Source organism: Aquarana catesbeiana, linkage group LG02 (genome assembly GCF_042186555.1).
Source record: "Aquarana catesbeiana isolate 2022-GZ linkage group LG02, ASM4218655v1, whole genome shotgun sequence".
Classification (NCBI taxonomy): Eukaryota; Metazoa; Chordata; class Amphibia; order Anura; family Ranidae; genus Aquarana; species Aquarana catesbeiana.
The window spans coordinates 461961694-462033782 of NC_133325.1; positions in this window are offsets into that span (position 1 = coordinate 461961694).

Here is a 72089-nt window from a genome sequence, read left to right on the forward strand (position 1 = left end):
CCACTGATCACCGTATAAGTGTTACGGGTGACGCTGGTTAGTTCGTTTATTTTTTATAGTGTCAGGGCACCCGCCGTTTATTACCGAATAAAGGTTTAGCCCCCTGATCGCCCGGCGGTGATATGCGTCGCCCCAGGCAGCGTCAGATTAGCGCCAGTACCGCTAACACCCACGCACGCAGCATACGCCTCCCTTAGTGGTATAGTATCTGTACGGATCAATATCTGATCCGATCAGATCTATACTAGCGTCCCCAGCAGTTTAGGGTTCCCAAAAACGCAGTGTTAGCGGGATCAGCCCAGATACCCGCTAGCACCTGCGTTTTTCCCCTCCGCCCGGCCCAGCCCAGCCCACCCAAGTGCAGTATCGATCGATCACTGTCACTTACAAAACACTAAACAAATAACTGCAGCGTTCGCAGAGTCAGGCCTGATCCCTGTGATCGCTAACAGTTTTCTTGGTAGCGTTTTGGTGAACTGGCAAGCACCAGCCCCAGGCAGCGTCAGGTTAGCGCCAGTACTGCTAACACCCACGCACGCACCGTACACCTCCCTTGGTGGTATAGTATCTGATCGGATCAATATCTGATCTGATCAGATCTGTACTAGCGTCCCCAGCAGTTTAGGGTTCCCACAAACGCAGTGTTAGCGGGATCAGCCCAGATACCTGCTAGCACCTGCGTTTTGCCCCTCCGCCTGGCCCAGCCCACCCAAGTGCAGTATCGATCGATCACTGTCACTTACAAAACACTAAACGCATAACTGCAGCGTTCGCAGAGTCAGGCTTGATCCCTGCGATCGCTAACAGTTTTTTTTGTAGCGTTTTGGTGAACTGGCAAGCACCAGCGGCCTAGTACACCCCGGTCGTAGTCAAACCCGCACTGCAGTAACACTTGGTGACGTGGTGAGTCCCATAAGTGCAGTTCAAGCTGGTGAGGTGGCAAGCACAAGTAGTGTCCCGCTGCCACCAAAAAGACAAACACAGGCCCGTCGTGCCCATAATGCCCTTCCTGCTGCATTCGCCAATCCTAATTGGGAACCCACCACTTCTGCAGCGCCCGTACTTCCCCCATTCACATCCCCAACCAAATGCAGTCGGCTGCATGAGAGGCATTTTCTTTATGTCCTCCCGAGTACCCCTACCCAACGAACCCCCCCAAAAAAGATGTCGTGTCTGCAGCAAGCGCGGATATAGGCGTGACACCCGCTATTATTGTCTCTCCTGTCCTGACAATCCTGGTCTTTGCATTGGTGAATGTTTTGAACGCTACCATTCACTAGTTGAGTATTAGCGTAGGGTACAGCATTGCACAGACTAGGCACACTTTCACAGGGTCTCCCAAGATGCCATCGCATTTTGAGAGACCCGAACCAGGAACCGGTTACAGTTATAATAGTTAGTTACAAAAAAAAGTGTAAAAAAAAAAACACAAACAAAAATATAAAATAAAAAATAATAGTTGTCGTTTTATTGTTCTTTCTCTCTCTATTCTCTCTATTGTTCTGCTCTTTTTTACTGTATTCTATTCTGCAATGTTTTATTGTTATTATGTTTTATCATGTTTGCTTTTCGGGTATGCAATTTTTTATACTTTACCGTTTACTGTGCTTTATTGTTAACCATTTTTTTGTCTTCAGGTACGCCATTCACGACTTTGAGTGGTTATACCAGAATGATGCCTGCAGGTTTAGGTATCATCTTGGTATCATTCTTTTCAGCCAGCGGTCGGCTTTCATGTAAAAGCAATCCTAGCGGCTAATTAGCCTCTAGACTGCTTTTACAAGCAGTGGGAGGGAATGCCCCCCCCCCAACATCTTCCGTGTTTTTCTCTGGCTCTCCTGTCTCAACAGGGAACCTGAGAATGCAGCCGGTGATTCAGCCAGCTGACCATAGAGCTGATCAGAGACCAGAGTGGCTCCAATCATCTCTATGGCCTAAGAAACCGGAAGCTACGAGCATTTTATGACTTAGATTTCGCCAGATGTAAACAGCGCCATTGGGAAATTGGGAAAGAATTTTATCACACCGATCTTGGTGTGGTCAGATGCTTTGAGGGCAGAGGAGAAATCTAGGGTCTAATAGACCCCAATTTTTTCAAAAAAGAGTACCTGTCACTACCTATTGCTATGATAGGGGATATTTACATTCCCTGAGATAACAATAAAAATGATTTAAAAAAAAAAAAATGAAAGGAACAGTTTTAAAATAAGATAAAAAAAAATAAAAATAATAAAGAAAAAAAAAAAAAAAAAAAAAAAAAAAAAGCACCCCTGTCTCCCCTGCTCTCGCGCTAAGGCGAACGCAAGCGTCGGTCTGGCGTCAAATGTAAACAGCAATTGCACCATGCATGTGAGGTATCACCGCGAATGTCAGATCGAGTGCAGTAATGTTAGCAGTAGACCTCCTCTGTAAATCTAAAGTGGTAACCTGTAAAGGCTTTTAAAGGCTTTTAAAAATGTATTTAGTTTGTCGCCACTGCACGTTTGTGCGCAATTTTAAAGCATGTCATGTTTGGTATCCATGTACTCGGCCTAAGATCATCTTTTTTATTTCATCAAACATTTGGGCAATATAGTGTGTTTTAGTGCATTAAAATTTAAAAAAGTGTGTTTTTTCCCCAAAAAATGCGTTTGAAAAATCGCTGCGCAAATACTGTGTGAAAAAAAAAAATTAAACACCCACCATTTTAATCTGTAGGGCATTTGCTTTAAAAAAATATATAATGTTTGGGGGTTCAAAGTAATTTTCTTTTATGTAATCAAAAAGTGTCAGAAAGGGCTTTGTCTTCAAGTGGTTAGAAGAGTGGGTGATGTGTGACATAAGCTTCTAAATGTTGTGCATAAAATGCCAGGACAGTTCAAAACCCCCCCAAATGACCCCATTTTGGAAAGTAGACACCCCAAGCTATTTGCTGAGAGGCATGTCGAGTCCATGGAATATTTTATATTGTGACACAAGTTGCGGGAAAGAGACAATTTTTTATTTTTTTTATTTTTTTTTGCACAAAGTTGTCACTAAATGATATATTGCTCAAACATGCCATGGGAATATGTGAAATTACACCCCAAAATACATTTTGTTGCTTCTACTGAGTATGAGGATACCACATGTGTGAGACTTTTTGGGAGCCTAGCCGCGTACGGGACCCCAAAATCCAAGCACCGCCTTCAGGCCTTCTAAGGCCGTAAATTTTTGATTTCACTCTTCACTGCCTATCACAGTTTCGGAGGCCATGGAATGCCCAGGTGGCAAAACCCCCCCCCCCAATGACCCCATTTTGGAAAGTAGACACCCCAAGCTATTTGATGAGAGGTATAGTGAGTATTTTGCAGACCTCACTTTTTGTCACAAAGTTTTGAAAATTGAAAAAAGAAAAAAAAAAATGTTTTTTCTCGTCTTTCTTTATTTTCAAAAACAAATGAGAGCTCCAAAATACTCACCATGCCTCTCAGCAAATAGCTTGGGGTGTCTACTTTCCAAAATGGGGTCATTTGGGGGGGAGTTTGTGCCACCTGGGCATTCCATGGCCTCCGAAACTGTGATAGGCAGTGAAGAGTGAAATCAAAAATTTACACCCTTAGAAATCCTGAAGGCGGTGATTGGTTTTCGGGGCCCCGTACGCGGCTAGGATCCCAAAAAGTCCCACACATGTGGTATCCCCGTACTCAGGAGAAGTAGCTAAATGTATTTTGGGGTGCAATTCCACATATGCCCATGGCCTGTGTGAGCAATATATCATATAGTGACAACTTTGTGCAAAAAAAAAAAAAAAAATTAGTCACTTTCCCGCAACTTGTGTCAAAATATAAAACATTCCATGGACTCAACATGCCTCAAAGCAAATAGCTTGGGGTGTCTACTTTCCAAAATGGGGTCATTTGGGGGGGTTTTATGCCATCTGGGCATTTTATGGCCTTCAAAACTGTGATAGGTAGTGAGGAGTAAAATCAAAAATGTACGCCCTTAGAAATCCTGAAGGCAGTGATTGGTTTTCGGGGCCCCGTACGCGGCTAGGCTCCCAAAAAGTCCCACACATGTGGTATCCCCATACTCAGGAGAAGCAGCTAAATGTATTTTGGGGTGCAATTCCACATATGCCCATGGCCTGTGTGAGCAATATATCATTTAGTGACAACTTTTTGTAATTTTTTTTTTTTTGTCATTATTCAGTCACTTGGGACCAAAAAAATGAATATTCAATGGGCTCAACATGCCTCTCAGAAATTTCCTTGGGGTGTCTACTTTCCAAAATGGGGTCATTTGTGGGGGTTTTGTACTGCCCTGCTATTTTAGCACCTCAAGAAATGACATAGGCAGTCATAAATTAAAGGCTGTGTAAATTCCAGAAAATGTACCCTAGTTTGTAGGCGCTATAACTTTTGCGCAAACCAATAAATATACACTTATTGACATTTTTTTTACCAAAGACATGTGGCCGAATACATTTTGGCCTAAATGTATGACTAAAATTGAGTTTATTGGATTTTTTTTAGAACAAAAAGTAGAAAATATCATTTTTTTTCAAAATTTTCGGTCTTTTTCCGTGTATAGCGCAAAAAATAAAAACGGCAGAGGTGATCAAATACCATCAAAAGAAAGCTCTATTTGTGGGAAGAAAAGGACGCAAATTTCGTTTGGGTACAGCATTGCATGACCGCGCAATTAGCAGTTAAAGCGATGCAGTGCCGAATTGTAAAAAGTGCTCTGGTCAGGAAGGGGGTAAAACCTTCTGGGGCTGAAGTGGTTAAGCCTTAAGACATTTTCAGATATTCTGCAAAGCTCAAAGCTTGCTTAGGAACTGGACTGACTGCAAGAATAAAATTTACTTCCTCAAATGTGCATCAGCTTAAAGCCAAAACTTTGTCACATATTTGCACTATATGTATTTTCATATATTTGTGGTTTGTATGCGCCAGTCTATCTGACGTATCTCAGAACTTTAACGAAAATGTATAAAAATCTTGAGAAGCGGAAATATTAAACAGAAGTAACTTTTCCACTGAACTTGTGTCTGTCTCAGTGTGAGCTTACTTGAAGCATGCATGCTTTTGTATTCAACAATCTGATCGGGGGTAGATATAATAATACCGGAACTTTTGTTCTGAATCCAAAACATTTTGGCGCCCCAACGTGGGGCTCGAGGCTAGGATCCCAAGGGATAGCCGATTGAGAAGGGATCGGGACAAGCCAACACAGAGACAGGAGGAGACTGATCACCTCTAAAAACGGTAAGACACTTTTGATATCTCGTATATCTAGTCTACTGTTTATCCTGTACCCGTGGCTGGTCAAGGTCTGTGCCCATATCGGCTTCCTGCAGCCCTCAAAGACAGGTATTAATCTTGCCTCAAGTCTGTTGATAAATTAAGGAACCTGCAATTATATCTACCACCTGTTTTGTTCTGTTCTGTTTTGTTGATTGATCCTGTGTTTTGTGGTGGCTGTTGGGAATGAGGGATTGCTTATATAGTCACGGATGAAATTAGTTGACGTGCTTTAAACTTCTCCTGGGAAATATATTGTGCGGCAAAGCACAGGAAAACCAGGAGGAGGGATCAGGACATGGTTAAACTTCTCCTGGGGAAATAATTGTGTGGCAAGGCACGGGAAAACCAGGAAGGGGCGTCAGGAATACGCCCAGCGGCGGCGTGGGGATCCCGTGAGATCTGAACAATCCTGTATTCCTTTATGGTTGTCACACATCTTGTTGCTTGTTGTTGGTTGGTCACATTTTGTTGGTGGTGGTAATGTCGTGTCCTAAGTGTGTTTTTGGTCTGTTATTTGGGATACATGAAGAGGTTTGGGGGTTGATTGAAGTGGTAGAGCCAGAATACAGGGCTGAGTCTCTTGGTTACAAACCCCTACTGCCACATACTGCGCATTTATTGGTGTTCAGACTGAATGTGCATTATCTAGTAAAAATTGTTGTTGGCAAGTCATTGGGGGTCATCGAGGCTCAAGCTAGAATAACAGGACACGCAGCCGAAAGGTGCCCCCTGCAACCTGAACAACCAGAACGGTTAGAAGAAAGGGAAAAAGACAGAGTGAGAAGTTTGAGCTTTGAGTTGGAACATGTAAATAACATTTGAAATGGTGCATTATTGAATATTAACTGCTGTACTCCTTATCTGTTTGATAAGTGTCTTGCTGAGAGGTTTTTCTCTCTCTCTCTCTCTCTCTCACTCTGTAACGATGGGGCAAAAGTTAGTGAGGCCCAAAGAGGGCAGTTTGGCCTGTGACTTGGTATTAGAGCGGGAAGAAGAGGGTGCTGTCAAAAAGGGAAAGAAATTGGCAAAAGTGTGTGGTTGATATGCATTTGGGCGGAAGGCTACAAGTAGATGAATGGCATACTGAAACATAAAAAAAAAGGTCTGTTGTCAGATCATGGGTTGCTACGAGCAGCAGTTGCTTGGTTTAAAGTTGCAAATGCTATTCATGAAGAAGGGGGTGGACAGAACAAGAAATTAATCAAAATAGTTGAAATGGTCATATTGTGTATGTGTATAGAAAACTAGAAAGGAGGAAGCTAAGTAGTCAGCCACCTGAACCGCCCACACGGAAACCCACCCACATGTTTCCAGTGATGGAACATAGTAGCTATCAATGTAGCATTTTAATTAAATAAATATTTTATGTATCGGGTGTCTTGATTATTTCAGTCAGAGTCTGACTTTAAGGAGTTTCTCTACAGTAAATATAGCAAATGTGCTGTATTTATGCAAATGGTTTTAATTGTGTTTAAGCTGTATTAGCAATAATTGGGGACTTTAAAATGTTCAATTTCAATCAAAAACATATTTAAGAGTATTATAAATAAAAGGAAGTTTATGTATTCTGGGCATTATGCCAGAAGAATTGTAGTTGATAACAAAAGAGGAAGTGATTTTCTTGCATAATTCTATGTACTAGATTTAGGCCCATTAACATCTGACAATTATTATCTATGGAAATGGTTCACATCTCCACTCTAAAACACCTGAAGCCAATATGTGTACAAGAGGTCACACAAAAAAAAGGTAAATCTGTTGAGAAATATCACAACAGAATAGCACAAATGTTTACTGATTTGGGTTTTAGCATGCTGAACAAAACACATAGACGCATGTTAGCTGCCGCGTTTGTCTCAGGTCTTAAAGAGTCGATCCGAAGGCCAGAGTATAGAGTAATGGAGCTTGAGACGTTGTTATTAGTGGTTATTAGGTCTAGAATCCTCACAAATCAGTAGAGAGTAGTTCCTCTCATGATGGCCTCTGACACACCCTATATGCGCCCACCAGTACCAACTCCACGTGTCTGCTACAACTACGGAAGACCCGGCCACTCCAGAAGGGAATACCGAAGCCCACGGAAATTCACCCACAGTCAACCAAGCCCCAACCGTGGTCCACATGAAAGCGCCCAGTACCAGGGACATGACACCCCACCTCGCCCACCACCCCGCCCCTTTCCGGATCACATGGACCTTCTCCGCAAGGATTCAGGCAAGCCCGTGTCACCTGCCTGCTACACCTGGACTGTTATGCCACAAGGTGCCCAGAACTCCCTCTCCCAATTTGCCAAGGCAATGGCCCTCATTCTGGACACCTGGATGAAGTTACACCCAGACATTGTACTCCTCCAGTATGTAGATGACCTCCTGCTTTGTGCAGATACCCTTGGTGATGGATGCCTCAATCTTCTCTGAAAGCCTCCTCCACTACCTGGCTGAGCAAGGATGCATGTTTTGGCTCAGGCCCATGGCGACAGACTCAGACCCATTGGTTACTATTCCTGCCAATTGGACTCAGTGGCCAGGGGAGGGACCCTCCTGCCTAAGGGCCATCTTTGCAGCCCAAGCCCTTTTGGACAAGACTGCTGACCTCGTATTGGGCCATCCTTTGATCCTTCTTGCCCCTCATGACATAACTGCCATACTGAACCAAGGACAGCCCAAACATCTGTCCACAGCAAGACACCTCAGACTCCAGTGTGCTTTGCTTCTCCCCGATAACATCACGTCCTCCGATGTAATACCCTTAATCCATCTTCTCTGCTTCCTCTTCTCGAGGAGGGGGGGGGAAACTCTTTGGAGAATGATCCTCACCTCAACGCTCATGACTGCTTCGAAGTGATGAAGATGGAAACAACACACTAACCGACAGTCAGTGAAACAGCCCTTGAGAATCCTGACTTGACAATTTTTGTGGATGGTTCCAGGTATGCAGGCATTACCTTCCTCCATGTCTGCCCAGGAAGCAGAACTCCAGGCCCTAACTATGGCATGCAAATTGACAGAAGGAAATTTTGGGATCATCCGGAAAACCAGAGGGTTCCTGACAGCAGCAGGTACACCTGTAAAACACAGTGCAGCTATGAAGGACTTAATGGATGCCCTACTCCTCCCGGCACAAGTGGCTATACTTAAGGTAAAGACTGTGATTCTTGGGGAGCAGTGGGTTGGAACACTGGGTGTACAAACCGGGGGGTACAAACCTGAAAACGCCCAAAATAGAAAAGACAAAAATGGGAAGTCACTCTTAGGAATCACAGTCAACAAACACACAGATCAGCCTTACACTAAAGAGTTCAGGATGACCATTCAGAATCCTAGCCCAGGAGACAGTGAGACCTATGTTCTGGGCCTATGATGGGAAAGTGGATATCCCGGTTTTAGAAAGCCTTTCCAACTGAAAGATATATTCAATAATCCAGAGTGGGGAGTTCCCCAATCCACATCTAGCTCAAACATCCTGAGGCCCTATATACAGACATTAAAGGACATGGTGGCCATAGCAAACCCTACCTTTGAGGATACAATGACTGCAGAAACCGGGTTCTCAGATGTCAACTTGTGGCTCGAGTGGACGAGGTACAGTGCAAGGAAACACAATAAGACCAATTGTTATGTGTGTGGGGGGGGCTAGACCACACTTGGGAACGATACCCCTGAACATATCTCCTGAACATGAAACATGTTTCCTCAGCCTATTTACCAACACAACCACTGACCACTCCCTGAGTGAACATTGGAAGAAGGAATATTCCATAGTTACCAAGACCCCCAAGCCAGGAGAAGGTATCACCATATATCCTGGCAATTACACATGCTATGGACGGTATCAGGGAGTGGGGAAACCTCTTGGGAATTTCACTAATGCCGCGTACACACGGTCGGACTTTCTGGGAAGCTAGGTCCGATGTACTTGCCGCCAGACTTCCGGCGGACTACCGCCGGACTTTCTGAATGGACGGACTTGCCTACACACGACCGGACTTTCCGGAATCCGGTCTTCCCGACGGACTTTCAGAATGAACGGACTTTCCCACACACGGACAAGTCCGTTCATTTTGAACGTGACTCGGGTACGATGGGACTAGAAAAAGAAGTCAATCTCGCCGCTTTTATTGGCGAGATTGAAACCTTGCGAGCCCCCTCACGGGCATTCCAGGCCCTTAGGTCTGGTATGCAACTGTAAGGGGAACCCCCTATGCCGAAAACCTGGCGTGGGGGTCCCCCCAAAATCCCCATGTTGATGAGGACAAGGGCCTCTTCCCGACAACCCTGGCCGTTGGTTGTCAGGGTCTGCGGGCGGGGGGCTTATCGGAATCTGGGAGCCCCCTTTAATAAGAGGGCCCCCAGATCCCGGCCCCCCACCCTATGTGAATGAGTATGGGGTACATGGTACCCCTACCCATTCACCTAGGGAAAAAGTGTCAATAATAAAACACACTACACAGGTTTTTAAAGTAATTTATTAGACAGCTCCGGGGGGGTCTTCTTCTGGCTTCGGGGGTCTTCTTCCGACTTCGGGGGTCCCTCCGGTTCCACTTCTCCCGGCGTCCAGTTGGTTCTTCTCCGCTCTCTCTGGCCTCTGTTCCCGGTTTTCTAGTTCTTCTGCCGGCTCCTCCGCTATCTTCATGCTGCTCTTTTTGCCAGCGGATGCCCAGACTTCTGGCTTCTGGCTTCTTCTCTTCTTCTCCTCTTCTCTTCTTCCGATGTTGACACGACGGTCTCTCCGGCTGGAATGGTCTCTGGGCGCTCTGCTCTGACTTATATAGGCGGAGACCCTGCCCCCTTATGCCATCACAGTCTCTGGGCATGCTGGGACTGTGACGTTTTAGGGGGCGTGGTCAACATCACTGTTGACCACACCCCCTAAAACGTCACAGTCCCAGCATGCCCCACGCCGTTTTTTTGGCATAGGGGTTCCCCTTAAAATACATACCAGACCTAAGGGCCTGCGATGCCCCCCCGCGCTCGCCACAATAGGAATATTTGTTTTTCCTATTGCAGCGAGCGCGAGATGCAGTACCCTACCCTCCGTCGGACCAGCATACAGAAGAACGGGCTTTCCGTCAGGAACTGAGTCCTGCGGACTTACGACAGAAAGATTTGAAGCAAGTTTCAAATCTAAAGTACGTCGGATTTCCGACCGAAATGGTCCGTCGGAAGTCCGATGGAGACCACACACGGTCGGATTGTCCGCCGGATTTGGTCCGGCGGCATCCGTCGGACTTTTGTAGCCGAAAAGTCCGACCGTGTGTACGCGGCATAAGGGTTACTGTGGATCTTATAGTGAGGTGTCTGCAGATCTAGTGCAAAATCAAGTCCAGTCTTTGGGAGACATGTAATGGATCTGCGGAGACATGGAAATTAAAAGCAGATTGACAGGACAGTGGAGAGGAGAATGTGCACCGGCCAAGGACATAATGCCTCTACATATTCTCTCGGAAAACCCAAGGCCCAATACAAACAACACACCCCGACCTAGCAGGAGGCGTACTAGTGCCCCAGCAGGAAGCTTTGACCCTCATGTATACATAGATGCCATAGGGGTCCCTAGATTGGTCCCAGATGAGTTCAAAGCAAAAGACCAAGTAGCAGCAGGATTTGAGTTTCTGATCCCCATCATCATTGTAAACAAGAATGTAGACTGGATAAATTACTTCTACTACAACCAACAAAGGTTTGTTAATTACACCAGAGATGCACTCTGAGGTTTAGCCGAACAACTAGACGCATATGACCTTCCAAAACCATATGGCGTTAGACATGGTCCTAGCTAAAAATGGGGGGTGTGTGTAAGATGTTACCTGAGACGAGTACATGCTGTACTTATATCCCAGATAACACAGGCCCAGATGGTAAAGTGACTTTAGCCATCCAGAAGCTTGAGGATTTGTCCAAAGGGAGGCAGGGAATTTTATTACAGATCAGAATAGCCATTCTGATAATTCTAGTGACCCTAGCTATCATGGTCTGCTGTGTTCTTCCCTGCTTTAAGAAGTGTGTAGAAAAAGCTGTTGACCAATCTACTCCCATATTTGTGAACCAAGAAATACCAGATGATGATGAAGATTATGTAAGACTTAATGATGATTATGTGTTACGCTCCGTTACAGTCACTTCCTCCCGAGATGCAACGCCATAGGATTACAGGGACAGACAGCACCTGATTGCCCCTCCAAGCTGTATCCAGGGAGGTAGTGAGTTAGTCACTGCTCTTCTCTATATACAGCTGAAAAGAGTTGCAGAGGAGAATGGGCCAAGGGAGTGAGTAGGACTTTTAGTATGAGGGACAGTTTGAAATAGATAGCTTCAAGGGGGGACTGTAATGGATGTGATCATGGTGAACTGTCTATTCCAATACCTGCTTTATATACCTAACATATATAAACTCAGCTTCTACGCTTATTAAGCCTTAAGACATTTTCAGATATTCTGCAAAGCTCAAAGCTTGCTTAGGAACTGGACTGACTGCAAAAATAAAATTTACTTCCTCAAATGTGCATTAGCTAAAAGCCAAAACTTTGTCACATATTTGCACTATATGTATTTTTATATATTTGTGGTTTGTATGCGCCAGTCTATCTGACGTATCTCAGAACTTTAACGAAAATGTATAAAAATCTTAAGAAGCGGAAATATTAAACAGAAGTAACTTTTCCACTGAACTTGTGTCTGTCTCAGTGTGAGCTTACTTGAAGCATGCATGCTTTTGTATTCAACAATCTGATCGGGGGTAGATATAATAATATCTGAACTTTTGTTCAGAATCCAAAACACTTGAACCTAGTCAATAATAGCTCATAGAATTCTTTTTTTTTCAGGTTTCCTGTAAGTAATTGGATTAAGCTAGTGCAATTTATCAGGGTAAAATTGCACTGAGCTTTGGGAGTGTAGACGTAAAACTTGCACAAAACCACCTGAATACTATAGTGCTTATGTTCTCAGCCTTGTTGTATAATTTAAATGGCTTTTAAAAGCTGTATTCCTTTTTATTTAATGGAATACAACATTCAATTTCAACGATATCTTTTTAATGGGGCAAAATGCTACTAATGTAAACAGTGTGTACAGTGATCATTTTTTTTACGGAATATAGCCAGTCAAAACATTTACAATATTTAAAGGGGCACACATATGTCCTACAGAGGTCACCTAAACACAACTGCTGATTTATTTCATTTCCATTTCCTAAACATATATCTCTGCTCTGTACAAGGTACCATTCTCAATCACAGGGGGAAGATAAAACCCAGCAAGGAACATTAACACATAATGAATACAAGCTGTAGGCAAGGCGCTCTTCTCACTTTTCTACAATTTCCAAGCATAAACATCTGTTCTCCATGTGGGAGCAAAGATTTCAACAGATTTTTGTTTTATTTTTCTTTCTCGCATAATAAATATTAAAATCCTCTTGTACGTTTTTGCATTCTTTTTATATAATGTGATAAAAGAGCTGGAGCTATTCTCTGTGCCTTGGTTTAATAGGTCTTCTTATCTTTATCAAAAAAAATGTATGTTCTGTATTCATATAAGAGACAACATCTGATTGCAGTCAATGGAACTTCAATAAGTAGGGGGTCCTTCACCTTACAAAGTCTTCTGAATGGTATTAGCAATTCATTTAGCCAGATTTGCCTTAGAATCATTCACATGTTGCACACATTCTTTTTTTTTTGCACAGTTAGTGCAATTTTAATGTTGATATTTTATCAAGGATGCATTATTATAGGTATTAAATTACCACTGCATACAATCTATTCAATTGCATAGACTGAACAACCTGGTAATATACAAAAGCCTTTCCCAACTAGGGTTTCATGTAACCCTAGAGTTCCTCCAGAGATTGAGGGTACTTTAATAATAGAACAGTGCCTACACTGACCACTAATATAAGGGGTCACTTCTGCACTGGCCACCAATGTAATGTAACATACAAAGTGCTTAGCTCACCAGTCCTCCTAATTATGCGTCTACATTGGTCATAGTGAATTGACAGCACATATCTGGCTATTGATCTTTTCCTACCTCCTCTCCATTCCACTGCTGCTTCCTCTGTTAGACCATTCAGCATTTAATACTTCCTGAAGTGCTGGATTTCTGTGTCCCCAGCTGTGCACTGTATATCCTTCCTCCAAGCCCTATGTCACTGCTGAGTCCTGTAGTGATGTTGTCGGGTAGAAGTAGTAACTACAGCATGTGACAGGTGACACTTCATAAATGCAGAACTGTGGAATGTTGAAGAGTCTAATGGAGGTTACAACACTGGAACCAAAGAAATATAGGAGTCAGGGGCTGCCAGAGATATTAGTATAATAACCTCTTTTATTATAGTTAACTTACTTTTGGAACCTATTGTGAAAACTGTCAGGTTCACTTTAGTGTCTTATGTGATTCAGTGGGGGACCTCTTGCAGGGCGGATGTTCCTCTGAGGTTTGCGTACCACTGCTGTACCCATGGGTCTTCCTAGAGCCTGACATTTTTGTGGTTCCCTGATTTAAATATTGACATATTTTCTATTTTTAATATTGGTTCAGCCATCTCCCCCACCCCCTTTCCTTCCCCTCTCCCACCTATGCTTGTGGTGATATTAAAGAGACTCTCAGGAGACAGATCTCTATGTGTGTGAGGTGGTTAAATGGTGTGGAATTACCCAAATTTAGTAGTCTCACCATAAGGACCCTTTTTCCACCTATGTTTAGATAAGGTTTATTCATCTGATATTATATAGACTCTGGTTTTTGTGACCGTTGGCGGCTTGATATGTTTGGGTAATTGTCTCTGGCTGATGTCATTGTAGCACTTCTATGTTAGCACCTCTGCTTCTGAAGAATCAAAACATGCAAAACTTGTTGAGCCTCATGTGAAATAGTGGTGGAGCCCTCTACTATTATTGACTTATAGTCTCTAACCCAACCAAGCTTAGTATATTTTCTTGACTTGGTCCACCACTCACAGTGATTTATGGAGCACAATGCTACTATGTTGTTAACCTGATTGATTTTAATTCCCCCTTTTGCTTTAATTAAGTTTTGTATTTTATTTTACTTGGTGTGGTTGTGCCTACAAAGTCCATGAACTGCGGTTGTACTGCCCTGATTATATACTTAGAAATTTTGGGACATGGCACTGTTGTATCATTAGGGTTGGCGGATGTCCACGGTGCCTCCATGTGGTCCGATATATTTCTTTGTTCTGTGTAATTATGCTATTCTTAAAGTGGTTGTAAAGCCACTTTGTTATCTTCCTGGAATCCCTTATGTTCCATTAAGTTATGTGCCCCACATAATTAATTCTACATAACAAATATGCCACTTTATACCTTATTTCAGAGTGCTGCTCGGCGCTCACATGACCGCTCATCGCTCTCCTCCCCCGATCTGACAACTACAGTGGGAGGAGCTGAGAATCCCCCACTGATGTCAGCCGGGAGAAGAGGAGGAGAGCTGCAGACAGTCACGTGAGCGCAGAGTGGCACTCTGAAATAAGGTTTAAAGCAGCATATTTTTTATATAAAACTGGGGCACATCACTTAAAGTGGTCCGCCCACCGCTGCAAAAATTAAAAGCTCATGCACATACTGCAGCTGCTGACTTGCTGACTTTTAATATTCGGACACTTACTTGTCCTGGAGTCCAGCGATGTTGGCACCTCAGCTGATGTTTCCATAAGCTGTCGGGTGCATGCTGCCTCCATTGCGAGTAAGGGAACCCGGCAGTGAAGCCTTACAGCATCACGCTGGGAACCCTACTGCGCATGTGCGAGGCTCCGCTCCTCTCTCCTACTGGCCCAGCTGCTGGGGGAAGGAGGAGGGAGGAGGAGGGGCAGTGACATCAATACCCGTGGCTGAGGCTCTCGGAAGTGGGAATAGGATACCTGGGAAAGACAGGTAACCTGCCCCCCCGAAAAGGTGCCAAATGTGGCACTGGAGGGGGGAGGAGGAGTGCAACGAGCGGAAGTTCCACTTTTGGGTGGAACTCCACTTTAATGAAACATAGGGGATTCTAGGAAGATAACAAAGTTATTTTAGCAGCAGGAGGGGAGCAGATTGGCAGAAACTTGCTGACAGGCAAGGAGGGAGGGGGAGAAAGGGAGAGAGGAGAGACAGCGGATGACGGAGGCACGTAAACTGTCCACAGTAATTATGGATGTGCAGTCATGATAAATGTGGTCAGTTTACAGAGGGGAGGAGGACAGCACCAGGCAGGATCAGCCAGGTATTTTATATGATAGAAAGGGACAACATATACAGCACAAGCACTGTGTTGTTATTTATGCTTTAAAGCAACAGGATACATTTTTTTAGGGTTAAAATCACTTTAACCACTTGCAGACCACCCTATAGCACATTTACTGCCACACTTCACAGGATCACGTATACAGGTCATCTCATAAAATCAGAATATCATCGAAAAGTAAATTTATTTCAGTAATTCAATTCAAAAATTTAAACTCATATATTATATAGATTCATTACACACAGAGTGATATATTTCAAACATTTCTTTCATTGAATTTTGACGATTATGGCTTACAGCTAATGAAAACCAACAATTTAGCACCTCAGAAAATTAGAATATTACATACAGTATCTCACAAACATGAGTACACCCTTCACATTTTTGTAAATATTTTATTATATCTCTTCATGTGACAACACTGAAGAAATGACACTTTGCTACAATGTAAAGTAGTGAGTGTACAGCTTGCATAACAGTGTAAATTTGCTGTCCCCTCAAAATAACTCAACACACAGCCATTAATGTCTAAACCGCTGGCAACAAAGGTGAGTACACCCCTAAGTGAAAATGTCCAAATTGGGCCTAAGGTCAATATTTTGTGTGGCCACCATTATTTTCCAGCACTGCCTTAACCCTCTTTGGCATGGAGTTCACCAGAGCTTCACAGGTTGCCACTGACGTTCTCTTCTACTCCTCCATGATGACATCACAGAGTTGGTGGATGTTAGAGATCTTGCTCTCCTCCACCTTCTGTTTGAGGATGCCCCACAGATGCTCAATAGGATTTAGGTCTGGAGACATGTTTGGTCAGTCCATCACCTTTACCCTCAGCTTCTTTAGCAAGGCAGTGGTCATCTTGGATGTGTGTTTGGGGTCGTTATTATGTTGGAATACTGCCCTGCGGCCCAGTCTCTGAAGGGAGGGGATCATGCTCTGCTTCAGTATGTCATAGTACATGTTGGCATTCATGGTTCCCTCAATGACCTGTAGCTCCCAAGTACCGGCAGCACTCATGCAGCCCCAGACCATGACACTCTCACCACCATGCTTTACTGAAAGCAAGACACACTTGTCTTTGTACTCTTCACCTGGTTGCCGCCACACACACTTGACACCATCTGAACCAAATGTTTATCTTGGTCTCATCAGAGCACAGGACATGGTTCCAGTAATCCATGTCCTTAGTCTGCTTGTCTTCAGCAAACTGTTTGTGGGCTTTCTTGTGCATCATCTTTAGAAGAGGTTTCCTTCTGGTACAGCAGCCATGCAGACCAATTTGATGCAGTGTGTGGCGTATGGTCTGAGTATTGACAGGCTGCAGCAATGCTGGCAGCACTCATACGTCTATTTCCCAAAGACAACTGAGAATGTGACGCTGAGAATGTGCACTCAACTTCTTTGGTCGACCATGGCCTGTTCTGAATGGAACCTGTCCTGTTAAACCGCTGTATGGTCTTGGCCACCGTGCTGCAGCTCAGTTTCCGGGTCTTGGCAATCTTCTTATAGTCTAGGCCATATTTATGTAGAGCAACAATTCTTTTTTTAGATTTTCAGAGAGTTCTTTGCCATGAGGTGCCATGTTGAACTTCCAGTGACCAGTATGAGAGAGTGAGAGAGATAACACCAAATATAACACACCTACTCCCCATTCACATCTGAGACCTTGTAACACTTACGAGTCACATGACTCCAGGGAGGGAAATTGGCTAATTGGGCCCAATTTGGACATTTTCACTTAGGGGTGTACTCACTTTTGTTGCCAGCGGTTTAGACATTAATGGCTGTGTGTTGAGTTATTTTGAGGGGACAGCAAATTTACACTGTTATGCAAGCTGTTCACTCTACTTTACATTGTAGCAACATGTCATTTCTTCAGTGTTGTCACATGAGGAGATATAATAAAATATTTACAAAAATGTGAGGGGTGTACTCACGTTTGTGAGATATTGTAAAAAAAAGGATTTTTAATACAGAAATGTTGGCTTACTGAAAAGTATGTCCATGTCTAGTATAGTATGCACTCAATACTTGGTTGGGGGCTCCTTTTGCATGAATTACTGCACCAATGCAGCGTGGCATGGAAGTGATCAGCCTGTGACACTGCTGAGGTGTTGTGGAAGCTCAGGTTGCTTTGATAGTGGCCTTCAGCTTGTCTGCATGGTTGGGTCATCTTCCACTTGACAATACCCCACAGATTCTGTATGGGGTTTAGATCAGGTGAGTTTGCTGGCCAATCAAGCACAGTGATACCATGATCATTAAACCAGGTATTGGTACTTTTGGCAGTGTGGGCAGGTGCCAAGTCCTGCTGGAAAATTAAATCAGTATCTCCAAAAAGCTGGTCTGCAGAGGGAAGCATGAAGTGCTCTAGAATTTCCTGGTAGAGGGCTGTGCTGACTTTGGACTTGATAAAACACAGTGGACCACAGCAGCAGATGACATGGCTCCCTGAATCATCCTCAGGCTGTAGAAACTTCACACTGGACCTCATGAAACTTGGATTCTGTGCCTCTCCACTCTTCCTCCAGACTCTGGGACCTTTATTTTCAAATGAAAATTTTTCCACAGCATTGCTGAATCTAGGCACTGTTGAATCAGAGGTGAGGCACAGGATACTCAATGGGAAATATGTAGTAGGGAAAAATGGGGTGCAAAAAAAGTAATTGTATAGGTTTTTAGTTTACATGCATGTACACGTTTGTTTTGCCATTCCCTTGTTACTGTTCAATGGACAATCTATTTATTGAAAGCAATTTGCCAGATGCAATTACAGCATAGATATATCGTTATAGACAGTGCGGTTCTTCTGTGCTTCTAGGCCCCATAGTAATCAATCAGAGTACTATGACAGTAGTTTTGCCTTGTCTGTAATAACAGCAAGAAGAAAGTGGCAAGATCATGCAGTTCATTACAGAACATCTATTTTGCTATAAACTTAACATAAGCGGTATTAGAATCATTGGGGTCTAGTTATAAAAATCAGCATGAAATTCAGGGATTTTGTAAAAACCTAAAGTTATATGTAGCAAATGCAAAGTCATGGAATATTTTGAAAATTGTGGGATCAGATTGTTTTATGCAGATAACTACAGTAATATGATGCAGGGCTTTGATGTTGTGAATAAATCTGTCATTCTCCACCCCTTAGAGCTCATCATCAAAGTAACCCAGCCAATCCTCTTGTTATCCCATCGATCGGCACTTGTGCTTAGAAGCTATTGTAATTTTTTAAAGCTGAACTTTCAGCCTCAAGTTCAGTCTTGCACAGTTGTACAGGCTTCTCTGCTGTACTGAAATAGCTTTCTCTGATTTTACTGCACACTGAGCTTCTCACAGTGTGCAATAAAGCTGCAGCAAGTCAGATAGATTCCTCCTTGTTCCTGGGTGGAGGTCATCCTGCATCAATTAGACCTTTCCCTTCTCCTGCCCTGGCCTGCCCCTTTCATTCATTGGATGTTAGTTCTTTCAATAATGGTAGCTCAGCATCACATGTAAACATTACCTAGGTCAGTCTGAATGCAAATGTAGCCTGTCTAGGAACTCCCACTAATCTAAGTTATTGCCATAAAAAGTGTTTGGGGACCCGGGTCCTGTCCCAGGGGACATGTATCAGTGCAAAAAAAAGTTTTAAAAATGGACGTTTTTTCGGGAGCAGTGATTTTAATAATGCTTAAAGTGAAACAATAAAAATGAAATATTCCTTTAAATATCGTTCTGGGGAGTGTCCTTAGTATGCCTGTAAAGTGGCACATTTTTCCCATGTTTAGAACAATACCACAGCAAAGTGATATTTCCAAAGGAAAAAAAATAATTTTAACCACTTCTCGCCCAAGGATGTCTTATGACGTCCTGGACTTTCAGGGGAATATCTGAATGGTGCCAGCAGCTACAGGCATTATTCAGATATCCTTGTTTTCAGCCGGAGATTCTGTGCACCATAAGAATGATCATAGCGACAGTTCCGTTGCTTGATCATTCTTATGCCCCGTACACACGGTTGGATTTTCCAATGGACAATGTCCGATCGGAGCGTGTTGTCGGAAATTCCGACCGTGTGTGGGCGCCATCGGACATTTTCCATCTGATTTTCCGACACACAAAGTTGGACAGCAGGAGATAAAATTTTCCGACAACAAAATCCGATCGCGTCAATTCCGACCGTGTGTGGCCTGTTCCGACGCACAAAGTGCCACGCATGCTCAGAAGAAATTCCGACACGGGACAGCTCGTTCTGGTAAACTTAGCGTTCGCAATGGATACAGCACTTTCGTCACGCTGCAATGTTAAAAATGGTTTAATACAGCGCACTCTCTTCTTCTTTATAATGTGACAAGAATTAAGTCGTTTTGCTGCTCATATTCACACACACTTCTCACAAAGTTTTATTTGTGTTTTTTTAGTGGGATTCCCTCAATATATTGTTATTAGTTGTCACAGCTGACAGTTTTATTTATTTATTTTTTTTTTTTTTGGATTTTCAGCCTTTTTTTTTCTTTAATGTTTGGATTTTTTCCAAGGCTGATCTTTGCTCAATGTTATTTTTATTTTTACTCCAGAATATTTTTGTATGTGTTTTGTGTGTCAAGTTACCCCAACACCATTGATATCTTTTATTATTTAATCTCCAGGAGATTGTTTGGTGTTGGTGTCCCTTGTTCATTTCACATTGTATATTTGAAATGTACCTGAATCCTCACAAACAAACTGTCATTTTTGAAGTAAAACACATAGGAGAGTATAATTCAAAACAAAAATCCTTTATTAAGGGATCAGAACCAAACAAAGAGAAAGGCAACACTGGATCAACATGAGAAATTAGCGAAGCCTGGGACCCCCACGGCAGACATCAATTCTTCAACATCAAAATTGGTGGCCTGAGGAGTCCATATGTAAGGGAGGGCAGTCTGGTCCAGAAGTCCCAGAGATCCGGATAGCAGCAGATGACATCTGTGTCCCCAGGCTGTGGTACCACAAGAGGCTGCATCTTTTGGCCAACCAGACTGAACCCAGGGCAATCACTGTCTGGTCTTCTTTCCACGCTTCCTTCCGGGCTGTGGCTGTGCAGTTGGAGATGTGGCAGGAGGAGGAGTAGGACCTGGAGGAGGAGGAGGACTGGGAGGACCTGGAGGAGGACTGGGAGGACCTGGAGGAGAGGGAGGAGGAGGAGGAGGACCTGCAGGAGGAGGAGGAGGACCATCCCAAAGCTGTGTGTGAGGTGTAATTTGGCCCCTCATACCTTTCTCCAGAGCCTCTGATATGAGGGCCTCACACATGGCTTTTTGGCCCTCCTCCATCCTCTGCATTTTATATGCTATGAATGCAGCAATGTTCTCCTGCCTGGTGTGGGGTGCTCCCAGGACCTCTGTAGCCCTCCAAAAGAATGCTATAGCCGCCTCCTCTAGGGCACTCGTCCTACTGCCACTTTCTGTTTTCAGGTGTAGGGGAGGGACCTTGATATCAGCCAGCCGGCTCAGCCCGGCCACCTCCTGGCTGAGACTTCCCTGTGTATGAAAAAGGGACATGGTTGTAATGTTTTGCATCATCAATCACAATCCTAAATTAGTACTCCCAACTAACATCTAGTTATCATCATTGATTGGACAAGCAGAAATATTTAGAGGAATGCTATACCTGGCTCAATCTGGGCTCCTCCACATGTGGCCTGGAAGGCCCAGGTTGGGCGTCAGAAGCCTCAGCCGGGGGGGAAGGAAGCGTGGAAGGAAGACTGGAGAGGGATGGCCTGGGTTCAGTCTGGCCTGCCAGAAAGTGCAGCCTGTCGTAGTACAACATCCTGGGGACATAGATGTCATCTGCTGCTCCGGATCTCTGTGAATACAGGACTTTCTTGCGCTCCCTTAGATATGTGCTCCTCAGGCCACCAATGAAAATCTTTAAATAAGTGATGTCTGCCGTGGGGATCACCTGCTTCACAATTTCACACAATTGCTCCAGTGCTGCCTTCCTCTTTGCTTGGTTCTTGAAATGGAGGTGGTTAATCTCCCACAGACAGGGCAGCTCACTTAGCATATCTATGAATACTGACATGAAGTCATTATCTTTCATTAAGATATCCATGTTCACTGCAAGACACAACACAAGACAAAGCCTAATGTCAGACAAAACTCTCCTAATCTTGTTACAATATAGGCCTCAATCTAGAAGCAGTATAGGCACAAGTTTGGCTCTTACCTTCGTTCTTACGATCGGCGCGTCCAATGCTCCTTCCTCCGCTCACAGATCGTACGTAATACGCACGCGTGTTACGCTTTATACACACTGCGCATGCGTGTAACTCCGCCCGCCCCTGACGTTCTTTCTAGTCTATTCCCCGCCCCTTTTCGTTCGGCGCAGTGGGTGAAGAGCACATGGCGGAGTTACAGCAGGTGCGTGCTAATTCGAACAACGAGGAGGAGGAGGAGGAAAGCCCGGATCCAGGCACGTCCCGATCCAGAAGGAGACGTTTTAAGGCCACAAATATGTCGTTTGGGGAGATGTTGGAGATGGTCGACATCATGAAGAAGTCCGACTATGACGGAAAATATGGGCCTTACCCCAACCCCAACATCCGAAAGGCCAAGATCATGGCGAAAGTGGTCAGGAGTCTTGAGCGGAATTTCGGGGTACGAAGGTCTAAAGATCAGCTCAGGAAGCGGTGGTCGGACCTGAAGTTGAGAGAGCCAGAGCAGTACCGAAAGATACGGAGAGTGCTGCAAAAAAGTAAGTAGTTGTGCTGTGTTCCTATTCTTTCTGTCTTTATTCCGTTCGTTCTGCTCCATATGCTTTTAGTAATTGTAACGTTTCAAAAGGTCAACTTTAATGTTCATGGGCCCATTATTCGTTCGTATCAAACATTTTTCTTTCGGCCTCTAGAACACCATTGCATTTTCACACATTTTTGGGGGCCTACTTGGATGCCAAATATTTGTTTGTGTAGATGGGTTTGTTACTAGAATGAAATGCAAACTAGATTGTGTGTAAGGAGAGGACACTGAGCAGCTGTTTTCACATCTGGACACTGGAGCACTAGTGTGGGACCCCAGAACACCCTTTTTATTAGGGGGGCCACACAGGTGCTCCAGTGTATACTATAGGGGGGGCTACATCTGTGAAGCTTGTACCAAACAGGTAAAGTATTGCAGCTCGACAAAGGGCAATAAAAAATATACATCTTGGAACTCGGCTAAAATAGACAATTGTACCCCACTTCCAAGCAATGTTTCCTATTTCTAGTTCTGCCATCAAATATCTGTGTGCTAATTATACCATTTTTGTTTTACATAGGGGAGAAAAGACTCAGACACCCCTCATCCCAGGAGACCAGAGACCCCCCCCTCTGGAAGAAGGGGAAAAACCGCAAACCCAAGAAGAAGAGCAGGAGGAAGAAGAAGATGTGGTGGAGATTGGCACCACAACAGGTGAGTGTCTGCGACCACAGGCTCAGGTAAACGAGATGGATGGTGGCAGATTTTTGAGACCTTTTTTTTGTTCTTTATCTCTTTTTAGGTGATCATGATCCAGAACGCTTTACATCTGAAAGTGCCCAGATACTCATCGGGGAGATCATGGGGTGTAATCTCCAATTGCAAAACATCCAGCAACAAATCACTGATGTTATTAAAAAAAATAATAACATCATTGATGTTTTGGGGCGAATTTAAACCCCACAAAATCACCTGTTTTATGTTACTAAAATTTTTACAATGTTTATAAAAGCCAAATTTGGAGGATGCACACAGTGTGCCAACATGTGCTATCTGCCATCACGGGAGATCAATGGACGCGTTCTGGGGGTGCAACCCCTTCCTCAATTATAAAGTCGCATTGAGGAAGGGCTTGCTCCCCCAAAACACGTCCCTTGATCCCCCCTGATGGCAGATAGCACATGTTGACATTCTGAACTTGGTGTGCATCTTCCAAATTTGGCTTTTCCAGGGGTGATTTCCCCCCATCTGAACGCTATATCAAACACAGTTCCTAAATACTCATGTCTGATATAGCCTTCAGGTTTTACCATATGTGAACTTTGTAAGTTCAAGTTTTTTGGCTTTCTTGTTGGTTTTACACAGGCCTGTTTTATCTGAAATGGATATTTCGATTTTTGATAATGCTACTGCAAACATTGTTATACAACAAACATGTTGGTTTGTTTTTAAAACCTTGCGGAAATGCACATGTGATTGTGCAGCTATAAAAAAGTGCCTTACTCAAGAATGTGTGGATTATTGTCTCAACACTACAACACTTTTGGGGTGATGTAATTGCTGTTTTATGCACAAATGGGGGTTATTTCCTAAGGGCAATTACACTTTGCACTACAAGTGCAGGTTCAGTGCAGTTGCAAGTGCACTTGTAGTGAAATGTGTTTTGGCATTTAGGAAGTACCAGCCAACACTATTTTTTATAAGGTTACCCAATCACGACATTTTCTGCACTCAAAACATTTCTGTCAGGGTCAGCTAAAACAAACACAAGCAGTAAATGTCCACCAAGAATTTCTTTTGTTTGTTTTTTATTTTACAAAGGTATCACAGATTCTCTGGCATATTGATAGCCCCCCTACCCGCAAAGAACTCCAGGTAGCGTAACCGGACATCACGGGCATTCAGGGAGGGCAAGCCAGGACGGCCACTTTCAAGCGCCGTCAGTGTTGATGGATTTGGGATTCCGGCCTCAGGCCCAACTGAGCCAGCATAGTTGGCTGAATGTTTTCTTAAAAAAATATGGAGAACACAGCAGGCAAGTATTATATGGTTCAGTTTATACTCCGCCATATGGATGGGTGTCAGAAATAATCGGAACCGGCTGACCAGGATTCCAAATGTGTTCTCCACCACTCTTCGGGCTCTGGCCAGCCAGTAATTAAAAACCCTCTGTTCCGGGGTGAGGGTCCTCATCGGGAATGGCCGCATCAGGTGGTCCCCCAGCGCAAATGCTTCATCAGCAACGAACACAAATGGGAGACCTTCAACATTGTCCTCTGGAGGTGACAAGTCCAAGCTGCCATTCTGGAGACGCCTGTAGAACTCCGTCTGGGCGATCACTCCACCATCGGACATCCGGCCATTCTTCCCCACGTCCACATACAAGAAGTCGTAATTAGCCGACACCACCGCCAACATCACTATACTATTAAACCCCTTGTAATTATAATAGTACGACCCCGAGTTGGGTGGTGGGACGATGTGGACGTGTTTCCCATCAATTGCCCCTCCGCAGTTAGGAAAGTCCCACCACTGGGCAAAGTGGGAGGCCACAGTCTGCCATTCCTGTGGCGTAGAAGGAAACTGTTGAGGAAAAAACAATAAACATTACTATTTTTTCACAGAAACATGGCAAGCAGATTATACACAAACATTATGGGGCAACCTCCAGATAGCATTTAAGAAGGGGAATTTAACAAGGCCAAAGTATAAGGTACACCTATCATATTCCCCCTCCCCCCCTCTCATGGGCCATTTCTAACATTATAGGGGGGGGAACTCTTGGACAGGTAACCCTCTTCACTTCATTTTGAGATGAATGCCTAAATACAGGGTATTACTTGGAACAGCCCCTCCTTAGTTACACTATTAGCAGACCACTGGACAGGTAAGAAGTGTCTGAATACAAAGATATAAATACACACTGTACACATTTGAGGACATTTGGACATTCTGCTATTACCTATCAAGATAATAATAGGATACAAAAACTTTAAACAGTTCCATTGGAAAGTATACAGGCAGGCCCTTGCACTACATGCTTTGGGGAATTCATCCATAAATCTGACCAGTAAAGAGATGGGTATAGTGTGTATGGGTTTGGCAAAGTCAGCAGATAGATGATTGAGGATAGAGAATTGGGATCAGCTGACTTAGCAGTTGGGGGAGGGAGGGCTACCAAAAATTTGTGGACACCACAAAAAAAGCCTCTGGCACTCTGCCTGAATTTAAAGCTAAAATAACATTAACAAACATTTTAGGGGGTGTTTGGGGTAAAGCACTACTATAGAGCTGATAAAATACATTGTTAAGTGACTACATGTGGTGAATATAGGGCAGGAGACACCATGCTGGAGAGGTTATTGAAGGGCAAATATGTATGAAGGACATAAAATAATAATTACATAAAAATCCAGCATGCATGAGGACAAAGGGGACATTCACAGCATATTCCAATCATGGTAATTAGGGAATGAGGAAAGAAATACAAGATATTAGCAAACATTCAATACAATAAAATATGATATAAAAGGATAAAAATCTTACCTTCATATACTCCTTCTGCAGGACCTGGATGATGGCAGAACAGGTCTCTGGGATAATGATCCCCAGAGCCTGGGGGGAGATGCTGTCGAGAACTTCAAGTCCTGCAGACCTCTCCCTGTGGCCAAATACCGCAAGGTAGCGACTAACCTCTGCTCCGGAGTGATGGCTTGCCTCATGCAGGTATCCTGCCTGCTGATATAGGGGGTCAGCGAAGCCAACAGACGGTGAAACACGGGGTCCGTCATCCGGAGAAAGTTCCTGAAACCATCAGGATTATTCTCACGGATCTCACGGAGCAAAGGCATATGACAGAACTGGTCACGCTGAAGCAACCAATTCTTGGTCCATGAACTCCTCCCCACCCTGTTCATGGACTGGACTTGTGTCAAGGTCAGGACCCCAACACCAAGCCCCCGCACAGCACGAACTCTACGAGGAGTACGCATACGAAACATGGCTAGAAAACGGTCGGCTGCTCAGAACGAAGTAACAGAACGCACTGAAGAACAGCAAGGCCTGTGAAGAGCGACCTGAAAACCAGTAACGAACGAACAAGAATACAGTGACTAAAGTCACACGGAACTTGCTTGCACGCACTGAAGAGCAGATACAAACCCACAAGCACAAACTGAACGGCAGGAAACGATCTGAAAGCCACCAGTCTGAAAAAGCGCGAATCGTCTCTCACCAAACTTTTACTAACACGAGATTAGCAAAAGGAGCCCAAAGGGCGCCGCGCTTGGTTCTGAACCGGCCTTTTCTAGTCTCGTCGTACGTGGTGTACGTGACCGCGTGGTTGTCAATCGGAAATTTGTGCGACCGTGTGTAGGCAAAACAAGTTTGAGCCAACATCCGTCAGAAAAAATCAGAGGATTTTGTTGTCGGAATGTCTGAACAAAGTCCGACCACGTGTACGGGGCATTACACGCAAAGGAAGGGGATATCCCCCCTCCCGCCGCCATCCGGTGCTTCTCCGGGCTCTCCCGTGACATCGGGGACCCGGAGAAAGAATCATCCGGCGCCTGATGAAGACGATAGAGATGACTGGTGACCAAATAATGATGATCATCTATATGACTGTCAGAGGCCAGGGCGCGACGTTATGATGTCACGCCCAGGTTCACGGAAGTAAACAAAGCTGCAATCGCAGCTGTCAGCATGAGATCGGTCAATTTTTTCATGATTTGACCCCACATCTCTCCATAAAGAGGACCTGTCATGAATGATTCCTATTACAAGGGATGTTTACATTAGAAGTAAATAAAAGTGATTAAAAAAAAGTTGTAAAAGAAAGTAAAAATAAAAAAATAAAGTAACATAAAAAATAAAAAATAATAAAAAAAAATCTAGAATGCCCCTGTCCACGGTAGCTCGCGCTCAGAAGCGAATGAACATGTTAGTCCCGCCCACATATGTAAACGGCGTTCAAACTACACATGTGAGGTATCGCCGCGTGCCTCCTCTGTAACTCTAAACATGTAACCTGTAAAAAATTTTAAAGCGTTGCCTATGGAGATTTTTAAGTACTGAAGTTTGGCGTCATTCCATGAGTGTGCGCAATTTTAAAGTGTGACATGTTAGGTATCTATTTACTCGGCATAACATCATCTTTCACATTATACAAAACAATTGGGCTAACTTTACTGTTTTGTTATTTTTTAAATCATGAAACTGTTTTTTTTCCAAAACAAACGTATTTGAAAAATTGTTGGGCAAATACTGTGCGAGATAAAAAGTTGCAATGACCGCCATTTTATTCCCTAGGATGTCTGCTAAAAAAATATATAATGTTTGGGGGTTCTGAGTAATTTTCTAGCAAAAAAATTATGATTTTTACATGTAGGAGAGGAGTGCCAGAATAGGCCCAGTATTGAAGTGGTCAAACTACTCGCAGCTGTAATGTATTGACGGGTTCTGGCAATATGGACGAAAATCATTGAAAAAAACGGCATGGGTCCCCACCAGTCCATTACCAGGCCCTTTGGGGGCAGAAAACTTGGGCCTTGGGTGGTGGTGGTGGTGTCACAACATTGTAACCCCTCACAGATACTCTTGTTGGGTGCAGGAATGGGCCCTGCTGTGAAATATTAGATTAAAAATTATAATTACATGCCCCTGTCAAACAGGGGCAGAAACATTGGGCCTTGGGTGGTGGTGCCCTAAACCAAAAATATTGTTGGAAGCTAGTATCATCAAGATTGAGGAGAAATAGGATAGTCAGCATTAGGGATGAGCCGAACACCCCCTGGTTCGGTTCGCGGCAGAACATGCGTACGGGCCAAAAATTTACGCGAACCCCGTTAAAGTCTATGGGACTCGAACGTGAAAAATCAAAAGTGCTAATTTTAAAGGTTAATATGCACGTTAATGTCATAAAAAGTGTTTGGGGACCCGGGTCCTGCCCCAGGGGACATGTATCAATGCAAAAAAGTTTTAAAAATGGACATTTTTTCGGGAGCAGTGATTTTAATAATCCTTAAAGTGAAACAATAAAAATGAAATATTCCTTTAAATATCGTGCTGGGGGGTGTCCTTAGTATGCCTGTAAAGTAGCACATTTTTCCAGTGTTTAGAACGGTCCCTGCACAAAATGACATTTCTAAAGGAAAAAAAGTCATTTAAAACTGCCTGCGGCTGTAATGTAATGTTGGTATGGATATTAAGGTAAACCCCACACCCAAATTAAAAAAAAAGGCGTGGGGCCCCCAGGCCCCATATACTCTGAACAGCAGCAGTATACAGGCGGTCCCCGGGTTACAAACAAGATAGGGACTATAGGTAAGTTGAATCTGTTTGTAATTTGAAACAGGTACATTTTTTAAGTGTAGCTCCGGCCCAAAAATCTATTTTTAAGCTTTTTGGATAATATAGAGCAGGGTTATCACCCCTGTAACATTTTTTTTTGCTGTCTGTGCCCCTGTTCAGAAGATTTCACCTCACTTTCTGTCCCAATGACAATTGGATATTGAAAATTTGGGGTTATTAGGGAAACAAGGATTGGTGATAAAGCATCAGTAGAGACAGCTTTTTCCCATATTAACTCTTACAGTAGAGAATTTTCCTTCCTAGGGGTAGATTTCCTCTCACTTCCTGTTGTCTCCCTCCGTTTGTAAGTAGGAGTCGTTTGTAAGTTGGATGATTGAAAATAGGGGACCGCCTGTATATACTATACGGCCTGCCCTATACACTCTGCGGAAAATTGGGTACCAGAACACTGTAAGCCCTCACAGTTACTCTTGGTGGGCGCTGTGAAATATTATATCAAGAATTGTAATTACATGCTCCTGTTAAACAGGGGCAGAAAAATTGGGCCTTAGGCAGTGGTAGTAGTGCCACAACACTGCAATACCTCACAGATACTCTTGTTGAGCGCAGGAACGAGCCCTGCTGTTAAATATTTGATCAAAAATTGTAATTAAAAATTGGGTAGTGGTGGTGGTGCCCTGAACCAAAAATATTCTTAGAAGCTATCATCATGAAAACTGAGGAGGAATAGGACAGTCACTCAGCATAATAGGATAGTCACTCAGCATATGCAGTCTTCAAGGGATCCCACAACCATAGAAAAATCAATCAGTTACAACAGCATCAGGTGCTTGGTAGCTGGTGGTCCAAGACTGATTCATTTTTATGAATGTGAGCCGACCAACAGAATCTGTGGACAGGCGCACTCTGTGAGCGGTTACAAAGCCTCCAGCAGCACTGAATATGCATTCAGAAAGAACGCTGGATGCAGGACAGGCCATTAGCTCAATTGCATATTGAGCAAGCTCTGGCCAGTGGTCCATCCTCAAGACCCAGTAACCCAGTGGATGTTCTGGTGGAAAGGTCTCCAAGTCTGATCTTGCCCCTAGATATTCCTGCACCATGTAATTCAGACACTGGCGATGGTTGCTGGAACCGATCAGACCTGGGCGCTGAGGACTGAAGAATTGCCTGAAGGCATCGGTCAGCCGGCCACCTTCTCCACTGCTCTTTCTGTGACTGAACGAAGCCTCAGCAAAACGTTGTCCAGCACCAGGAAAGTGTAACCTCCCAGGCTCTGGAAACGTATTGCACAAACCTTTCTGCAAGGCCTCCCAAAGATGTTTCATCCTATACTCCCTCTGCAAAGGCTGCAACCTTACCCTTGTAATGTGGATCAAGAAGGGTTGCCAGCCAGTAATGATACCTTTTCTTGATACCACAAATCCTAGGGTCTTCTGAACAGGGGCACAGACAGCAAAACAAATGTTACAGGGGTGATGATAACCCTTCCCTATGTTATTCAAAAAGCTTAAAAAAAGATTTTTTGGCTGAAACTACCACTTACAAAATGTACCTGTTCCAAATTACAAACCTACAGTCCTTATCTTGTTTGTAACCCAGAGACCGCTTGTATACTGCCGCTGTTCAGAGTATATAGGGCCTGGGGGCCCAACATCTTTTTTTTTTAATTTGGGTGCAGGGTTCACCTTAATATCAATATCAGATCCAAAGGCCCTATTAATGGGCTGGGGGGGGGGGGCAACATTACATTACAGCCACAAGCATTTTTAAATGACTTTTATTCCTTTAGAAATGTCATTTTGTGAAGGGACTGTTCTAAACATGGGAAAAATGTGGCACTTTACAAGCATACTATAGATACTCCCCAGGCACAATATTTAAAGGAATATTTCACTTTTATTGTTTCACTTCAAGCATTATTAAAATCACTGCTTCCTGAAAAAACGGGATAAACTGGACTAAATCCTCTCTGATGTTAATTGACGAAGGGGGGGATGCCCTCAACCTCTAATACATTACCACTGACTACTTCATTTAGATATTTGGGTATTCAGGTGATGCCCAACATTTGTGACTATGGAAGACTGAATGTCTCCCCGTTGCTACAAAGATTTAGAGACCGGATCAAAACGTGGAACTCACTCTGTCTGTCGGTAACAGGCAGAGTGAATCTAATTAAAATGATCCCCATGCCACAATTACTCTACGTACTCCACTAACTCCCCGACAGTCGTGACTCTGAAGGTGTTTAGAATTGTTAACTCCTTGTTTCGTACACTTATATGGAAGAACCGCACACCTAGAATTAAACTTGAACATCTTCAAAGACCAAAGGATGAGGGAGGGCTTGCCCTCCCAAATCCTTGGTTATACTACATTGCTGCACAGCTACAACAGCTGATAGGTATGATCCACATGAGCACAGATAGAGAGAAGGGGATTGGTGACTCTTCGGAATTAGTAATGTTACATACAGTGGGGAGGGACTCGGTATCAACAGCCCTGGAGTCGACAGCATTTGGGAAACCAAATAACTATTCCCGACATATAACCTTATTCAAAAAATTTGGAACAAAACTAGATATCTGCAAGGGGTGACGGGGTACACGGACTATAGCCCTACCTGGGCTAACGACTCATACCCAGAACTAGCTAAACTACAGCACGGCACATTATGGAAAAGATATGGGGTGGTCTACCTTGGACAGATCTTTCACAATGGAAAAATGCTTACGTTTGAAAACTTGCAAACCCTTTTTGGTTTACCGCAATTTATGAGATTTTACTATATGCAACTAAAGAATGCTATTACGGCCCAAAGTAGATCCTCGGAGTGGGTCCCCTCTCCAACTCCATTGTTTACGTTAATAGCAAGAGCGCCTAATACTAAGGTCTTTATATCACAATGTTATAATATGCTATTACAAAATTTTTTGAATAAATACCTGCTGCAAATGTTGGACAAGTGGGAGGGGGAGGTGGGCCGGATTGATGGAGACCAGTGGGAGGAGGTCCTGCAGGCAGGACCCACATGCTCCTTGAATGTATCACACAGATTGTCGCAGTAGTATCTATTGCTCAGTGTGTATTATACTCCCCACAGATTGTTTATCATGGGCCTACGACCTACCCCACTCTGCACCAGATGTAAGAGGGATCATAGAGACCTGATCCACCTACTGTGGAGGTGCCCGAAACTCCACCCCTACTGGCAGGAGGTGGTAGACACCATAAACAGGGTGTTTCAGGTCTCGATGCCTACAAATCTAAGGCAATGCCTACTCAATGTTCTGGATGAATTGGGCTGGGAGGAATGCACTAGGGTAGCAGTCATTAGATCCCTATTTCAGGCATGCAAGCTAATAATGGCTCACTGGATATCAGAAGATCCTCCTACTCTTAAGGAGTGGATTAACATAATAGGAGACATGCTCCGGAAGGAGAAAACAATTTATCAACATAGGGGCTCCTCCCAGAGATTCGAGAAGCTGTGGGGACCATGGCTGAATGTACCGGGACTAGCCCTGGTGGATTTGGTCATGGGCAGACTGCTGGGTATTGGTACCTGAACGGGGAATATCCTTGATCATTGGTTTAAATCAGTGGGCGCTGGTAATTTAATCTAAAACATGGCATGTGGCATGACCTGGTAGTCAAGGAATGTTTAGATAAATCTGCAGACCGTGCAAAATTATTGCATGTGATGTTTGTATATGTATTGGAATGCATTTGTAGCTTCGGTGTATGTATATATATGTCCTTTAATAAACTTTTTCTTTGGATAAAAAAAAAAAGAAACGGGGGGCAGAAGGCGGAGCCTAGCAGAGCAGACATGCATTGTTAGAGCTCCACACCGCTGAGGAGAGAAGAGAAGGACAAAGCGGAGCCTGCAGGCTCAAAAGGTATCCATTTGAACCTTTTTGCCCCAGGGAACAAACTGTGAAAGTTTGGGCAGGAAATATGGTACTGGGAGGAAACCGTGGCAGAAATAAAAATCACCTCACAAAGAGCTCACAGGCACTCACTGCAGCTGAAGCAGCTCCAGTCACCTCACAAGATACAGCATCAGGGCGCTCTCACAGACAGAAAATGTCACAGCAAGACTCTCCATTTGAGTCAGATACAGAACAAATCCTCTCACAAACTTCTCCACAAGCCTCCTCAGTATCCCCAGTAATATTATTACAATTTGAAAAGATGCTTCATAAGGCTTTAAAACAAACCTCAGACCAAATAACAAAAAGCCTAACCAAAGAAATAAGAGAGCTGGGAAACCGCACCGCAGCCTTAGAAATAAAAATGGATGAAATTGAAAATACAACCCAAGAAAATATAACAGAATTGGAACAATTAAAAAAAGAGAATTTAATACTTCAAACTAAGCTCGAAGATTACGAAAATAGAGCCAGACGTTCAAACTTGCGCATAAGGGGAATACCTGAAACTGTGACAGACCTGCAATCTACTATTACTGCTCTATTACAAGAACTAAAGCCAGATATCCCTATTGAACATTTAGAACTGGACAGAGTACACAGAGCCCTCACAGCCAAAAAGAAAGATGGACCCCCACGTGATATAATCACAAAATTTCATTATTACAGAACGAAAGAACAAATACTAATTGCTGCAAGAGAAAAAAAGGAACTTAATTTTCAAGGACACAATTATCAAATTTTTGCTGACCTATCCCAACTTACTATTACTAAAAGACGATCCATGAAACCCCAACTAATGGAACTGCAACGCCACAACATTATGTATCAATGGGGCTTCCCCTTTTCAGTCAGATTTAACTACCAAGGTACAATTTACAGAAGCAGATCAGCAGATGAACTACAACAAACCCTTTTAAAATTAAATTTGACAGAACCCACAAGCAGCAACACCCCCACACGCAGAAGAATGGCATCATCTTCACCTTCAGGCAGCACCCAGAAAATTTCAGAACAAAATGGGAATCATCATTCTCACAAAAGAGGCTGTTATGCCACATCATCCATGGACCAAGAAGATTCAATGGACTGACATCCTAATTCCTGATATCTCTTCATTTATTATACTAAGAGATGGTTCTCTATAAAAAACCTATATTTATAACTGAATGTAACTGCATTCTGATAGTCACAGACTGTGTGGTATCATGTTACATTCCAGTTATATTTCTTATTACTTCTGATTCATATAGCCTTAGAATATATAAGTGAAATAAGGAAATTCTTGTTCAGTTATATATTATCAGGTAATAACAATAGATTTATTACTTTTTAGGACAAATATATTCAATAATCCAGAAGTAATGGAAGCTTTTTCTTTCTTTTCTTAAAACAAATATATTATTACCTAACTAGTTCCTAGAATTATGTTTTTGTTTATTCTAATCTGAAGCAATACAACCTCTATTTTATGAGTTAACATTTCTAAACAGTTACATATGAATAAAATATGTAATTGTTTACTCTAAAAGGGTTAAAATCCCAAAATAATTCAAACTATCTTCATCAATACCAAAGTTATTAACAGTACCTTTCTAACTGAATTATTTAGCCTTGGGCAAGACTAACCATACACAACCACCCTGGAATAAATAATTTCAACAAAAACTATATTCTGCACCCCAATTAATGAAACATCATTTTGATGTCTTTTGACATAGCACTTCTCTCCTGTAAGTGGAAGATCCGTGTACCCCCATTAGCCCTCCTCATTCTCCCAACCATATTATGTGGGAGTGTGACGAAGGCACTTATTCCCCTGAGAGAGATATTTATTCTCTTTCACGGGTAAATTGTGATTACTTGCAAAAAATAATTTATACAATGTATCATCTAATCTCATATGTTTTTTGTTTACTCTTTACTCCAGAATTCACTGGTTTCTTTTCTATCTATTCATCTCTTCAGTCCACACAGGTTGATCTGCGCAGTCAGCTCTGCATAACAAAAAGTAAGTCAAAACTATTTGATCTATTGCCATGGCACCACTGAATATACTTTCCCTGAATGTTCAGGGAATAAATGTCCCTCAAAAAAGGACCAAAGCCTTCCGTACTTTCCATAACAAGAAGGCTCACATAGTATGCCTCCAAGAAACACACTTCACCAAAGATTCTACTCCAAAATATATTTCTCCTTTTTATCAACAAATTTACAAGGCTTCTGCCTGTACCAAGCAAAGGGGAACTCTAATTGCATTTCACCGATCCACACCATTCACCTTATCATCAGAAATTAAAGACCCAGAAGGTAGATACCTGATACTCATGGGTTATATAATGGATACAGCAATCACAGTGATTTCCTACTACGCTCCTAACAAACAACCTACACCATTCCTCTCACATATATTACAAGTGATTAATACACACAAAATAGGAACAGTGATAATGTGTGGGGATTCGAACCAGGTCCTCCTCCCATTTCTAGATAAATCACCTTTTACACCATCCAAAATAACCTCTAGATTACCTTTTTCTCAACTTCTTTCCAAATACAATCTGGTAGATTCATGGAGAGAAAGTAACCCAATGAAAAAGAAATTCACTTATTTCTCGCACCCTCATCAAACCTTCACCAGAATAGATCATATTTTTCTAACAATAGGAATGATACCAGAAATGATTGCATCAGATATAATTCCGATTCCGTGGTCTGACCATAATGCAGTATACACTACTATAGCCTCAGCCATACCAAAAGCGCATGACCCAACGTGGTACTTACCGGACATAATGCTCAAACACCCACTACATCAGATGGCCATTGAACAAGCTTTAAAGGAATACATATCAATTAATAATACAACAGACATCTCCCCAATAACACTGTGGGAAGCTCATAAGCCTGTCTTGCGTGGTACAATACAAAGACAAATGGCACTATTTAAACGGGAACGCAAAAATCTAGCAAAAAAACTAGAACTCAATTTTAATGCAGCCTACATATCATTTCAAGATAATCCATCTCAGAGTACAAAATCTCATCTGGAAAAATCTAGATTGGAATACGATCTATTTCTCACTGAGTCAGTTGATAAATCCCTCAAACGCTCCAAACACAATTTCTACATGAATACAAACAAACCAGGTACATATTTGGCTCGAGCATTAAATTCAACTAACAAATCTTTCAAACCAATACGTTTGAAATTATCAAAAAATGTTTACACTTGTAATCCAGTTAAAATAGTCCATAAATTTCACTCACATCTCGCAACTTTATACAAGACAAACAATGAATTTAATCCTACAGAGGCTGAATCCTTCTTCTCAAAAATAACCTTACCTGAGTTATCTCAGAATCAAAAAAGCAGTTTGGATGAGCCTATAACTATAGATGAAGTTGCTAACGCCATAAAAGACCTAAAACTTAACAAAAGACCAGGCCCAGACGGCTACTCGGCTTTATACTATAAAACATTCTCAGAAATACTCTCTCCCATTCTCACTGAAACTTTTAACAAACTTCTAGATGGACATTCTTTTCGGCAAGAAACACTAATGGCAATTGTTTGTATGATCCCAAAACCCCTTTCTGATGATACTTCCTGTGTGAATTATCGGCCTATCTCTCTGTTAAACCTCGATATTAAATTATTAGCAAAAATAATAGCAAAACGCCTCAATAGCATTATAGGAAAATTAATACATAGAGATCAAGTAGGCTTCATGGCAAATAGACAGGCAGGCGATAATATACGCAGGGCAGTGTTATTGGCACATATTGCTAAAAAACGGAAAATCCCTTTATGTTTTCTATCTCTCGATATTAAGAGGGCATTTGACACAGTATCCTGGCAATATATGCAATATTCATTACAAAAATGGGGTTTTGGACCCCACTTTTTAACATGGATCAAAGCATTATATAATAAACCCAAAGCCTATATAAAATATGCTGGATACAAATCTGAAGCCTTTAATATCGAAAGAGGTACCCGACAGGGTTGCCCATTATCTCCCTTATTATTTGCCCTTATATTCGAACCCATGGCCCAATACATCAGAACAAAACTATAACTGGCATTGAAGTAGGAGGTATTACACACAAATTATGTATATTTGCAGACGATATATTACTTTTTCTATCATCACCACAGGTCTCTGGTCCTAACTTAATACCAGCTCTTGATGGATTTGCAGCCCTATCCGGCCTTATGATTAATCCTAAGAAATGCCTAGTGCTTAATATTTCACTCACAAACATGGAATTGATCCCGGCTAGGGCTGCACTCCCATTCACATGGGCAGAAAAATCAATCCCATATCTTGGAATTCATTTAACAGCATCTCATTCTGACTTATTCTCAACCAATTATCCTCCTGTATTAAGACAGATCACAAATCTAATAAAACATTGGTCGCAACTTCCTTTATCCTGGATAGGGAAGATTAATGCAATCAAAATGACTATTCTACCCAAATTGCTTTATCTATTCAGAGTCTTCCCTATTCCAATTCCTTCCTATTTTTTGAGAATAGTACAAAAAAGAGCAACTTCGTTTATATGGGGCTCTTCTAAACCACGTATACCTATACACACAATACATCTTCCCAAAAATAAAGGAGGCCTGGGATACCCTAATTTTACTAACTACTACAGAGCAGCACATTTTGCCAGTCTGTCCAAATACCATGCAAAACAGGAAATCCCATTATTGGTATTTATAGAGGCTTCAGAAAATGACCCTCTATTAATATCAAATTTATTATGGCTTGATCCTAAAGACCGCTTTAAAATTCATAATCCCATAACTAAACACTTCTTATCTCTCTGGGATAAACTAAAAACCAAATATCAGTTACAATCTCCACACAATCCTCTCCTTTCTTTTATCAGAAATCCGGCCTTTTATCCGGCATGGATCTACCCAAATTCTTTTAAAGCTTGGACAACATCAAGCATTCAGACACTAAATGACTTCATAGCATCTAAATCATTCCTTTCATTCCCATCGCTTAGAGAAAAATATGATCTACCAAACTCTGAGATATTCAGATATCTCCAAATCAAAAATTTCTATACACCATTCCTAAAGGGGGATACACCATTATCCCAATTATCCATTTTTGAATCAATCTGTACAAAAGATCCATTTGCTAAAGGTACAATTTCATCACTTTATAATCAATTATATGGAGTAGCAAATCTTAATAGACCCTCTTACGTTCAGAGGTGGGAGGAGGACCTGGGACGAACTTTAGAAGACACAGACTGGTCTAACATATGGCTCACATCTAAGTCATCTTCACCCAACATCTTAGCACTGGAGACAAATTATAAAGTCCTAACTCGCTGGTACCTTGTACCCGCTAGAGTGGCAAAATATTCACCTAATACCTCAGCTCTTTGTTTTCGAGGATGCCCAGAAATAGGCACATATTTACACATATGGTGGACGTGCCCAGTAATCCAAACCTTCTGGAAGGAAGTCTTCGTGATTGCATCTAAAATATTTAAAAAAATAATACAACCAGATCCATATTTAACTTTACTTAATCTAAAACCGGAATGGTTAACACTCTCTCAATTCAAACTTATGATCCAAATAATAACGGCTGCAAAACAAACAGTGGCCAAGGCATGGAAATCTCCTACATTGGTACTAGCAGAAACAATTCACAAAATGAATAATACAATGTCCCATGCTAAGATGGTAGCCATCGATCAAAATCAAATTCCAAAATTTGAAAAACTTTGGCATCCTTGGATAAAACAACAGTTCCTGTCAAACTTCAATGACTCTGTCCTGTTGCCATGGTAACAGATTAAATGACTTACAGAGACACCCATTCTAAGGCTTCAAAGAGAACTAAAAAGAATAATAAACTGACGAGCGGGACAACCTTGTGGACCATACCTCTACCTTTCAACCCTTTTTCTTTTTTCTCTTTCCTTTTCTCCACCTTACGATTAAAGCTCATTATCAGAATTTATTTGACCTACATACACTCTACTTGTAAACAATATGTATAGTAGGTATAAATCATTTAAATATCCACAAAAGTAACTAAGGAAATGATATATATCTTTAATTTAGGTTTACGTGAACCCAATGTTTAATATTTGAAATTTCATGATATTTACCTATATAAACCCTACTGTAAAACAATGAGCTTACTTTATAGATCCTTGTAAACTTACTTTATGTATCTTTATAACATTGTATACTCAATAAACTTCTTTTGACAAGAAAAAAAAAGAAACTGTACACACTGTATTAGATACTGTATAAACCGCCTACACTGTATTAGCAACTGTACTACAGCTGCACTGTATTGTGTACTGTGTACACCACCAGAAGTGTAGTAGAAACTGTACACACTGTATTAGATACCGTGTACACCGCCTGCACTGTATTAGCAATTGTACTATGGCTGCACTGTATTGTGTACTGTGTACACCACCAGAAGTGTAGAAGAAACTGTACACACTGTATTAGATACTGTGTATACCGCCTGCACTGCATTAGCAACTGTAACACGGCTGCACTGTATTGTGTACTGTGTACACCACCAGAAGTGTACTAGAAACTGTACACACTGTATTAGATACTGTGTACACTGCCTGCACTGTATTAGCAATTGTACTATGGCTGCACTGTATTGTGTACTGTGTACACCACTAGAAGTGTAGTAGAAACTGTACACACTATTAGACACTATATACACCGCCTGCACTTATTAACAACTGTACTACGGCTGCACTGTATTGTGTACTGTGTACACCACCAGAACTGTAGTAGAAACTGTACACACTGTATTAGATACTGTGTACACTGCCTGCACTGTATTAGCAACTGTACTAAGGCTGCACTGTATTGTGTACTGTGTACACCACCAGAAGTTACTAGAAACTGTACACACTGTATTAGATACTGTGTACACCGTCTGCACTGCATTAGCAACTGTAACACGGCTGCACTGTATTGTGTACTGTGTACACCACCAGAAGTGTAGTAGAAACTGTACATACTGTATTAGATACTTTGTACACCGCCTGCACTGTATTAGCAACTGTACTATGGCTGCACTGTATTGTGTACTGTGTACACCACCAGAAATGTAGTAGAAACTGTACACACTATTAAATACTGTATACACCACCTGAACTTATTAGCAACTGTACTACGGCTGCGCTGTATTGTGTACTGTGTACACCACCAGAAGTGTAGTAGAAACTGTACACACTGTATTAGAGACTGTGTACACTGCCTGCACTGTATTAGCAACTGTACTATGGTTGCACTGTATTGTGTACTGAGTACACCACCAGAAGTATACTAGAAACTGTACACACTGTATTAGAGACTGTGTACACCATCTGCACTGTATTAGCAACTGTACTACAGCTGCACTGTATTGTGTACTGTGTACACCACCAAAAGTGTAGTAGAAACTGTACACACTGTATTAGATACTGTGTACACTGCATGCACTGTATTAGCAACTGTACTATGGCTGCACTGTATTGTGTACTGTGTACACCACCAGAAGTGTAGTAGAAACTGTACACACTATTAGGCACTATATACACTGCCTGCACTTATTAGCAACTGTACTACGGCTGCACTGTATTGTGTACACCACCAGAAGTGTACTAGAAACTGTACACACTGTATTAGATACTGTGTACACCGCCTGCACTGCATTAGCAACTGTAACATGGCTGCACTGTATTGTGTACTGTGTACACCACCAGAAGTGTACTAGAAACTGTACACACTGTATTAGATACTGTGTACACCGCAGGCACTGCATTAGCAACTGTAACACGGCTGCACTGTATTGTGTACTGTGTACACCACCAGAAGTGTAGTAGAAACTGTACATACTGTATTAGATACTGTGTACACCGCCTGCACTGTATTAGCAACTGTACTATGGCTGCACTGTATTGTGTACTGGGTACACCACCTGAAGTGTATTAGAAACAGTATACCATGGAATGCACTGTAGATATAGGCTACACTGGATGTAGATATCTATATATATATATATATATATATATATATATATATATATATATATATATATATATATGAGACTGTACATATATATAATACACCAAAAAAACACAGGGGATAGTGGCGCTGGTATGAAATGATAAAATGATAAAAAATGTCCATTCAAACAAGTCCTTGTCATGAAAATTTCAGTGCAAATGAAGATGGTAAAAACTAAAGGGAAATGGGGGAGAGAAGGGAAAAATAACCTGTTTATTATTAACAACAAGTCCGTGCACCAGGGCAAGCCTTCAGGGGGAAGTTGAAAGCAGAGTCCAGAACATGCAAAAAGAAAAGAAGAGGTGTCTCCAGGTTAGAGCCAGCTGCATTTAATATATTAAAAAGAAAAAACGACTCCTGCGCACAAGTGGATCACCATACAAATAGTACAACAACACAGGCCTTGCTGCCCTCAAGGATGGGGAATCCTAGTAGATAGGGATGAGCCGAACACCCCCCGGTTCGGTTCGCACCAGAACCCGCGAACGGACCGAAAGTTCGCACGAACGTTAGAACCCCATTGACGTCTATGGGACTCGAACGTTCGAAATCAAAAGTGCTCATTTTAAAGGCTAATTTGCATGGTATTGTCCTAAAAAGGGTTTGGGGACCCGGGTCCTACCCCAGGGGACATGTATCAATGCAAAAAAAACTTTTAAAAACGGCCGTTTTTTCGGGAGCAGTGATTTTAATGATGCTTAAAGTAAAAAAAAAAAAGTGAAATATTCCTTTAAATCATGGCAATATGGATGAAAATCAGTGAGACAAACGGCATGGGTACCCCCCAGTCCATTACCAGTCCCTTTGGGTCTTGTATGGATATTAAGGGGAACCCCGCACCCAAATTAAAATAAGGAAAGGTGTGGGGCCACCAGGCCCTATATACTCTGAACAGCAGTATACAGGCGGTGCAAACAAGACAGGGACTGTAGGTTTGTTGTTAAGTAGAATCTGTTTGTAATTTTGAACATTTTTAACGTGTTTAGCTCCAGCCAAAAAATCTTTTCTAAGCTTTTTGGAAAACATAGGGAAGGGTTATCACCCCTGTGACATTTGTTTTGCTGTCTTTCCTCCTCTTCAGAAGATTTCACCTCACTTTTTTGTCCCAATGAAAAATGTTTTTTGAAAATTTGGGTTTTTTTGTGGAACAAGGATTGGAAAGCATCAGTGGAAAGGAGAACTTGTTTTCCCATATTAACTCTTACAGGAGAGAATTTCCCTTCCTAGGGGTAGATTTCATCTCACTTCCTGTTGTCTCCTTCCGTTTGCAAGTAGGAGTCGTTTGTAAGTTAGATGTTTGAAAGTAGGGTCCTGCCCTATATACTCAGCAGAAATTTGGGCCTTAGGTGTTGCTGTGGCCACAACACTGTAAGCCCTCACAGGGCCCTGCTGTGAAATATTAGATCAAGAATTGTAATTACATGCCCCTGTTGAACAGGAGCTGAAAAATTAGGCCTTAGGCACTGGTGCTGGTGCCACAACACTGCAACCCCTCACAGACACTCTAGTTGGAACGCAGGAACGAGCCCTGCTGCAAATTATTGCTTCAAAAATTGTAATTACACGCCCCTGTTAGACAGGGGCAGAAAAATTGGGCCTTAGGCACTGGTGCTGGTGCCACAACACTGCAACCCCTCACAGACACTCTAGTTGGAACGCAGGAACGAGCCCTGCTGCAAAGTATTGCATCAAAAATTGTAATTACACGCCCCTGTTAGACAGGGGCAGAAAAATTGGGCCTTAGGCACTGGTGCTGGTGCCACAACACTGCAACCCCTCACAGACACTCTAGTTGGAACGCAGGAACGAGCCCTGCTGCAAAGTATTGCATCAAAAATTGTAATTACACGCCCCTGTTAGACAGGGGCAGAAAAATTGGGCCCTAGGCACTGGTGCTGGTGCCACAACACTGCAACCCCTCACAGACACTCTAGTTGGAATGCAGGAACGAGCCCTGCTGCAAAGTATTACATCAAAAATTGTAATTACACGCCCCTGTTAAACAGGGGCTGAAAAATTGTGCCTTAGGCACTGGTGGTGGCGCCCAGAACCAAAAATGTTCTTACAAGCTATCAGCGTGATGATTGAGGAGGAAGAGGATAATTACTCAGGGATAGTCACTCAGCATCAGCATAGGCAGTCTTTGAAGGGATCTGAGATTTCAAAAAAAATTATTCGGTTACATCAGCATCAGGTGCTTGGTAGCTGGTGGTGATCCAAGACTCATTCATTTTTATGAAGGTCAGCCGATCGACCGAGTCGGTGGACAGACGCACCCTGTGATCGGTTACCACGCCTCCAGCAGCACTGAATGTGCGTTCCGAAAGAACGCTGGATGCAGGACAGGCCAGTAGCTCAATTGCATACTGTGCAAGCTCTGGCCAGTGATCCATCCTCAAGACCCAGTAACCCAGAGGATTTTCGGTGGGAAAGGTGTCCAAGTCTGATCTTGCCCCTAGGTATTCCTGCACCATGTAAAACAGACGCTGGCGATGGTTGCTGGAACCGATCATACCTTGGGGCTGCGGACCAAAAAATTGTCTGAACGCATCGGTCAGACGGCCACCTTCTCCACCGCTCCTTCTTTGACTGACCGAAGCCTCAGCAACACGTTGTCCAGAAACAGGAGTTTGTAACCTCCCAGTCTCTGGGAACGCGTTGCACAGACCTTTCTGCAAGGCCTCCCGAAGATGTTTCATCCTCTGCTCCCTCTGCGATGGCAAGATAAGGTCCGCAACCTTACCCTTGTAACGTGGATCAAGGAGGGTTGCCAGCCAGTATTGGTCCTTCTCCTTGATACCACGAATACGAGGATCCTTACGCAGGCTTTGCAGGATCAGGGAGGCCATGCAGCGTAGGTTTGCTGAGGCATTCGGTCCGGAGTCCTCTGGGTCACTAAGAACGACATGGTCCGCAGCCACCTCCTCCCAGCCACGTACAAGTCCATGTGTTTCTTGGGACTGATCCCTTAAAGACTGCTGCTGATGCTGAGTGCCAGGCTCCACCTCCATACTGACACAATCTTCCTCCTCCTCCTCTTCCTCCTCGTCCTCTTCCTATGTGATCGGCGGGCACGCAGGAACACTGTCTGGATAAAGGGGGCCTTGAGAGCTAAGGAAGTCCTCCTCTTCCTGCCTCTGTTCTGCCTCAAGTGCCCTGTCCATTATTCCACGCAGCGTGTGCTCCAACAGGTGGACAAGGGGGACAGTGTCACTGATGCATGCACTGTCACTGCTCACCATCCTCGTGGCCTCCTCGAATGGTGACAGGACAGTGCATGCATCCCTGATCATGGCCCACTGGCGTGGGGAAAAAAAACCAAGCTCCCCTGACCCTGTCCTGGTGCCATAGTCGCACAGGTACTCATTGATGGCCCTCTGCTGCGTGTGCAGCCGCTGCAGCATGGCCAACGTTGAGTTCCACCTGGTGGGCATGTCACAGATTAGGCGGTTCTTGGGCAGGTTAAACTCCTTTTGGAGGTCCGTCAGCCGAGCACTGGCATTATATGACGGGCGGAAATGCACACAGACTTTCCTGGCCTGCCTCAGGACATCCTGTAAGCCCGGGTACCTGCCCAAGAACCGCTGCACCACCAAGTTAAGGACGTGAGCCAAACAGGGCACATGGGTCATTTGTCCCTGTCGGAGGGCAGAGAGGAGGTTGGTGCCATTGTCGCAAACCACCATTCCTGCCTTAAGTTGGCGTGGCGTCAACCACCTCTGAACCTGCCCCTGCAGAGCTGACAGAACCTCTGCCCCAGTGTGGCTCCTGTCCCCCAAGCACACCAGCTCAAGCACCGCATGGCATCTTTTGGCCTGCGTACTTGCGTAGCCCCTTGAACGCCTACGGAGCACCGCTGGTTCCGAGGAAGAGGCCATGGAGGAAGAAGAAGAGGAGGGGGTGGAGGAGAGAGGTGTGTCACAATCAGCATTTTGGAGGCGTGGTGGCAGAACAACCTCCAACACTACTGCACCTTGTCCTGCATCCTTCCCAGCTGCCAGCAGAGTCACCCAATGCGCCGTGAAACTTAGGTAACGTCCCTGTCCATGCCTGCTGGACCATGAGTCAGCGGTAATATGCACCTTACCGCTGACCGCCCTGTCCAGCGAGGCATGGACATTGCCTTCCACATGCCGGTAGAGAGCCGGAATCGCCTTCCGTGAGAAAAAGTGGCGTTTGGGTACCTGCCACTGAGGAACCGCACATTCCACAAACTCACGGAAGGGGGCAGAGTCTACCAACTGAAAAGGCAGCAGTTGAAGTGCTAGCAATTTTGCCAAGCTAGCATTCAACCGCTGGGCATGTGGATGGCTGGGAGCAAACTTCTTTCGGCGGTGCAGCAGCTGGGGCAGGGAAATTTGCCTGGTACAATCTGACGTCGGTGTACCAAAAGCAGATTGCCCACAAGTACTTGGCTGTGACACACCTAATTCTACACCTTCATTCCTCTCACTGCAGGTCTCAGAGAGGACTGAAGGTCTAGTGGGGTTGGAAATCTCAGCTGATGAGGAGCAAGGAGAGATCCTCTTTGTTCTTTGGTGTGGGTCTTTTAGATACGCTTGCCAACGAACTGCATGGCAGGTCAACATATGTCTGGTCAAGCATGTGGTACCCAAGCGGGAGATATTTTGGCCACGCGAGATACGCTTGAGACATATGTTGCAAATAGCAGCGGTGCGATCTGATGCACTCGTCTCAAAAAAGGCCCACACCAAAGAACTTTTTGAATAACGCGCAGAGACTGCAGCGCCCTGCACATGTGGAGCTTTGGGGTGTGATGCAGTCAATGTGCTGCCCTTAGGCTGGCCCCTGGAGGGCATCCTGCCTCGTTGGTGATGTGCTGCTGCCTCCTCCTCCTCCTCCTCCTCCTCCTCCTCTCTCCTATCAGGCACCCACGTTGAGTCAGTGACCTCATCATCCCCTCCCTCCTCATCACTGGAGCAAACCTGGCAGTATGCTGCAGCAGGGGGAGCATGACTGCCAGATTGCTGTCCTTCTTGGGCACCCCCTCTGTCCGCGCTCATGTTACTGCCTTCATCGAGCTCAGTATCGTCATCAGAGCCTTCCAAACGCTGGGCATCCTCCTGGAGCATGTACCCAACACTGTGGTCAAACAGTTCGAGGGAATCCTCATGAGGACATGGTGGAGCTAGGGAAGGAGTCACTGATGACATTGAGCTGAGGGAAGAGGCCGCTGCTTTGCCAGACAAAGCACCCTGGGCATGGGTGAGAGAGGATGAGGAGGATGAGGACGGCTTGGTCATCCACTCGACCAAGTCTTCCGCATGTTGCGGCTCAACATGGCCAGCTGCCGAAAAAAAGGCCAAGCGTGTCCCATGGCCACGTGCTGATGAGGATGCACCGTCTCCACGACCAGCACTAGACACAGAGCCTGCTTGCCCTCTCTTATTGGCTTGTGACTGTCTGCCTCTCCTTCTTGGCCTTCCAGACATACTAATGGCCTGTAGCTGCACTAAGCTGGGATAGAACACCTGTAATTTTCTTCAAGTAGCTTTATATACTGTAACCAGACAAGCCTGCCTGTCAGTAGGAAGATAACAGGAACGGATCTAGCTGAACACTGTGAGCAGGACGCACTGTACTAAATGTAAATAGTCTAGCTGCCTGACCGTGGTACTAATAGGATCAAATAGAACACCTGTAATTTTCTTCAGGTAGCTTTATATACTGTAACCAGACAAGCCTGCCTGTCAGTAGGAAGATAACAGGAACGGATCTAACTGTACACTGTGAGCAGGACGCACTGTACTAAATGTAAATAGTCTAGCTGCCTGACCGTGGTACTAATAGGATCAAATAGAACACCTGTAATTTTCTTCAGGTAGCTTTATATACTGTAACCAGACAAGCCTGCCTGTCAGTAGGAAGATAACAGGAACGGATCTAGCTGAACACTGTGAGCAGGACGCACTGTACTAAATGTAAATAGTCTAGCTGCCTGACCGTGGTACTAATAGGATCAAATAGAACACCTGTAATTTTCTTCAGGTAGCTTTATATACTGTAACCAGACAAGCCTGCCGGTCAGTAGGAATTTAACAGGAACGGATCTAGCTGAACACTGTGAGCAGGACGCACTGCACTAAATGTAAATAGCAGGAACGGATCTAGCTGAACACTGTGAGCAGGACGCACTGCACTAAATGTAAATAGTCTAGAAGATAACAGGAACGGATCTAGCTGAACACTGTGAGCAGGACGCACTGCATTAAATGTAAATAGTCTAGATAGAAGATAACAGGAACGGATCTAGCTAAACTGAATACAGTGTATATATATATATGCAACACCTGGGATGCATATATATACACAATACACTGTAAGTGCAGCTAACTGACTGACTGTTCTGCCTAATCTATCTAACTCAAATCAAATGACACTGTCTCTCTCTCTCTCTATCTCTCAGCACACCGGAACACACACTACACAGGGCCGCCGTGCAGGCGGCCTTATATAGTGTGGGGTGTGTACTAAATGCCCTGAGCCGTAATTGGCCAAAGCCACCCTGGCTTTGGCCAATTACAGCTCTCTCTACTGACAGCGCTGTGATTGGCCAAGCATGCGGGTCATAGTGCATGCTTGGCCAATCATCAGCCAGCAATGCACTGCGATGCCGCAGTGAATTATGGGCCGTGACGCGCCACACGAATTTAGCGCGAACGGCCCATAACGTTCGCAATTCGGCGAACGATCGAACAGCCGATGTTCGAGTCGAACATGGGTTCGACTCGAACACGAAGCTCATCCCTACTAGTAGACAACGAGAGAAAAGAGAAAAAGGGGCGCACCAGCCTTGTGCATTATCTTTCAAAATATTTATTGAATAAAATGATAAAAAAGAAACATGGATGGGATATGGGGCCCCTACCCCTCAAAGCGTCCCTCCCTCTTGCGTCCTTTGATCATAAGGGCAACAATAAAGACAAAGAATAAAAAATATATTTATGAAAAAGAATATAGTGGAGGCAGAATAAGCCATTGGTGTTGGATCGTGGCATTCTGCGCACACGGAGCGCAGAGATGACAATAGCATAAGATATATTAAGCATACTAGGTGTGAATTGTAATAAACATAGTAGGCAGGGAAACCCCCCATTCCAAGTGCTACCAATCGTATCAAAAGAATATAAGTACCTACAAAGTCATCTCAGGGGGTCCGTGCACGTGAAGCACCTCATCATTGAATGTGCAGTGGGCCGATAGTTACAGCGTGGCAATGTCGTAGTGGAACACACGCCGATGTATTCGCATTCCAAGCAGGAAGAAGGGGGCGGAGTCCACATTGCTTCCTCCGCATCCTACGTATCCTACGTAGCCCGTTGATGACGTAAGCGGCGAGGGACAACCTGGCGGCATACAGCTGGGGGCGGGACCAGAGTATCAGAGGCTGGCCGCTCACTAGAGCCATCCTGATGTCAGTCTAAAATTACAGCTGCCTTACAGGCAGCAGCTCACACAGATTAGAGGGCCATGGAGCCCCTAAAAGGGGACCAGAATGCCCCCTAGAAAATAATGAATAAGACAAGTAATATAAATAATAATAGTAATATAAATACCATTAAATGAATAAAATTAAATAAATGACTGAGAAGATAATAGGTACATATTAAATAATAAATAAAAATGAAAAAATAATAGTAATAATGTTGATGATAATAATAATGATAATAATGAAGAAATAAAATGATAATGATGTGATATTAATCATCTGACCGCCAGCATAAGAAACTACCAGCGCATGAGGTACGCCGCGCCACACCTGCATCTCTGCACACGCATGTGCGCCCACAGACTAGCATGCCACGACTCAGCCACAGGTCAACAATTATGGGGACTATATTTAAGAAAACCAACCCAATTAAAATTGCACTAAAATAAGGATCATGCTGAAGGAGATAAACACATGTGGCATCATACTGCGACTGGAGAAACAATGTCTAATAATTGGTAATTACAAAGTACTAGGTATACATAGATGCCATCATAGTAAAACAAATAATAATTAATAAAAGAAATAATAAATAATAAAAATAGGGGTAATCCCTCTTCAGTCGCTGTGTGCAACATATGGTTGTGGAATTGACTATAAAATCAATAACAAAAAGATACATACATTTCATAAATCCGAGAGTGTCATAAATGGTGTCACAACTACAATGTTAATAAACAATAATTGATAATGATTATTAATTATTATCTGGAAATAAATTAAAACTAAATACAAATTTAATAAATTGATAAAACTGAAGAACTGTTACTATACACTAAAAAATGCACATAGACACACAGTCTAACCACGTGGAGAGGGGAGCAGAGATGGACGGAAGAGAGGAGGAAAACAGGGGGAGGAGAAGGCAGGAGAGTCACCAACAGGCTCTACACAGTCAGACAATTTTGTGAACCTCAGGATCCTCATTCAACCCCCCGGGGGTCATGCTACCGAGGGTGAAGATCCAATAGGCCTCGCGTTTGCAGAGCCTTTGGTGTCTTCTACCTCTATCAAGGTCACCCCTGATGGACTCGATCCCAAACACTTTCATGCCAGACGGATCTCCGTGGTGTACATTATGAAAGTGCCGAGGGACTGGATATTTGACTCATGTGTTGGTAATATCACATTTGTGTTCGCCAATGCGCACTCTCATAGGACGAGAAGTGCGGCCAACTTAAAGGCGCCCACACAGACAAATGATGCCATAAACCACGTGGTCCGTCCCACAGTAATAAACTGCTTCAAAAACTGGGACAAGACAGGAGGATGACCCCTGGGTGATACACTCTGTGGGAACATTACGCTACCTACAAACAAATTGGGGACTGACATTATTGGTTCGCCTTTTCTTTCCTGGCTTGATGGTTTTGCAGCTTGTGTTTCCATACTCTGGAAGCTAAACCTTCTAGTGATCAGTTAGTCCCTTTTTAAGGGCCCTGGCATATCCCATCCTCTGGAGGTGACTGTGCTTTTTTCGGGGGTGCCCTTTGTGGAATCATTGCAGCCCCTTTTTGGTGTCTCCTGCCCACCCTGGGATTCAGCCTTGCGCTATATTCCAGTATCGTGCCTTTCCTCTGTACCTTCCTCCGCTCTTTGGTCCTGGGCCCCTGTGGAGCTGTGGGAGGTCGCATTGTTCTTATTGGATGATGAGAATGTTCTGGAAACCCCTATGCAAACTTGAGCGATGAAAAACTCATCTTGATCATTTGCCGTTACCCCTGAAGAGGAGGTCAACCCCACTCTTACCTCGAAACTTTGGGTCACATGGTTATTGTTGTTCAATCAACTCTATCCCTACAATTGGTCATTGTTCCATATGTATATATAATTTTCCTTATTTGTATGCATCCATTTTAACTATGTACCTATGTTAGGTCATGATGATCCTTTTTTAATACTTTCCCTAATAAACTAAAAAGTTTTAACAAACCTTTACTACTTTTGTACTCCTATTGGTAGTGACCCTCCTGAAAGTCCCACAAGAGGAGCTACACTCCTCGTGAGTGTGTTTCTGTTTTGTATTGTATTAGGGATGTGGGTTCACTCCTAATTTATAACGCATATCGGGGCGACACCTCCCACCCCCATTCCTTATGGATCAGAACAATTTTTTTGAGTTGCGACCTTTTAATTCAACATCTTTATTGTTACATCAGCAAAGTAATGCATATAAATCAGGTCGTCTGTCTCTGACTGAAATATTAAAATATTCAGAGACCTCCTTGCATGAACTATTGAACTCTGGACCTTATTTTGGGTTATTTTTGGAGCTATGGAGACCCTGAAAAATAAGTGAAGAGGTGCCAAAAGAGCCATTTGCAACATTTTAAAGTCTACCTTTTAGTCCTGGATATACACTATATTACCAAAAGTATTTTGACGCCTGACTTTACACACACATGAACTTTAACGGCATCTCAGTCTTAGTCTGTAGGGTTCAATATTAAATTGGCCCACTCTTTGCAGCTATAACAATTTCAACTCTTCTGAGGAAGGCTGTCCACAAGGTTTAGGAGTGTGTCCATGGGAATGTTTGACCATTCTTCCAGAAGCGCATTTGTGAGGTCAGGCACTAACGTGGACGAGAAGGCCTGGCTCGCAGTCTCTGCTCTAATTCGTTGCAAAGGTGTTCTATCGGGTTGAGGTCAGGACTCTGTGCAGGCCAGTCAAGTTCCTCCACCCCAAACTTGCTCATCCATGTCTTTATGGCCCTTACTTTGTGCACTGGTACACAGTCATGTTGGAACAGGAAAGGGCCATCCCCAAACTGTTCTCACAAAGTTGGAAGCATTAAATTGTCCAAAATATCTTGCTATTCTGACACCTTAAGAGTTCCCTTCACTGGAACTAAAGGGCCAAGCCCAACCCCTGAAAAACAACCCCACACCATAATCCCTCCTCCACCAAATGATTTGGACCCGTACACAATGCAAGGTCCACAAAGACATGGGTGAGTGTGTATAGTATAGCTGCAAAGGGTGGGCCAACTCAATATTGAACCCTACAGACTAAGACTGGGATGCCATTAAAGTTCATGTGTGTGTAAAGGCAGGTGTCCCAATACTTTTGCTAATATAGTGTATATCCCCTTTAAATGACATTATTTTATTCAGACAGGTAGAGAAAGAAATGGGAGAGAAATGAGCATATTATAGCTTATGGAATGAATTTAGCTGGTTTGTGTCTGATATTCATTCTAGTGTTTTATGTGGAGGGTTGGGAAATCAGTTATTTCTTGTTTATTATATATCTATTTATCTATCTACTGTATCTATCTAAATATTTTTTTTGTCATTTATAGTACTTCTCTAAAAATGATAGTAGTTAATGATTACACCTGCACCAGAGGAACAAACTGACAGAAAAGGTGAACTGATAAGATAGAGATGCTCTGATATACTAGTAATAATCCAAAAGTAGTTTGTTAAAATATAAATAACCCTGTAATAGGCATAAGCTATTTAATTGCACTACCAGTACTGGCTTTGTGAAGGCATTTGGTTGAGTAATCCTCAGGACAGTGTTTTATTTAATGCCATCCAATTAATTTTAAATCTGATCCAAGAGTATCGGGATTAGACATTTTCAAATCATTTTATCAAGCCTAATTTACTGCCTAAATTGGGCTTACAAAACACATGATTACTTTTCTAAATTCCTAACACACTTAGCAATTGAAAAACACAGGGATTTTGTAGATAAAAATATACAGTCGTGTCATGAACATGTAATCTGTACTACAGTACAATAAATGCATGCAAAGTGTAGAAGAGACAGTGCTTACAATATAATGGCTATCATAACTATGAGGCTTATCATTAAGACATTCATTCTTCACTATATAGAGACTCTACAGATGAGATTTAAAACCCTCTTCTTTTGATCTAAACGATACAATAAATTAGTGTCACACATGATACAAACCCTGGATTGTATATAGCAAGCAAGGCTGCATTAACAAGGGTGAAAATGCAGGTACCCTAGGCCCACCAGTGCAACTAGAGGATACTCTGATTTTCCTTAAGAACATCTAAGTACTGCGACCTGCATTCCAGGACAGTAAATCTGCAGTTGCTCAAGTTTGTATGTAACAAAGAGCAGACCTATCCTTCTACAAATTCTCCCTTCTTCCCCTGCAGAGCCAGTGTCAACAACAATGACCCTGATTTTCTAAAGGAAATAAGCACTAACATTTTACAGTAAATTTTAAATTTGCAAGGGAATTTCAACTTCAACTTAGTGAATCTGGTGACAGTTCACTTTGTAAAGAATATCCAATCATGCAAAGAAAATGTAATCACTTGCCGACCACAATATGTAATATATACATTGCGGCCTGCAAATGGTTTACCGGGATTATGGCTGAAGATATCAGCCATAGCCCCAGTGTTGTTTTTTTCAGCAGACGGCCGGCTTTCTCATGAAACCAGTCCGAGCAGCTCATAAGCCACTGGCCTGGATTCCGAAGCAGGGGGACGGGACTTTTCACCCCCCCCTCCTGCCACTTGCTGGTGCTTCTCGGAGTTACTGTTGGTTCGCCCGAGAAATGTCCAACGTTGCAGCAGTCTGCTCTTTGATTGATTCTATGGCCTTGGAGGACCGGAGTGAAGTCATGACCTCACTTCCGATCCAGCCTGGAAGAAAAAAAAAATATTATTTTTTTTGATCTTTTGATTTTAAAGGTAGAGGAGAGATTTTGGGTTGTTTTGATCCCAGACCTCTTCATAAAGAGGACCTGTCATCCTTATTTCTATTACAGGGATAAAGGTAATAATAATTTTTAAAAAATGTAAGCAGTATAAAAATAAAAAATAATAAGCTGTAAAATAAATACTAATAATTTTTTTTCTTTAAAGCACCCTCATCCCGCTGAGCTTGCGCGCAGAACCAAACGCATACGTAAGTCGCAAACAGGCATATGTAAACGGTATTTGAACCACACATGTGAGGTATCGCCACAAACGTTAGAGCAAGAGCAATAATCTTAGTGCTAAAGCTCCTCTGTAACTCTGAACAGGTAACCTGTAAAGGCGTTTAACCAGTTGCTGACAGCCGATGTACGTCGGCAGAATGGCACGGGCAGGCATATGGGCGTATCTCTACATCCCTGCCTCCCAGCGGGCAGGGGGCCCGATCGGTGCCTGCGGCGGTCAGAATCGTTACAGGAGCAATCTGTGCTGAGGGGGAGGCCACCGATTCATGGCCACCCCCTCGCGATCGCTCCTGACTAATTAAAAGCTTCCTCTGCTTCTGTGATGTAAACAGAAGCAGAGGAAGTGATGTCATCTCTCCTCGAGTCCACCTTTTCATTACGGCGCCGAGGAGAGAAGACATCAAGTAAGTGTGCACCAACACTACACTAACAATAGAACATGTAGGCACACAAATCACCCCCCAATCACCCCGATCACCCCCCTGCACCCCCTGTCACAGTGACACCAATAGCAGTTTTTTAAAATTTTTTTACTGATTACTGCATTGGTGTCAATTGTGACTGTTATAAGTGGTAGGGCAGTTAGTGGTAGGCCCCTTTAGGTCTAGGGTACCCCTCTAACCCCCCCAATAAAGCTTTAACCCCTTGATCCCCTGCCAGTTAACCCCTTCTTCGCTTGTCGACAGTGTCACTAAGCAATCTTTTTTCTGATCACCGTATTAGTGTCACAGGTGACGCTAGTTAACCAGGTAAGTATTTAGGTTCACCGTTAGCTTTTTATAGCTAGAGGTACCCCCCATATACTAACTAATAAAGGTTTTAACCCCCTGATTGCCCCCTAGTTAACCCTTTCAACAGTGATCATCGTATAACTGTTACAGGTGACGCTGGTTAGTTAGTTTGTTTTTTTATACCCGCCATTTATTACCCAATAAAGGTTTAACCCCATGATCGCCGGGTGGGTGATATAAGTTAGGTTTTAGTGTCAGATAGGGTCTGTGTCGCCCCAGGCAGAGTCAGATTAGTGCCAGTACCACTAACACCCACACACGCAGCATACACCTCCCTTAGTGGTATAGTGTCTGAACGGATCAATATCTGATCTGATCAGATCTATACTAGCGTCCCCAGCAGTCCCCGATCTTCTTCTGCTGTTGAGGTGCAAGAACCGCAGGGCTCTGGTATGGAGCTGAGAAGTACTAGCGCCGCTATTCTTTCTCGTGAACTGGCAAGCACCAGCAGCCTAGTACACCCTAGTCGTACATCCAGCACAGCAGTAACACATGGTGACGTGGCGAGTCCCATAAGTGCAGTTTAAGCTGGCGAGATGGCAAGCACAAGTAGTGTCCCATTGCCACCAAGAAGACAAAGACAGGCCTGTCGTACCCATAGTGTCCTTCCTGCTGCATTCGCCAATCCTAATTGGGAACCCACCACTTCTGTAGCACCCGTACTTCCCCCATTCACTGGCCAACCCGGCAATCAGGTGGAAACAGTTGATTTTATGTCACTTGATTTTTATTTGCTGTTTTCACCGAAGAGCTCTATAGATCTAAGCAATTTGTATGCTGGTCAATACATCGCCATTAATCCCCAGTCCTCCCTTGCCAGAGATTGGAAACAAATTACTGTTTCCGAATTTAAGACCTTTCTGGGCCTATCTCTCGACATGGGCATAACTAAAAAGAGTGAGTTGCGGTCATATTGGTCCACTGATCCAATTCACCATATGCCCGTGTTCTCTGCTTCCATGGCCAGGGCACGATACGAGCAGATTTTGCAGTTCATGCACTTCAACAACAATGAACTCTGTTGTCCTCGTGGAGACCCTGGATACGATCAGCTCTACAAAATTCGGCCCCTCGTAAACCACTTCAACCAACATTTTGCAGACTTGTTTACTCCCCATCAAGTTGTCTGCGTTGATGAGTCCCTGATTAAGTTTTCTGGCCGCTTGTCATTCAAACAGTATCTTCCCAGCAAGCGTGCCAGATATGGGGTCAAGATGTATAAGCTCTGTGACAGAGCCACAGGCTATACATGTAGTTTTATAGTTTACGAGGGAAGAGATAGAGCCGACAAACTGCCCTGACTACATAGGAAGCGCTGGCAAGATTGTGTGGGACTTAGTGTCACCCTTATTCAGAAAGAGGTACCATTTGTATGCGGACAATTATTACACGAGTGTGCCACTTTTTAGTCACTTGTTTGATCTTCAGATTGGAGCATGTGGCACCATACAATCTAATCGCCGGGGGTTTTCCCCAGCGGCTTGTAGATTGCTGTCTTAGGCTGGGGGAGAGAGCCTGCTTGAAGTATAATAACTTGCTCGCTATGAAGTGGAGGGATAATAAGAATGTTTTTGCTCTTACCTCCCTTCATGCAGACATGACAGTCAAAATTACTACTGTGACTGGTGTTGTGGAGAAACCCCTCTGTGTCCACAAATATAACCAAAATATGGGCGGGGTGGACCTCAACGACCAGTTGTTGGTGCAATACCTAGTTGCCCATAAGGCCAGATGCTGGTATAAAAAAGTGTCTGTATACTTATTTCAATTGGCTTTACTGAACGCTCATGTGCTATACAGAGCTTCAGGATGGACTGGATCCTTCCTTAAATTCCAGGAAGAGATTGTCTGAGCCCTTCTGTTTCAAGACGGTGCTCCACCTCACCTTCCCAATCCAAATACAGTAAGCCAGCTTCATGAGAGGCATTTTCCATATGTCCTCCCGAGTATCCCAAGTACCCCTACCCAACGAGCCCTCTAAGGAAAATGTTGTGTCTGTATAAAGCGTGGATATAGGCGTGACACCCGCTACTTTTGTCCCTCCTGTCCTGACTATCCTGCTCTTTGCATTGGTGAATGTTTTGAACGCTGCCATACACTAGTTGAGTATTAACAGGGTATAGCATTGCACAGACTAGGCACACTTTCACAGGGTCTCCCAAGATGCCATCGCATTTTGAGAGACCCGAACCTGGAACCGAACCGATTTGCCCTGTACACACGATCGGACATTGATCGGACATTCCGACAACAAAATCCATGGATTTTTTCTGACGGATGTTGGCTCAAACTTGTCTTGCATACATACGGTCGCACAAAGTTGTTGGAAAATCTGATCGTTCTGAACGCGGTGACGCAAAACACGGACATCGGGACTATAAACAGGGCAGTAGCCAATAGCTTTCATCTCTTAATTTATTCTGAGCATGCGTGGCACTTCGTGCGTTGGATTTGTGTACACACGATCGAAATTTAAACGATCGGATTTTGTTGTCGGAAAATTTTATAGCCTGCTGTCAAACTTTGTGTGTTGGAAATTCAGACGGAAAAAGTCAGATGGAGCCCACACACGATCGGAATTTCTGACAACACCATCCGATCGCCGGAAAATCCGACCATGTGTACAGGGCATTGCAGTTACAGTTACAGTTACAAATAAAAGTGTAAAAAAAAAAAAAAAGAAAAACAAAAAAAAACAAAAAAAAAAAAATAGTTGTCGTTTTATTGTTTTCTCTCTCTCTCTCTATTCTCTCTCTTATTTTGCTCTTTTTTACTGCATTCTATTCTGCAATGTTTTATTGTGTTTTATTAGACTGTTTTTTTGTTTTCAGGTACACCATTCAGCTGCAGCGCGGATTTATTTATCTTGACAGCAACAGCGTTTGCTCCCACGATACATAATGCTGTGACTCCAGCACTGTAGGTGGTGATTTCACCACCACAGTTAAAAAAAAGAGCATATATGCCGAAGTATGGGGGAAGCAGGGGTGGAGGAGTGATTTTATCCTAACGTTTGGGGATGTATGCCCATCATTAGAAGTGAGTGGATGAAGGGAGGTATTCTAATGGTGGGCATACCCACCGATCAATCTCTTTTTTTCGCTCGGCCCACAGGCTGCATGAAAAAAAAGATTACAATATATGCCCAACAAGGACCAGCAACGTACTGGTATGTTGCTGGACTTTGAGTGGTTATACCAGAATGATGCCTGTGGGTTTAGATATCATCTTGGTATCATTCTTTTCAGCCAGTGGTCGGCTTTCATGTATGGGGCAGCACAGTGGTGTAGTAGATAGCACTTTCGCCTAACAGTAAGAAGGGTTGCTGGTTTGAATCCCAACTACGACACTACCTGCCTGGAGTTTGCATGTTCTCCCTGTGTCTGTGTGGGTTTCCTCCGGGTACTCCGGTTTCCTCCCACACTCCAAAGACATGCTGGTAGGCTAATTGGATCCTGTCTAAATTGTCCCTAGTATGCATGAATGTGAGTTAGGGACCTTAGATTGTAAGCTCCTTGAGGGTAGGGACTGATGTGAATGTACAATGTATATGTAAAGCGCTGCGTAAATTGACGGCGCTATATAAGTACCTAAAATAGGTCAATGATAAAATAAAAATAAAAGAAATACTAGCGGCTAATTAGCCTCTAGACTGCTTTTACAATCAGTGGGAGGGAAACCCCCCCCCCCCTATCTTCCATGGTTTTCTTTGGCTCTCCTGTCCCAACAGGATTCCCTGAGATAACAATAAAAATGATTAAAAAAATATATAAATGAAAGGAACAGTTCTCGACGAATGCAAGCGTTGGTCTGATGTCATATGTAAACAGCAATTGCACCATGCATGTGAGGTATCACCACGAGAGGTCAGATCAAGGGCAGTAATTTTAGCAGTAGACCTCCTCCATCAATCTAAAGTGGTAACCTGTAAAGGCGTTTAAAGGCCTTTATGTCTGTAAATTGTCTGTAGTGTAGTTTGTCGCCGCTGCACGTTTGTACACAATTTTAAAGCATGCAGTGTTTGGTATCCATGTACTCGGCCTAAGATCATCTTTTTTATTTCATCAAACATTTGGGCAATATAGTGTGTTTTAGTGCATTAACATTTAAAAAGTGTGTTTTTTCCAAAAAAAATGCGTTTGAAAAATCGCTGCACAAATACTGTGTGGAAAAAAAAAATTAAACACCCACCATTTTAATCTGTAGGGCGTCTGCTTTAAAAAAATATATAATGTTTGGGGGTTCAAAGTAATTTTCTTGCAAAAAAAAAATATTTTTTCATGTAAACAAAAAGTGTCAGAAAGGGCTTTGTCTTCAAGTGGTTAGAAGAGTGGGTGATGTGTGACATAAGCTTCTAAATGTTGTGCATAAAATGCCAGGACAGTTCAAAACCCCCTAAAATGACCCCCTTTTGGAAAGTAGACACCCCAAGCTATTTGCTGAGAGGTATGTCAAGTCCATGAAATATTTAATATTTTGACGCGGGAAAAAGACAATTTTTTTTTTTGCATAAAGTTGTCACTAAATTATATATTGCTCAAACATGCCATGGGCATATGTGAAATTACAGCCCAAAATACATTCTGTTGTTTCTCCTGAGTACGGGGATACCACATGCGTGAGACTTTTTGGGAGCCTAGCTGCGTACAGGACCCCAAAAACCAAGCACCGCCTTCAGGCTTATTAATGCCACGTACACACAGTCGGACATTGATCGGACATTCCGACAACAAAATCCATGGATTTTTTCTGACGGATGTTGGCTCAAACTTGTCTTGCATACACATGGTCACACAAAGTTGTCGGAAAATCTGATCGTTCTAAACGCGGTGACATAAAACACGTACGTCAGGACTATAAACGGGGCAGTAGCCAATAGCTTTCGTCTCTTAATTTATTCTGAGCATGCGTGGCACTTTGTGCGTCGGATTTGTGTACACACGATCGGAATTTCCAACAATGGATTTTGTTGTCGGAAATTTTTATAACAAGCTTCCAAACTTTGTGTGTCAGAAATTCCGATGGAAAATGTGTGATGGAGCCCACACACGGTCGGAATTTCCGACAACAAGGTCCTATCACACATTTTCCGTCGGGAAACAGGGCGTAAGGGTGTAAATTTTTTATTTCACCCCTCACTGCCTATAACAGTTTCAGAGGCCATTGAATGCCCAGATGGGACAAACCCCCCCCCCCAAATGACCCCATTTTGTCTGCAAAATACTCACCATGCCTCTCAGCAAATAGCTTGGTGTGTCTACTTTCCAAAATGGGGTCATTTGGGTTTTTTTTGCCATCTTGGCATTTTATGGCCTTCCAAACTGTGATAGGTAGTGAGGAGTGAAATAAAAAATCTACGCCCTTAGAAATCCTGAAGGCGGTGATTGGTTTTCGGGGCCCCATACGCGGCTAGGCTCCCAAAAAGTCCCACACATGTGGTATCCCCATACTCAGGAGAAGCAGCATAATTTATTTTGGGGTGTAATTCCACATATGCCCATGGCATGTGTGAGCAATATATCATTTAGTGACAACTTTGTGCAAAAAAAAAAGTTTGTCACTTTCCCACAACTTGTGGCAAAATATTAAATATTCCATGGACTCAGCATGCCTCTCAGCAAATAGCTTAGGGTGTCTACTTTCCAAAATGCAGTCATTTGGAGTTTTTTTGCCATCTTGGCATTTTATGGCCTTCAAAATTGTGATAGGTAGTGAGGAGTGAAATTAAAAATTTACACCCTTAGAAATCCTGAAGGCGGTGATTGGTTTTTGGGGCCCCATACGCGGCTAGGCTCCCAAAAAGTCCCACACATGTGGTATCTCCATACTCAGGAGAAGCAGCATAATTTATTTTGTGGTGTAATTCCACATATGCCCATGGCATGTGTGAGCAATATATCATATCATAAAATATCTTTTTTTTTTCAAAATGTTCGCTCTTTTTCCATTTATATCGCAAAAAATAAAAATCGCAGAGGCAATCAAATACCATCAAAAGAAAGCTCTATTTGTGGGAAATAAAGGACGCATTTCGTTTGGGTACAACATTGCATGACCGCGCAATTACCAGTTAAAGCAGCACAGTGCCAAATTGTAAAAAGTCCTCTGGTCTTTGACCAGCCAAATGGTCCGGGGCTGAAGTGGTTAAAACATCGCCTATGGAGATTTTTAAGCACCATAGTTTGTTGCCATTCCATGGGCGTGGAATGGCGTGACATGTTAGGTATCTATTTACTCAGCGTAGCATCATCTTTCACATTTTACAAAACGATTGGGGTAACTATTGTGTTTTTTTATTCCTTAACCCCTTCCCGACCAGGCGCCGCAGTTATGCACAGCTGTGCTAGCCGTCGTAGCTGTACATTGGCTCTTTAAGACACTGTAGCAGGCATGTGGGCACCCGCTCGTGACAGAGCAAGAACCGGGATCTGTGTGTGTAAACACACAAATCCCTGTTCTGTCAGGGGAGAGGAGACAGATCATGTGTTCCTACTAAGTAGGAACAACAATCTCTTTCCTCCTCTAGTCAGCCACATTCCCCCCACAGTTAGAAACACACATAGGGAACACAGTTAACCCCTTGATCACCCCTAGTGTTAACCCCTTCTCTGCCAGTGACATTTATACAGTAATCAGTGGCTTTTTTTTAGCTCTGATTGTTGTATAAATGTCAATGGTCCCAAAAAAGTGTCAAGTGTCCGATGTGTGCGTAGCAATGTTGCAGTCCCAGAAAAAAATGCAGATCATCGTCATTACTAGTAAAAAAAAAAAAATAATAATAAAACCCCATAAATCTATCCCCTATTTTGTAGACGCTATAACTTTTGTGCAAACCAATCAATATAAGCTTATTGCGATTTTTTTTTTTTTTTTTACCAAAAATATGTAGAAGAATACATATCAGCCTAAACTGATGAAGAAATTAGTTTTTTTACATTTTTTGGGGGGATATTTATTATAACAAAAAGTACAAAATATTGTGTTTTTTTCAAAATTGTCACTCTTTTTTTGTTTATAGCGCAAAAAATAAAAACTGCAAAGGTGATCAAATACCACCAAAAAAAAACTCTATTTGTGGGGAAAAGGGACATAAATTTTGTTTGGGTACAACATCGCACGCCACGGAGAAGCCATGGGGAATTCCCTGTGTGTCAGAGGGGGGCGGGTCACCCGGTACATCACCGGGTGGCCCCGTCCTCAGTTATATAAGAACTGTCAAAGGCGCTGAAGCGTCACATGGCGGGAGCCTCCCATGGAGGCGGATCGGTGGCGGGTTTTTTTTTGGTCCATCGGCGGAGTGATATAAGAAGATGAATGGACTTCGTGGGACATTTTTATTTTTTTATTTTTTAATAAAGGACTTGTCCCAAGCTGTGCCTTGTTTTTTTTTAACATTTTGACACTTTTTTTGTGAAATGGTAGGGGTACATTTGTACCCCGTTACCATTTCACACAGGAGGGGCTGGGGGTCCCCTTGTTAAAGGGGGCTTCCAGATTCCGATAAGCCCCCCGCCCGCAGACCCCCCACAACCTCCGGGCAAGGGTTGTGGGGATGAGGCCTTTGTCCCCATCAACATGGGAATAAGGTGCTTTGGGGGGCTACCCTAAAGCACCCTGCCCATGATGAGGGCATGTGGCCTGGCACAGTTCAAGAGGGGGGGTGCTCTCTTGTCCCCCCTATTTTCCTGCAGCCTGCCAGGTTGCGTGTTCTGATAAGGGTCTGGTATGGATTTTGGGGGGGACCCCTACGCCAATTTTTTAAAAAATTTTGGCGCAGGGTTCCCCTTAAAATCCATACCAGACCCTTCAGGTCTGGTATGGATTTTGGGGGGGACCCTTAAGCAATTTTTTTTTTATTTTGGTTTGGGGTTCCCCTTAATATTCATACCAGACCCAAAGGGCCTGGTAATGGACTGGGGGGATCCCATGCTCTTTTTTTCAATGAGTTTTACCTATATTGCAGAGACCCGACATTACAGCTGCGGTTAGTTTTAAATGACAATTTTTCCTTTAGAAATGTCATTTTGCTGCGGTACTGTTCTAAACATGGGAAAAATGTGCCACTTTACAGGCATACTATAGACACCCCCCAGGCACAATATTTAAAGGAATATTTCATTTTTATCGTTTTTTTATCGTTTCACTTTAAGCATTAAAAAAATCACTGCTCCCAAAAAAATGGCCGTTTAAAAAAAAAAATTTGCATTGATACATGTCCCCTGGGGCAGGACCCAGGTCCCCAAATACTTTTTATGACAATAACATGCATATAAGCCTTTAAAATGAGCACTTTTGATTATTCATGTTCATGTCCCATAGACTTTAACAGTGTTTGTGTGGTCTGCCGAATTTTTTGCCTGTTCGGTATGTTCTGGTGCGAACCGAACTGGGGGGTGTTCGGCCCATCCCTACTTGTAAGTGAAAATCAGCAGTTGCTTGTGCCAAGTTGTAGAGTCCTGCCCTTCCTCATCCCGCCCTGCTTCTTCTCTGATAGAGAACCTACTCCCCTGCCTTTGTAGCTGACATGTTGGACACACATCTTCGAGCCAGAGGCACAATCACAACATCCCTAGCCAAAGGTCTTTATATTCAAAATAAAGGAATGTCCACACTAAAATGCATTTTTAACACCTTACTGCAACTTCACATCTTCACAATACTTCCCATGACATTTCACATTTGACATACTATAAGAATCTTTGGCATGGAACACCATGGCAAGTTTAGTTTAATGATAAGTTCACCTTTTGTAATATATTACGTTACACCCATATTCAGGGTGTAACATGTAACATGTTTCAGATGCACCAGCCTCCAATCCCCCCCCCCCCTCCAGGTCCCCCGTTTTGCCAGTAAGCGGTGGATCTTCTCCACACACTTGCTGTCACAATCTAAATAAAATGTTCATTGATTCATTCACTCACAATGTACTGCGAATGTGAAAACTACAAGTACCGACCACCTTTGCGGCTATTGGCTTGTAGTTTTCAATGCACTACCAGGGTGCTGTTGAACGCTCTAGGTGCTGAGCTTCCTGTCAGAATGTAACTGCCTGCCCGTATCAGAGGACCACTTCCCCATGTATACAAAGTCCACAGCCCTAGGCTTGCTTCACTAAATTACAAAACCCACAGCTGCTTTTGTTAGTTTACCAGTTCCTTCCCAATGTCTCTTCTATAGCTTTGCCAAGCCAGGCATGCTCCAAGATAACAATCTCATTCCCAGGCTTTCACCATTATTCATATATGAGGACTCTGTCTAGGCCCCCGAAGCCTTGTGCACCCCTCTACAGGACTGGCAGAAGAAGGTCAGGGGAAATAGGGCAACTACAACTCTTCCTCCTATGATCTGTACCACCTCACCTGGGAATCCAGCCCTGCAAGGGGCCTTTTGGATCAGCTCTGTGTAAGACTAGAATTCTCTGTCTACCCTGGGTCCCACCCACAGCTGGCATTTATATGGGCACTAACTCCACCCATTACATCACTAGAGGAGGGATTTCTCTAAAAGGGAGCTAACACCTACTGGTAACTTTCACCTTACCATGCTCTAATGGCAACAGAGCTATCTAGTGGCAGGCAAGCTTACTGCACCTGCCAACAAGCTGTTATACTGACACACTCAATTCCGTATCTCTGAGTCACAGGCATGGACCAAGTGCATAGATAGATACAGTTACACAATAGCCATACTTGTATGATCTTATGTAAGCTTTATTTTTATTTTTATTTATTTCAGGTACTTATATAGCGCCGTCAATTTACGCAGCGCTTTACATATATATATTATACATTCACATCAGTCCCTATACCCTCAAGGAGCTTACAATCTAAGGTCCCTAACTCACATTCATACCTATACTAGGGCCGATTTAGACAGGATCCAATTAACCTACCAGCATGTCTTTGGAGTGTGGGAGGAAACCGGAGTACCCGGAGGAAACCCACGCAGACACAGGGAGAACATGCAAACTCCAGGCAGGTAGTGTCGTGGTCGGGATTCGAACCAGCGACCCTTCTTACTGCTAGGCGAGAGTGCTACCCACTGCGCCACTGTGCCGCTTCAGTCAGTTACTCAAAATAGTTGATTATAATAAGAGGATCAGCATTGCAATTGAGTAAATAACAAAAAGTAGTTTCTGAAGGAGACATCAACAGTGACAGCCCCATGTTCTATGGTAGCAATTGCAATGGACATGGTGGCGCTGGAGCAAGAAAGATGATGGTTTCTATGAATTTCTTGTTTCCTAGTCTTCCGTAGCTTCTGAAGTTTTTTGTGTAAGTTTAGGCTTTCAATGTAAAGGAGCTCCAGACTAGCGCTACTCCGTGTTTCAGTTCTGCGTGCCAAGATGCGAAAAAGCCAATGTACATTAAATTCATAGGAAAGAGCTCTTATTAATAATCTTTTTATTGCTAATACAACATAAAGCAAGCCAACACGTTTTGGGGTCAGATGCAATCCCTTCCTTGAAGCTCTTATCTAGATAACTGCAAAAGTATTATATACTCTTTATATTAATACATTTACACTTATATTTGTTCTGTTCTTTCTCTTGATTATAGCCCAAGGAAGGGGTTGCATCCGACCTCAAAAGCATTGGAATGTTTAATGACATATCATCAATAAAAGTATTTTTATAAAACCTCTTGCCTGAAAAATGTATTACATTTGGTGCACCCACACCTCAGCACACAAGCCTATATTTCTCTTGTGGCAAGTTTCCTTAAAGCGGACCTTCAGTAATTTTTTAAACTTTCCATCCAATAAATCTTCCCCCTTGTTTTTTTAACTTTGGATAGTAAAACATTTTCTTTCTGCCAGTAAATACCTTATACAGCCCACTTCCTGTTTCTTGTCTGGTAAAAAGCCTAGGCTTATGACATCATGCACAGCTCTCTCTCTCACTCACGTGAGAGTTTGCCGGGAAGGTATGAGGGGATGAGCAATACGAGGGTCAATCAGAGCTGCAGAGCTGGAGGTGTGCCTCTGTGTGTCTGTGTAAATCCAGGAAGTGAACAGGCAGCATATTTGGCAAGTACAGAATCACAGTATATGTAAAATAATATGCAAAGTGGTAGGAGGGAAGCTTCAGAATGGCAAATATGTTTTTATTACAAATTATGTGAGCAGACTGCAGTTCCACTTTAATCTCTATTTGGGATGCAATATGCTCAATTAAAACTCATCATATTGTACACTACATTTAATACAGCATAATGTACCATGTATGCAGTTGTGTGTTATTTTTTAATTTTTTTTTTATTACTAAGCAGTTTTATTTAAAAAATAAATATAGATAATAAATATAGATAAAAAGGTTTACAGTACAGAATGATTTGAGATATAAACCAACTTATCGTAAAAGCAGTTCCATAAAGCCTAAATTTAACTTATATAGGTGTCCTTTTATGAAAGTGCGGTAAAATACCGCTTTTCAGTTCTCAGGCATTCTCAGAGGAGATCGCTCTCCTCTGAGTGCCTGTTTATGAAAGTGTGTAGATCGCTTCTCATGTTGAGTTAAGGAGCGATCTACAAACGCTTGGGAACTCCTGAGAATGGCTCCTCTCACTGTAATCTCGTGTGATATAGCGGGATTACAGTATGAGGAACCATAAAATACAAAAGTTTAACACAAATCAGCACATTATTCCCCAACATATTAATAAAATAATAAAGATAAATTCCCCCTACACAATATACATTAACCTAATTATAAAAAAAACATTGTTTTTATCAATATTTAAAGATCATACATGTTCCTATTTAAATGTGAATGGTGTGTAGTAAATGAATGTAATGCACATATGTAATGCAGCTATACACCATTCATATAAATGCAAAATACATTTATAATCATTAAAAAATAATTTTAATAAAGTATACAAGTATAAATATTTATTAATAAATTAAAATAAAATATATTTCATTATAGATAAACATAAAAATTGATAAACTGGTGCGATGCGAGAACACTGCGAATCCACTGCGGGTTCCCGCATCGCACCGACTCGCATGTCAGTTCACACTTCCATATGCGAATCGCTGGGGAGTGTCAATACATTGTTAAGGACACCCCCAGATCAGCTTGCATATCGCACTGCGAACTGACAGTTCGGACATGAATCGGATCGCATATGTGTGAACACACATGCGATCCGATTCTGGTCCGAACAGAAAAAAGGGTTCTGTGCGTGTTTGCACCGAATGCGGTGCGATATCAGCCATACTATCTGTACAGCTGATATCGCACCGCACAGACATCGCATGTAATGTGAATGGCAGTGTGCTGCAAATAACATGCGATGCCTGTGCGATGTCCAGCATCGCACAAGTGTGAACTGGGCCTAAAAGTTAACACCCCCAAATCAGTTCGCATATCGCAGTGCGATCTGCAAACTCGGACAGTAATCGAATCGCATGGGTGTGAACACCCATGCAATCCGATTCTGCTGTGGACCAAAAAAAGGGTCCTGTAAGAGTTTGGTCTGAGGGCAATGCAAATTTAGCAATACTATCTGTATGGCTGAAATCGCATCGCACAGAGATCGGATGTGATTTTGCACTGCGGTGCGAATCACATCCGATCTCGGACACCGCAGCAGTGGGAACTGGCCCTAAATCATATTGCATTTGCACCAAAATGGTACAGGACCCTTTATTTGGTCCGCACTGGAATCGGATCGCATGGGTGTGAACATGGGTGTGAACATTTCTAAGGATGGGTGTGGTCCTTATTCGGTTTGGGTATGAGCGACATGTTTGCTAACAGCATTTCCTCTGGAAAACCATTACCTTGCAGGACGAAATTGAAAAACCAGTCTGGGGGATAGTTGAGAGGAATTTTTTTTTGTATTATAAGGTGGAGAATCCATCAGGACCAGGAGCCGATCCTGTTTTTAACGCCTTAATGACATTCATCACCTCTGATTGAGTAATAGGGAAATTAAGTGAGCCTAATTGTGAGCTAGTAAGTGCGGGGATTGGAATAGAGTTAAACCAAGCAAGGCCTTCAGCTAAAGGTCCAGTTTGGGGAGGAGCCAGCAAAGATGAATAGAAATTTTCAAAAATCTTTAAGACCTCCTGTGGGTAAGATGTAGGCAACCCAGAAGGAGTGGTCAATTTATAGACATGTGGAGGGCAGAGAGACTGGTTCCATTTTCTAGCAAACATAGTTGAAGAGGAGTTACTATGCAATAAAAATCTTGCCTTGGACCATCTCAAGATCTTCTCTACTTTAGCCGAGAGCAATGAATCAAATTCAAGACATTTCTGCTCAATAGTCTGGTGGACTCCAAATTAAGGGCTATGGAATTTTTATACAGTCTATCCAGCTAGTCTGTGTGCAATACAATTTTTTACTTATTAGCTTTGTTACAAGCAGTCGCTAAACTAATGAGCTTACCTCTCAGCACTGCCTTATGGGCCACCCACACTGTGGAGATGGGGGTCTCTGGGAGGGCATTTAATGGAAAATAATCATCTATAGCTTGGGACACCTCCATCTCAATCGCCACATCTGAAATTCAGTGGTAAAGGAGGTCATGTGGTGATCAGACCATACACAGTTATTTATGGAAGCAGTAGTTGAGTTTGCTAGAATAATAGGGGTGGATAGAATATAATCTAGTCTTGCGTAGCTATTATGAGGATGAGAGAAAAATGTGTACTCCTTTGCTCCTATATTGTGTGCACGCCAAGTGTCTACTAATTGGAATTCCCGAAGTTTATGTGAGAGGGATTTAGAAAAAGCTTTAGAAGGAGTGATAGCTGTACTCCTATCAAGTGTGGGGTTTGCTACCATGTTAAAGTCCCCACCTAAAATCATTTGAGGGGATTGATATTTTGTAAGTATTTAAAAGAAAGAGGTGAAGAAGGAGACGGGGGAGTCATTGGAAGCATAAATGCTAGTGACAGTAAGCCCACAATTATGGAGAACACCCTTGATTAAAACAAAACGACTTTCTTTATCTTTGTATAGCTGATGGACTTCCATAAGGAAGGAATCATGTAGAAATATGGTAGCACCCCTGCTCTTCGAGGAATGAAGTGTGTAGAAAGATTGTGGGAATGCTTTGTGGCAGAATCAAGGGAGGGAGGATTCAGAGAAGTGAGTCTCCTGAATAATATTTTAGTCTTGAGTTGCAAGTACAGAAAAAAAACAATTGTTCTACCAGAAATGCCCCCAGCTCCTAACCTGTTGTAGACTGACAACAAACAACCTTTTATAGACTGAAATCAAAAGGAATAGTGACAGACCTCTCAGCTGTCTTTTGCTGAACAGCAACAGCTCTCCTCATCTCCACAACATAGTATGGAGGTGTTTGTTCTTTAAGATAAAAATTTGAAGGGCTGATTAAACTGCTTGTCTTCACACAGGACAACTCTGAATGTTTGTCAAGATAAACAGATTTCAAAATGCTTTGCAATGGTATATTTTAAAGATAAAAAAGATTAAAAAATATAAAAGAAGTTATTTGTTCTGGTTTACTTACACTTTAATTCATGTTTTGCAAATTACACTGGCTTTCTGACTGGTTTCGTTCAAAATTGTAAAAACATAATTACATTTGTTCAACATGTCAACCAATCTGTGAAAATAATCTTGCTTTTTGGCTGAAGGAATGATAAATATGATCCTTCTGGATACACTATGGATTGGTTTAAGGGTTTGAGGCCAAGCATTGTAACCTTGTAGGTGTGAATGTAGGAATGCCAGATACATGAGTTTCCAAATGGTCTTCAATGAGTGTGAGAAATAAGAGCAGATGAATCCCATGGGCGCCATGAGCTTAACACATCCTTGCTCAGAATACTCTTATGACCTTAAACATGCATTTTATCACTATAACAGGAAATCAACATACTATAAAATAGAGCTATAATAGCAGCACCCTATAGCATATTTTAGAATGGAAACAATATTTGTTGGTGGTTTCAGGTCCCATGTTATCATTGAGGCTAGCAGTGTCCACAATGGTGGTCTTTTTCCAAACATATCAATCAAATATACCAGTAAATTATAAAAAAAAATCCAAAACAGTTAAATAAATACAACAGGTATTTGGCAATCTCACCATTCTCATGGCATGGAAAGTAAATGGAATAGTACTGATCTCTTAAAACAACACTGCAAAGATAAAATTCAGTTTTTCTGTTTGTGTATGTAGCGCTTACCCCAGCAGGAGCCCTGGATATGATAGGTTCTCTGTTCTGCCATGACCCTTTAAGCTGTACGGATCCCACTGACACACCTGTGCACACAAAATAGAGTATCAGCATTAACTAACCCCAAAAAACACAGGTCCTTGTGTGCACACTACAATAGCTGGTGGGTGTATGCATTCCAGAAAAAGGGGTACCCATGGATGTGGCTATAAAGTACCCAGTGCCTAATTTTCAGTATAAGCTGACTTTCATTGGGGCCCTTCTGTAAGGTGGTGCATGTGTAGCTGTCCCTTTAAGTGTGTTCAACAGATGGCTAATGAGCTGCTAAACAAGGAGCCGTCTCTATTACATTAAATGTCTCAGGGTTGAGATAAGTTCAGATGGTTTAGCTCAAACCTCCTGGTACACAGGAATCCAGTCCAGATCACTTGCCGGTCTGCTGTCCATGGGTACCTGGGGCCCAGTGATTCATTCTTCCTAGCTCTGGTCCTCACTGGCAGCATTTTTGATTGCACAAAGGTTACTTTTGATAGGCTGATATTCATTCCAGGTGTTTGTTTTACTGCCTCATTATGCTTTATGTATAGTCCACTGCTCTAGTTCCATTACTTCACATTAGGTTGCACTGAGACGGTCATCTTACTCTGTGACCCTTTTGTTCATGTTTGTAGTCATCTTCAGTCCAGACATAGGTATACTTTGACTGGTGTTCAGTGTCCTAATTATCAGTGTAAATGTCTTCTGTCACAGGAAAGCCGGTTATCAGCTAGTCTGATGGAGAAAACAGTGAATTTAATATAAATATATATATATTTTTCCACCCTTGATTTTCTCTCAGACTACACACAGAAGATCTCTTCATTACTAAGAAAACTCATACTAAACATTAATTTGCCTTGAATGCACCCCCCTCCCATATTTCTGCCACTGAGAAGGTGTTTTGGTCTGTGGCTAAAAGTCCATTACAAAGTCCATTCTAAAGTTCTTTAGAAACAATTCCAGGCTTGTAATACATCAAAGGCCTTGCTCTCCATAGCTCTTGCAGTCTTCCATTACTTTGTCCATCATGAAACCACTTTTCTCTGGTCTTCCTATCCTATCCTTCCTCAAATCAAAGACAGCCTGTGGATTGGAAAACAAAGCAGATTACCTGTTCCTTCTAATAATACATAAACAGTAGATCCCGGCCCTTCAGATACAATCTCTCCTCTAACTGGCTTCTTCCCTGGATATCTAATCAACACTTTGCCACCTGCCTGTATCCACTCCTGACCCTCCCAAAGAACATTAATAGAGAGGAGAGGAAATATACTGATATTTCCCAGAAAATCAATGCTGTTTATTTTGGAAGGTTTGATGTTATAGAGCCTCACTTTCCACTTTTTCTAGAAAGTATCCACTAACCAATCAGAGTACCAGCCACTGTCCTGAAGCTCATCTGCCAATGCAAATATAACCTCAATACTTCCTGCCATATTCCATCTCATTCCTAGATAGGTTTCAGCTTCAGATACGTCACTCTTGGTTGAAGCAGTAACATGGTACCTGTTAAGCCCTGTTCTTTCAGGAACCTTGCATAAATACTGAACTCTGCACTCCAGCTGTGGAATCTGTGCCCCAGCCCCTACCAGCCTCTTATATGGTGTGCTTTTGAATTTAACAACATTATTGCCTGTGTGAGGACCCATACCACCCATAGTGTATGTGTGGGTGTAAGTTTGCGTATCAGGTCCTTCAATAGCCTGTATCTTTCAATCAAACCAGCTGTCTGTGGATGGTATGGGATGTGGCACAAACAGTATACTCCAGAATCTTTGGCCCACTGCTGTACTGTTTATCCGGTGATGTCTGAGCCATTATAACTTTGGACGTGTTTGGGATAACCATAAGCAATGACAAGTTTCTGGAGCAGTTGAAGCGTTGCGCCTTGATATGCACGTTTGCAAGGATGAACAAGCAAAAGTCCTGAATATCCTGAATAGGTGTCCACTGCAGTACACAGTTCCCTATTACAGTCATTATTATGTCCATGGATATGGGCAATCCTCTCTGCTGTGGGGTGGAGCGACGCGCTGATGTCACCTTGTGTTGCTGTTGATGGTTCCAGAAGGACGGGTTAGTCTGTATGCTATTGGCCGACGCACCAGATACTAAGGCGTTTTTATCTGCTTCTCTATGTAAGTGCATTATTGTATTTTATTACACAATAAACTTTGAAGGTTTTACACTATGGAGCACTTACATTTTTACATGCCATGAACATCTACCCATGAGTGTGAAACAAAATGAGGAGATTTGGAGTGCTATGAGTTTTGTTGGGTGTCTCTGGAGATCGTAATACCATCCCCATTATATCGAGGATATATGCACCTGATATGCTCTGTAGGGCTTTTCTATATACAGGCTTCCCTTGATCCTCTGTAGCGGGGGATCATGGGCTTCCGGTAAGCAGTAACCCCTTTACCCCTTTCTTAATGGTGGTGGATTTCTGCACTAGTTCTTCTTTTGAGCTTGAAGATTGCACTATTTTGTATGGACATTTAGAGTTCACGGATGATACTGCCATGCAGGCCTTATGGACACAATCTCATTTGGTCTATTAATTTGTCATGATCAATATTTTTTGGATAATTTTACACTATATAATTTTTTAAGTGTTTTGCCTATTTTTCTATTTTGTTTATTATTTATATGGTTGCACATATTTGGATATAAGATTATCCTAATATCAGGTTGGTGTATGAGAGCACATTCACTATATGTATTTTTCATATGTTTAGTGAGATTCTATGTTTTCCAATTGTGATTACTGTATATATGTTGTGCAGGAGAATTGCTGCTGTAATTGTTCACATGTCACTCCACGGTAAACCTTTGGGATTGGGTACATGTGTTTAATTAATTTTTATTGACCTTAGCACAGTTTGTTTTTCTTTTTTCGTGCTCTCTGCTGTGCCCTGTCATATGTTGCTTTTCTTTCTGCTCCAAATGTCCAGATTGCTTGTGGGCCCAGTTGACCAAGTTCATCAAGACAGGATCAATTGGCACAACTGCATTCACCTTGGTGATTTCATCTGCCACTCTGTCATAGTTCTCAAAGTCTGGGATCAGGGGGCACGTGTGCGTCAAGATGCCCCACTTTTATGGTGAGCTTCCT